Source organism: Ochlerotatus camptorhynchus, unplaced genomic scaffold (assembly GCF_037179485.1).
Source record: "Ochlerotatus camptorhynchus isolate MF236.1 unplaced genomic scaffold, CSIRO-AGI_Acam_v1.1 ptg000432l, whole genome shotgun sequence".
NCBI lineage: Eukaryota > Metazoa > Arthropoda > Insecta > Diptera > Culicidae > Ochlerotatus > Ochlerotatus camptorhynchus.
The window spans coordinates 8,776,194-8,848,282 of NW_027040918.1; the positions used below are offsets into that span (position 1 = coordinate 8,776,194).

A 72,089-nucleotide genomic window follows, 5' to 3' on the forward strand; every position below is an offset into this window, starting at 1 on the left:
GTTCGGAAATCGGTATAAATACCGATAAATCGGTATATCTGGTAGCACTGGTTGTGATGTCGCTACTCAGGTTGCTGTCGTTTTGGTTTTGGTTAAAGTATCAAAATTAAGAGCAAAAAATCTTCCTGTGACATCACATTGAAAACAGCTATCTGCTATCAGTGAGAGCAAACGGAAAACTCAATTTGATGATAATTAATTTTTGCTGTTGATGACGAAACGAGTATTCAATTTGATGATCTGCTAAGGTAATGAAAACAAACATATGTTGGAAGAGAAAATTTACAGCAAAATGGCCACAAAATGTATTATCAAATTAGTCACTCGCGCAAACTGAAATCAAATTATGGTTCCAGTTTGATATTGATATCAAAATTTGATTTCGATTAGTTGTCATTTTGATGCTGGACTTTGCTCGACCTGTCAGTCCAAGACGTTGGCGGCGTTTGTAAACAATTTGCAAACACACTTTGAACGAACTTCCATGTTTGCTCTCTGTGGTCCAACGAATTACATCACTTACCCATATGGTTCCCTTCACGTTCACGTCGATCATGAGATTTATAATATCCTCGTTTGCGTCTCGCAGGAAATTGAAACTAACCACCCCTGCATTGTTGATCAGAACATCTACAGGTCCAACGTTTTTGTGCACACTGGCAGCCAACGCTTCCACTTGCTCGTATGACGACACATCCACTTGAAAGGCATAAGCGGCTACCTGTTTGCGCCTAAGCTCTTCACACGTCTGCTCTGCCGCCACTAGATCGACGTCCACGACCACAACGTTGCTTCCTCGGCTGGCAAATTCGTGAGCCATGGCTTTTCCCAGCCCATTGCCAGCTCCGGTTATCTATAATGGAAATTACGGAGCGTTTGTTACAAGTTCACTATTACTGGAGGTTGGCAAAATATTCAGCTACCAATACGGTTTGTCCGGATACATCTTTCGGTTTAGGTGGAATCAAAATTCGAATTATGGTCACTACGAGAACTGCCAATGCCATCAATATCGCTTTCACTATATCCATTAACATAGAGAATAATTCCATGAACACATTGATAGGAACACTTTCGGTGAACTCTTCTCCAGAGCGATTTTTCAATTCCTTCATCCTGGTCGATGTGAATATGCTGCGAGATTGAACTTCCCCGAAAGACTGATGATGATGACTTCTGCCATCCCGGCGCAATGAGTGTGACGTGTTGTAGAAAAATGTGTTGGCAAAATTAATCGACAAAAAATATGCACAGTTTTTACAAGCCCTCACCGGGTCCGGATGCCACACAAGCAAAGTTTCCACTTCAACAGTTTAACACTAGGATTTGGAGGATTTTTTTCATCAATTCCACATTACCTCTTTGAGACTTTTAGAACGCGTATCTGCTCTCAGCTCAATATTATTTTAAACATCAGTTACGTATTCGTCTTCTTATTTGTGAATACTCTGAACTGAGTGTTCTGTGAGCACTCCCACAGTTTTTGAATGCTTTATAAGCCTGAAGCACTTTTGCATTCGTATATTATCCGATGACCCAGGGAATCCGATAAATTCGGGAATCGAACCCACCACCTCTATTGTGCTGTGCTCTTGCTGACTAGGCTATCAGAGGGCCCTATTTATTACTATACCGTAGAACCCCGTTAGTTTGAATAGCTAAAATGGAAGGTACACACACACAGGTGCCCAATAGCGTTACGCATCGGTGAAGGGGTACCAGTTAAATCAATTCTAAATTAGCGCCCTTTAATTTCCATTTTAGCTATTCAAACTAACGGGGTTCTACGGTATCAGCTAGATTTTATTTTAACGAGACGAGATCAGGTACGAGAACCATTGTTTAACGGATACCTACATATCTAACTACAAATACTAAGGTATCTGGTTGCACATTACAATCTACTAAAATCTTTTGAACATCTTTACACGTACACCAAGCATCAGTGGGAAAGTTGACGCATACTATTCCACTGAATCAATTATTATTAAGATCATTGACTGTGACGTAGTTTACTGTCGGTGTAAGTCAATAAGATGTAAACAGGTGAGGCCCAGATAATTTGTCAGCTCTTTTGTTCCTCCGCTGTTTAAATGGATGATGGAATTTGACGTCAGCGGGAGAACGAAAGAGACGACGAATTCACATTGGGTGTAAGTGCCAATTATGTTCGTGTTGAGTCATTGCTACTTGGGTATGGAGGTGGTAACCGGATTAGGCTGCGGACAGTGTTCTTTGTAAATATTTGGTCAAGAAGAGGCAACTTCCCAGTCGTGGAGCAAGAGCGGAATGATGAATTATGATTCGAAACGTGGGATGTGATTATTGGTTATTAGCTACGCTATAATTGACAGATAATTGCTGTATCGGAATAATTATCTTCGAAATTAATTTGTTTAGGGTGTTTTCGTTTAAATCTGTTTTGGTAGGGGGCTGTCCATAAACTACGTAGACGGTTGGGGAAGAGGGAGGGGTTCCAAAAATGTCTACGTTTGTCTACGGGGGGGGGGAGGGGTGAAGGTCCTGTCTACGTTGTTTTATTAGAACAGTTTTTTTATGTATTTAGCCGCTTACTATTGTGATGCTTCCATCTACAAATTTATTCCGAATAGAACATTTTCATTGAGAGATCAAGAACAAAACCACAAAATATCCCAATCATTGAACATTATGAGGAAACATCACCACAGGAATAAACAGTTGAATTGCATAAAATTTGGTGTGCCTCAATTCAGTTTTGGATAAATCAGGATGTGACGCTGACCGAATTATTGGCCTTTTTGGATTATTGATTAGTTGTTAAGTCTATGAAATTCAAATGACCACTATCTGGAGTATTATGCAGTTAGAATAAAATATAAGGTCAGCAGCGAAATGCGGTTCCAATTCATCTAAAAGGATTCCATTTCGCTAAGTGCAAACGGTTGAAGGCCGGCGCACAATGCATAAAGTGTCACGCACATTTGATCCGGTTGTAATACGTTCCTGCAAAATAAAAGCTCAATCTATTGTCTAACTATCAAATTTGCATTAACGCTTCGCAAACGAAACAAATGTGCGTGAGCCTTAAGTAAGATTTGACAAATTAGCTGGATATTCAAATTATTTTGCAGTATCATTTAAGGAGAGACCCAGGAAGAGTTGGAGATAAGTGGAAATAGGTTGTGGATACCAACGCTATTCGCAGTTCCATGTATATAGGAAATCCTTAGGACATAGTAATACGAATAGATATTCTCTCTTTTTTACACAAAATTTAAAAAAATCAGCGATGTTATCAGTTATCAAGTTTTGGGTTTTTACTCAATACTCCTTAGCGACTAGACTACCATACGTCTCCATTGATACATAGCTAACATAAATCAAAAAAGACAAGTAGAGTATTATCATCATATTTCTCCTAAGAAGCATTTTTAATTACCTTTCATTTTATATTTTGATCTTTGGAATCGGCCGTGCGGTTCAAAAATTGACTTAAAAAAAATCGTTTTTGAAAAAAAAAATCCATTGGTAATCTTGGTCAGGATTACTAGTTTATGCTAAGTGCTCATAATTATTATACAAATAATGCTTATGCTCATAGATTCTCATACAAGTGTATCCGTGGCATAAGTAAATCATCTCAGCAATCCACGAAAAACCCGCATGGAAAATCCGGAAAACCTTTGCCAGGGTGAAACATTTTTTCTTATAATGTTTTATGCTTGAATAAGGTACACCGGGGTAAGTTGAAAAGAAAGGCGTAACTATTAGCAGAAGTGTGATATCACTGTGATTGAACAGAGTAGTTCCAGGCCAAATAGCAAAAAAATGATTTTCAGACTCGACCTTCTCCGATTTGCATAAAACTTTATATAAATAGTTGCCTTGTATGGTAAATCATTCACATTTCAGCTGAAATTAAGCCATTTTGAATCATGCAAAAAGTTTCAAAATGGCGTATTTAAAATATTTCAATAAATCCACGAAAACGCCACAACAAATCGAAATGACATCTGAGACAATGTTGTAGGAAGAAATAAATGCTTTTCAGAAAAAATATAAATGGTACAAAAATTTACGAAATTTTTGGTAAAAAATCTAAAAAGTGTTAAAAACATTAATAACAGAAATGACCCTCTTTAATATTTTCGAACCATTTTTATTAAAAAGCATACTCAAAGTTCTATTTTTTGTGAAATTTTCAAGTTGGACACTTAAAAATTGACAAAAATCATGGAAAAACTTTAAAACTTTTTGTTTATACAACTTTTTGCAAGTTTTCTCACAGAAAACAATTTATTAGGTCCAAAGAATTAAATTGTGTTCAACTATATACCAAAAAATCGTCTAAACAAAAAGTTAAAATATTTGATTAACAGTTGTTGTTTTATGATTTTTATCAATTTTTAAGTGTCCAACATGAAAATTTCACAAAAAATAGATTTTTTCATAATGGACACTTAAAAATTGATAAATATCATAGAACAAGAACTTCTAGTCAAATGTTTTAACTTTTTGTTAAAACGATTTGTTGGTATGTTGTTGCACACAATTTGATTGCTTAGACCTAATAAATTGTTTTCTGTGAAAAAACTTACAAAAACTAATACATATAAACAACAAGTCTTAAATTTATGCCATGATTTTTGTCAATTTTTAAGTGTTCAACTTGAAAATTTCACAATACAATAGAACTTTGAGTATGCTTTTTAATAGAAATGGTTCAAAAATATTGAAGAGGGTCATTTTCTGTTATTAAAGTTTTTAACACTTTTATGGATTTGTACCAAAAGTTACATTAATTTGGTGAATCTTTTATATTTTTTCTGAAAAGCATTATTTTTCCTACAATTTTGTCTCAGACGTCATTTTGATTGGAAATAACGATTTCGTGTTATGGTTTATTGCAAAGTTTTGAATACGCCATTTTGAAGTTTTTTTACAAGATTCAAAATCGCCAAATTTAAGCTCAAATGTACTTGATTGACCATAACAAACAATTATGAAAAGTTTCATTCAAATCGGAGAAGGTCGCGTCTGATCGATTCGTCATTTGGCGTGGAACTACGCAGTGTAATAAGCACCTATATGCATTTTTTACTGTTAAAACAAGTAGTTGGAAGTAGTTATCTTCCCCAAAAAGATGAATTTTGTATAATTTAATCCAGTGATGTACATATGAAGGCCAGTTAGAGTGATTGCACACAAAATTTCGGTCACACTAATTTTCCGAAATATTTAAAGCATTTCAACTTGCCCCATATTTTTGCACCCCATAGGATAAAATGAAATGAGTACAGGAGCAAGTTAAAATGGATGATGATTGTCACAATCTCATTACAAAAAAACAGTGCAGTTGGTTGGAGGACAAACCAGAAATAGTAGTGATAGATGACGACGAGTAATTGATTGTTGCTCTATCCGATCATTTAAAATGTTTTTCATTGTTACAAATTATTATAACGCATAAATGTATTATGCATTTACAGACAGACTGGGGTCAACTTATTGTAGTAACACTAAATATGTTCATATTGCTAATAAATTACATTTATATTGCGAGTAGTTGTCAACAATTGAAAGTATTTTGTTAAATGTTTATTTCATTGTACTACACTACCAACCGTACACTACAGTACAGAAACTTCGTAAAAAAACCCGGAAGCTTTTCAATAGGGCTAAACGAACACAACAGTGGGAACAATATAAGAAATCCCTCACCACTTATAATAAGGAAATACGGAGATCAAAGAGGATACACTGGAGGCATACATGTGAGAACATTGAAAATACTCCAGCAACTGCTAGGTTGCAGAAAATACTCGCTAAAGATCATTCCAATGGTCTGAGCACTTTGAAAAAAGAGGATGGCTCTTTTACTACTTTTACAAATGAAACGTTAGAGTTGATGATGAGAACGCATTTTCTATGTTCTATTATTAATTCAAACGAAGACCAAAACGTAACGACAACAGCAATTGGTATCATTTGTACAATTATCATCAATTATCACAATTGTATCATGGTACAATTAGAAGCCGAAAAGTGTGCTCTAAGGATTACAAGGTCAGTGAAACTCTTTGAAGGAGACCTTAGACGAGATCTTAGGATTCTAAAAACTGTTAGTATTAACTCTCTAGTAAGGAACAACGAAGACTGGATGGAGAAAAGATACAATTTCAATCGACTTTTTCAAGTAGTTGACCCTGGGCGGTAATTCATGGCAATTTGGTGGCCCGGTTCTTTGTCCAGGATCGATTTTCTTTATACAGATGGTTCAAGATTGAACAATCAAGTGGGAGCAGGAGTAACTGGCCCAGGGATAGAAATATCGGTTCCTATGGGCAGATGGCCAAGCCATGTTCCAAGCTAAAATCCATGCAATTTTAGAGTGTTCCGTTATATGTTTGCGTAGAAACTGTAAGAGTTCAAATATATGCGTCATGTCCGACAGTCAAGCTGCTCTAAATGCTTTAAAGTCGGCGACATGTACATCAAAGCTTGTCTGGGAGTGTGTTCAATCACTTCAAAAATTGTCTTGTCATAATCAAGTCAACTTATAGTGGGTTCCTGGTCATTGCGGGATTGAGGGAAATGAAAGATCCGATGCACTAGCAAGACTCGGATCTTCTCATAAGTTCATCGGGCCAGAGCCCTTTTGTGGCTTATCGGCTGCATCTTTTAGAATGGGGCTAAAAGCGTGGGAATCTTCAAAAGTGGAGGAAAACTGGAAGAACACTTCTATTACTAGGCATTCGAAGCTATTCATTAATCCAAACATTTCTGTGACCCACAAAATCCTGGAACTTTCTAAGAAAAGATCTTAGTATATATGCAGGTCTTACAACAGGTCATTGTCCGATCCGTTATCACTTGAAGCTGATTGGTAAACTTCAAGATGATGTATATCACTTCTGTGGCATAGAAAAGGAAGACTCGGAACATTTGCTATGCCACTGTCCGACAATTTTCAATAAAAGGTGTCAGTTCTTCGACAAGGGGCTGATAAAACCCTTTGACATTTGGAGAACAACTCCCAGTACAGCAGTGCACTTTATTCGGAGTATAATGGCGTGCTGGGATAATGCTACTGGTCAAGCGATGGCGGCATATTTATATAGCTAAAAAAAAATGGGGAATATATCACAATAGATCAGAAAAATGGTTGCAGTGATGGAAATACCCGACAAGGAAAAAAAATAAACCGTACACTTTGGGAGATACTTTTAATCCCGCCAGGCCGCCAGGGGTTTATAATATCCACAAAGGGTAATTTATACATGAGTAAACGTGTTTTACATCATCGTTCAACTGCTGTATAATAAGTGTTTCAACTAACCCCACTATATGGGGTAACATGAAATAATACACACTTTTATCATAGAGGTAACTCTAAGACCAGTAGGTCCCGAAGAAATGTGCTCAACTTTTTGGCTCAGCTCTGGTACTATCTTCGGTCCCAAGCTAATCGATTCACCCCTCGAAACATAGGAAAATCCACTAACCCCTCATTTTATCTGTCAAACTTTCATAGCGAATCAAAACAAACATTGCTTAGTACTAGAATTTCGACTAGAATGGGGTACGTTAATCGTTTGCTTGGGACCAATAGGCTAGTCAAGTAGTGAGCCAATTTAAAATCGTTAGTTTCGTATTGATTGTTGCTATTATTGTATGCTTAACAAATATGCTTCTGTGGTCTTATGTGTAATTTTATATTTTTTTATAATGGAAAACTCTTTCATGAAACTGTTGGTGTAAAAACATCTGGTGTCTCTAAATTAATTACTGTTCCAGAGAGCCTTAAAGTTCAAGTTTCAAAATACAGTTTCAACTTGCCCCGGTGTACATTACTTCTTATCTTTTACTGGTGCAAATTTCGGACTGGGTATCTTTTACCGTTTTAAAGTAATTATCGGAAAAATGAATGGACGATTATGGGCCATTTTAAGAAAATCATTAAACAAGAAAATGATAGTTTTCTTAGAGAATTTATGGCCGGTCACCACTGAAAGATAAGAAGTATTCAAGGATGTATTAAGCCATAAGAAAATTTTCATAAACCTGGCAAAGATTTTTCCTGATTTTTCATTCGATTTTCCTCCACTGTGATAAATGCCGTTGAAAACATTTTTCAGATAAATAGATTGCTATTTGAATGTAATTTATGAGATAATTTTCTTATCATTTCTCTATACAACGTCATTTCTACAATGAGTTATAAATTATCAAAGTACGAGGTTTTCAGTTTTTTAGGGTGACTCCAAACTTGTGAGCGATGACATAATTAACTATTTTAATTATTTAAAATATTTTCAAAATAAAAAAAAAATCATGAACGGTGCTTGATGGGTATACAATAAGGGTGCTACTACCACTTTAATTTCAAAATTTGGCCAACCAAATTCTGAGAAAATCAGTCATGATTGTTCAATTTGAATTTGGGAAAATGTAACTTTAGGTGAAGTTTTATTTTACAAAACTTATGGATCCAAATACTTACGAAGTAAATTTCATTCAATATCTTTCAAATTTCACACAGAAAATGGAAATTTTACGTTAAATGGTATGTTGTCTCGGGGGTGCCCCCAATTTTTTTATCGGGAGTGTTAATGATTTCCCATAGTGAACAATTTGCAAAGTTTCACGGTAATCTGAAAGGGTCGAGTCTGAAATTCCGATTTTAGCTCATTGGTCTGGATTTGCCCAAACGACAATCGGTATCGATTATTTTTTTAATGTTTACCTTTTTCCAGGACGCGTGTGCACTGTATATGGCCTATACTTTGCATCAAAGAGCAATGTGGCAGCTCACATTAAAAACTTCCACAAACTGACTGGCAGTCAATTCAAGGCACGGCCACTTAAAATATTGAAGCAGTGATCGGAGGAAGTGCTTTGTGTGGTTGACGGCCCAGCAGATGTCATGGAAGTTGTCTGGCTGGATAACGTTTCTGTTGAGTTGCCTCCTGATGAGATGTTGTTCAATAATTCAGACATGGAGTTCCCGGTGATTGACAATTTCAACGTTTGGTGTTGAGCAACCTTTTGAAGACTATACATGGAGAGTCACTATTAAGGTTTTTTTATTGTTTTTATTTTTTTTATTTTTCCTTACTTCTTACTTTACTCTTGAGTTTTTTTTTTTTCTTAGTTATATCTACGTATGCAAATAAAAATTTGAATTTGTTGTTTTTCAGAAGAATTCTATTTTTTTGGTTTTTAGCGTATTTAGGAGCATTGGAAAAAAACCACGTAGACAGGTAGGGTGGGGGGGGGGTAGTTGCTAAATATCTACGGTTGTCTACGAGGGGGGAGGGGGGTGTTGGAAATGGAGAAAAATCTGTCTACGTAGTTTATGGACAGCCCCCTGCTTGCATCGAAAATTGAGCTGCTCCAAAAATGAAAACGTGCGATAAAAGTGGACATGTAGGTCAAATTGTCTTGAGGCTTTGAGAGCTCTTGTTGTTTGCATCATAAGGAATTAGTGCATCGAAGACACTAAAACAATTACACGTTAACGTGCACTTTTATAACACTTTCTTATTATAAAAAACGCGCTTCTTAGTCCAACTTGGTGTGAAATGCGCAATACACAATTTTGGATCACCCTGATTATACACCAGCCTAATTTTGGACCAGGGAAACACTAGGTACTGCGGAGTCGATCGATTATATTTTGCAAGCCAATGGAAAGCTGCTTGTAAAATTTCTCAAGTTTAAAATTGTTTTGCTCTTTCTCAGTTGATTTCCGCCAAAAGTTCTGAGCCAGGAGTGCCAAGTGACTCTACCAAAGTTTACTTACATGCATGTTTTGCTAAAGTAAACTATAAAACTATGCTGGATTTTAAACCTTCATCACTGAGCCTGCTGGTTTTTGTCTTTAAGCTTAAAATTAAGAATGTGTTATGACAAAATACGGATCATTTTTATGATATTGCAATGCTTGACGATGGGTATTAACAGTAACTGCATTTTTTGATTCTGAATGTTTGGCTACCGTTTGGCAGTTCATACTGGCTCCCAAGTGAGTGTGTCCGCAGTACCCAGGGGCAACAAGGGAGATGCGATACTGACGAGAACAAAACAACAGCGACACGATATACCTTCTACGCTGAGGCGGCAGCAGACTGTATAGATGCAATCGTTTAACTCAACGCCTATTGGGTCAATAACTTCATAGCTGGTGTAGCTCGGTAGGCAATTTGTCGCACTTTCGTTCCTGCTATCGTGTGCCAATATTGGTGATGATTTTGCTAATGCTGATGTTGTGATGATGATGAGTTAAAGCTGGACCGTAACCAAAGCACTCGGCGTATGATTAACGGCTTCCTTACTCGCGCACTTGTTGTCTATAAAACTATTCCAACTAACTTTAGTGAGAAAAAAAAACCCTTGCGTGGAGAAAAACTAAAAATGAACAGTAATGTCGTGAAACGAGACCAGTACGTACGTGCGAGACGGTTTGAAAATAAAATGTTAGAATTTGAAATATATCAAAAAGTATATCTTCCATGTTTATATATTTTGCATTAAAAGACTCGTACTAAATACAAACTTTTGAAATATTTAAAACTATGAACACTTGAAAATTGACAAAAACCGTTGAACAAGAACTTTTGGTCAAATTTTTCCACTTTTCGGCTAGTACGCTGTTTTATTAAAATTCAACACAGGAAATAATATTTGAGACATTCTAAATCGCTATCTATGCAAAAATTACATAAAAAAGCTTGTAAACAAGAAGTTTAAAAATGTGACCAAATGTTGCTTTTCTACGATGTTTGCCAATGTTCATGTATCAAAGTTTTAAATACTCCAAAAGTTTGCATTTATTATGAGCTTTATTTAAAAATAAATAATAAACATTGAAGACATTCTTTTTGAGATATTTCAGTTTTTAACACTTTTTTGAGTTGTTACTCAAAATTACTAACTTTGGAGGCGAACCAGCTTCCTAAATAAAGATAAATCAATCAATCAATCAATCAATCAAAATTACGATGAAAAAATGACCGTGTATATTTTTCCCAGAAATACTCTTCTTTTCTATACAATTTTGTCTCAGACGTCATTTTGATCAGAAATTATGTTTTCGTGCTACAATTTATGGTAAAATGTCAATGATCCTACACACTTAAACAGAGACCCTGAGTTCGGTAAAAAAAATTACCGTCTTAGATCGGTAATGCTAAAAATTACAGATGTTTCGGAATTTTCTCGCTAAATTGCTGAAAACTGTAAATGAAATGACCGAATTTCGGTAATTTTATTTTAATTTACCGAAAACGGTAAACATTTTTACCGGCAGGTCTGTAAATCAGCTTCATCACTGACTTCGGTGAAATATTTTACTGAAGTTTCGGTAATCAAAGCGTTCCATTACTGAGTTCGGTAACGGTCTAGGTAAACGTCAAATCCATCATATTGTTATTTTCGATCGACATTAAAAGCGTTAATCTTCTTCCAATGCTTCCTTGTTTTCAGTGTAGCGCCGAATCTTTCCAACAAAAACTTAAGTTTTCAGATCGTCGCCAACGGTTTTGTTCATTGGTGGTGCAATTTGCAACACTAACTTATTGATCACGACTGCAGCCAAATTTTTGCATGGGTTGCAGTGACCGCCACCTTGAAACAATATTAAAGCAAATAACAGTCGGTGACCTTTTTAAAAAATTACAAATCTCTCGGTAATTTCCGATTTGCATATCGTCCTCAAAATTACAGTTCTCCGGTAAAATCGACTACAAATCAAGCAATGCACATCGGTAAACGTTACCGATCGTTCGGTAAATTTGACAGCTAACTTTGCTGATCCAGTTTACAGATTTTTCGGTAATGTTCTCGATTACCGAAAACATTACCGACCGTTCAGCTGTTGAGAATTCGGTAAATGAATTACCGAAGTCGGTGATTTTTTCTAAGTGTGTATAGACTTTTCAGCAGGCAACATTGGTGTTCTGGCGCGCATAATAGAACACAAAAATCATGGCTACTATGTCACACTGTAGAATACAGTGTTACCCACAAAACAGCTGCTTGATCATGTTATAAGATTGTCAATCTCTTAAACAATTAATATCTATTTAATTTGGCGTTTGGTAATTTCTATATAAACTTCAAATGGTTTGTGCCAAGTCAGTTTCTTACCAAATGAGTTTAGATTTTGGGAGGTTAATCAGGACCCGATTTGGAACTGTTTGAGCACTGTGGAGTGAAAATTTCAATTTTTACATCAGTCTAATGCACATACATACACCCAACCCTTTTTTACGCAGACCTACAGTCATCCCAGTATTATGGGTCAACTAGTCACTATTATGGGTCATTCAGTTCTGCGTGTTAATCAAATGAAAATTGCCCATAATTTGGGTGATTCATAATACTTGAGTGACTATGTTTTCCTCTTTTATTATGATCAAATAAAACCAAGCTTGATGCAACTGGTAATATATTCAACTGGTCAACAAATTAGAAACAAATGGTACCTACAGAAATTTTCTAACTACACCACAGAAACAGAAAATTGGAAAAATGCACACATGCGGGGGGTCGAGTGTATTGATCTTATACCTTTGATTGATTAATCAACAAAAGATTTCAATCAAAAGTGGCGGAAACAGGCAAGTTTCTAAACTTTGACAATTTTTATCATTACTTGAGTTAGTAATATGACAAACAGTAACGAATAATGTAGCCAGGTATTCTAGGATTTCCCTGTATTAACCGTTTAGAATTCAGCATTTAATGGTGCTCAAGCTCGCTGATCTGATATACGCCAGGTAGATATTCTTGGAGCACTTAACCAAAAGTAAATGCTTAATAATATTATGGGGCTACTCCGTTTGGCATAAAACAATAGAATCTTTTAAATTTAATGCGGTTTAATAATTCAAATTAAAAATAATGGATTTTTGTTTTCAATAATTACTGCAAAATAAAACTAGCAGCGAATTCAAACACATAAACCAACCAACGATAAAGACACCTTTTGCTACTATTACCACGATAAACTATCTCTGTAATACAGCATTCTCGGAGTTGTAGAAGGATAGTGATATATTGCTTGCCTGCTTTGCTTTAATATACACGGTTGAGGACATAGCTTGATCGGAATCGAGAAAAGACACAACAAACAAATCCCATTAACACACGTGTATCATCCTCGGCTCATTGATCGCTTATCATTTTGTTATTTGGAGATGTGTTTAATTCCTTAAAAACTAGAAAAACAAACAACTCATGTTTTATAGAATCGAAAATCTCTAATATAAGCACGTCATTGGGACTGGAGCGTAAGTATAGCTATTTATCAAATGCTAAAGTGAAAGTGCCTAGTATTATTTATGTTATTTTTGCATCTGCAAGACATTGTGATACTATATAGTTATGCCAAATGACTGAATTGCCAAGATATTTTATGCCAAACGGTTTTATGGCGAACGGCGTTCCCCCTTTGTGGTTAAGGAATGTTCAGTGTGCAAAAAAAATCATGGGCATAAACGATGATAGCGGTTCTTTGATATTTTTTGCGCACGACCATGGTCTTTTAAGAGCTACACTGTCCTTAAGACCTTTCTTATGAAGACAATTTCGTACGGATTGTGATGTCAGTTGAATGGAAAAATCGCTTTTAATCTGTTTCGCAATTTTCGGAGCTGATAATCCCCGGTCCAGCTCCGCCTTCATCACGATAGCTCTGTCAATTCGGCCAGTTGTCTTTGAAGGACGCCCCGATCGCTTAGCTTGTGAGATAGAACCACGCTTTTTGTACATTTGCACAATTCTAGCGACTGTATCTTTGTGAAGCTGGACAATATCGGCAATATCAGGGTAGCTTTTGCCAGTTTTGTGATGTTCAATAATCAAATTTCGGATACTGATCGAAATTTATACTTTTTTGGGCATATTGAACACAAAACTGAAATTTTGAGCACGAAAACTTCAAGAGCACTAAATAACAGCTAGACACAATGTTTACGTTTGAGAAAGTTGCAGAATACACACTAAAACTCTGTAAAACACACTTAAATCGTAGTATCCGTTTGGGGGTGGATAAACTTTTTTTGCGTAATTTTTTGCCCTTTTGTATAATTTATCACATGAAATCTCAAGAAAAGATATAAACGCCGTATTTTCAATGGCAATGTGATAAATAAACAAAAATTGACAAATCATGGAGGAACACTCATAAAATTAAACTGGGGGTGGATAAACTTTTTTTGCATACTGTATATGAACTCGATGTCAACTACAATCATTTCCTCTAAATCCGATATTGAAGGGACCATCGAGTTAGGGAGAACATCAAGCTGCGGAGATAAATTTATGAAATATGTATGGGAAAAGTGATTGAAGTTGCCTGACATTCCATCGAATTGGGAGAATATCGAGTTTTAGGATATTGAGTAAGAATGAGTTGGCTGGCTGTAGGTATATGTTGATGAAATGAATTAGAAATAAATTAAAATACAATTAATATGATTGTCGGAAATGTTTTAAATACTTCCAGACTAGATTACCTAGAAATTAACACCAACAGTTTCATTGGAAAACAAGGAAACCAAACATTTAGAGTAAGTACCTGTAATATTTCCGTTTATCGTAGTTATTTAACCAGTGATTTATCTTTGTTAGTGAAAACATTTTCTCTGTTGCGTTACTTACAATAAAGTTCACAATATAGATAATAGATAGTAGATAATAGAATTCAATTTTCGAACAGTTTTGTGTTCACAGACAGTGCTACTCCAGATAACATCAGATTCCGTGGTTAGCTATGGGTTCATTGAGATGGTTATATACTGTTAGAAGGTGTCTTTTTTCACACAACTACAAAAAGAAAGTAAACAAAAGCAACATCAAACATGTTAGTGTGTCCAGAAAGCGTCTAGTTAATATAACAAATAAACACACGACGAACAATGTAGATGGATGGATAGTGTCAAACTTTCAGATCAAATTATGATAGATAACAAAAGGATTGACTGCCAATGTATGATCCACAAAGCATGAGTTTATATTTACCTGGAAGGTTATTGACATAACCGCCATCCAAGAGTAGATGTCCATCTTTCGGGTCACACAAAGGTGGCATGTATCCGCTAAGTGACATAGACGATCGAACATACCGCCAAAGGGAGCCTTCATTTTTCATTCGATAGGGATTTCACGCAGCAGTTAAATTTGGGTTGTGTTTCAGTAGTGTGGTATGAAAGTAATATAGTTTACAGTAGAAAAGTATCATCCAGGAAAAAAATGTTCAACATAGTAGAAATCAAAGACACAGCACTACGATTCTGCCAATAATCAAAAAAATGCGAAACCAAACAGCATAAATTTGCTATTTTTGTGTTAATGCTTTGAGTAAATTAAATGATTATAGGCAGTAATCTTAACTGAAGATTATCTTTATCTAAAGAAAAAGGAGAGTCAATTTGAAAAGACACTCAGCAGGGCAATAGTTGTTTTCGCCGCGGAAAAATTTAAATTCTCAGAACGTATTTTATCGGAAAATGGAGCGAATATCAGTTGCTAACAGGGATTTTAGGTAGGATATATTACCATGGGTATGAGTGCGGGCACAGCTAGCCGAAATGTCGGTGGTAAGTGTAAAATATGGTATCCAAAGGTCCTCGATGCACACGTCGCCGAACGTTCCACGAATGGTTTGGTTAAAATCTCTCCCGGAGAACATGGACGTAATCGGATAAGTCAAATCCATCAGCTGTCGGCCCCATTGAGTCATTTTCTACGTATGAAATATGGATTGTTATTAATCAATAAATGTAAGGTAAAGACAAGGTCGTTCCAAATCTGTAAACGTCTACTTCTGCGTTAAGTGCATGCTACTTTATTAATAGTTATTTATACTAATTGTGTGATTTTTTTTATTTTCCGTAGATACATTTCATACATTTAGATACAGAAGTCAACGGTTTTGCTTTATTTTGAAGGAAGACTTCAGACAAAAATAGCCAACTATTACGCGGCATATTACGATTTTGTATATTATCAGAGTAATATGAATCCCATCGGTAAAATAAAAACGAACAGCCTACACAATGAAATAACATTTGAAATCTTTAGAACATCTCCGAAATTTAAAGTTATTGTAAAAAAAAACAATTTTGGGTTAGTGACTGCATACTATCAAGAGTATCGCAATAATTTTCTAAACCAATTTTTTGATTTTTAAAAGGGTTTGTCAAGAAAAAATACAGAGCTTTTGAAATTTAAACACATTTATGGTGATTTTACTGAAATGCATAGGGATTCTTTTACGTAAATAAGATTTTTATGCAAAATAAATCCCATTTTTCAACTTTAGATTCCATTAAGGTGACTAAAACATGATCCTCTGCCCTCGCCATGACAGCACTTGTTCTCAATGGAATCTTGAGACTCTGTTCAAAATTTGAGCGTGGTCAACATTTACCCATTTGAAGCTATTTTTTCCGAGTTGAAGTTTAAAATGTTTACAAAAACACCATTTTCAAGATGGCGTTGCAAAAGTCCCAATCCAAATCACCAAAACCAATGCTCAATAAATTATATTCTCAACAACTTTGTCCAAAACTGGAAGACGATGCGAGTTGATTCTGTTGATTGACCCCCCTCGGGTTTGATGATGCTGATGGGAACGTTTGCAACGCTCAAATTTTGAACAAAGCCTGAGGATTGCATAGAAAGCAAGTGGTATTATGGCAAGGGAGAGGGCCATGTTTTCGTCATCCTAATGGCGTCTAAAGTTAGAAAAATGCTAATCTGTTTGCATAAAAATCAAATTTAATCGCTACGAATTTCAGTAAAATCACGACAAATGTGTATATATTTCGAAAGCTCTGACTTTTTTCCTTCCAAAATCGTAGAAAAATAAAAATAAATCGATTGAAAAATGGTTGAGTTGCTCATGATAGTATGCTGTCACTTACCCAAAATCGGATTTTTAACAATAAATTTAAATGTTGTGGGTGTTATAACAATTTCATATGTGATTTCATTGTGCACTCAACAAGATTAACAACCTACAATAGGTAACATGAAAATTTTCTTTTGTCGTGTAACACCGTGTAATTTAAGCACAGACAAACAGACGTAACTCTTTGAAAAACTTGTTCTTGAAAACATAGTATCTCAAAACATATAACCTCAGTAACGACATCTATCTGGCTTCTCGCGGAAAACAAGCTTGCTCGCTAACTCGTAAACAATATTGCATAAAAGTTCTATAGAATGTATAGAAACGTCAAAGTGATCCGATGCCAGCGCTGAAGCGAGTAGTTCGCTGAACTGATAATATTCAAATCAACCGTTAAATACATGAACGAAGATACACAATGAAGAGTTACGTCTGTTTGTCTGTGGTCAAAGATTGTTTTGTATGCCTTGTTAGACACTAAATTCAACATATCTGTAGTTCTACCCCAAATTGCAATATCCATGTCACAATGGTCTCAAACCCGTATTTAGATACTGCAGTGCTCGGAAAATCACTCACAAACCTCATTCATCGAGTACACTGGAGCTAATAAACTCACGTGCAAACAAATATCACGCTTAAGATTCTCATGTAAAATTTTTTTCACGTACTCATCCTCACAAAGCCAAACATTCATTCCAACTCATACAATCCGATCAAACGTCAATTGATGGCATGTACATGACCGTCTTGTTAGTTTTCCAACAAATAGTGCAAAAGTAATGCTTAGAACAATGAATCAAACGTAACGTCAAAATATAAAGGAATTAATTTTTGAATCAAAAAACTCATCGGTGAAAAAAACTGAATTTTGCAAAGCAAAACTCATAGGCGAAAAATCTCAAGCATGAGATTGGGGATTTTGAGTTTCTTCGTGCACTGAGACAGACAAAAATGTTTGCGCTTAAACCATTTATATTATATGTGTATGGTCCTTCGGGAATGTTTTAATAGTTTTTCACCATTTTTTTAATGTACGTGAAATTAGGGTGGTTCCCATGATTAGGGAGTTCAAAATAACTTTTTTTTTTGTTATGTGAGATAGATCAGCACATTTGAAGAACAATTCATTTGAAGCAAAATTAGCTAATAACCCATATAAAATCAGTTATTTCACACTAACTTTTTATATATTGATTTGCCACATATACAAATTATTCTATATATTAAAGATTTTCTTGATCATTTTTGAACAAGAATCTGTGTGTACAGATACACAGATTTTAGCTAAAATTTAGATAATACTGATTTTTCGAAAATCAAAATTATTTTCCGAGATGATTAGAAATATATATTACGATTTAAGTTTTCATTTACTATGAGTTTTATTTAGTATATACATTCCAGGAAAAAAAGTACTACAGAAAAAATAATTGCTCCGATTTCGCTCAAATTTTGTAAATTTGTTCCTTATTGAAAAATTATAAACCAATATTTTTATCGCCCTTAGGGTTAGCGTGGTCCAAAAAATATACATTTTTGCCTGTACACCCAATTTTGAAAATCCATATACTACTAGACCGATTTTAATATTTTATTCAACGGAAAGGTATGTAAAAGAGCTATTTAGATATATTATATATTATGATTTTGATTATATACCAAATGACTTGAAATTTTCAGTGAAGAATGTTTAGTCCATAACGTACATATGTGATTTTTATTAGGGTCTGAGAGGTGGTTTATGTCGTGTAATGGTCATGAGAACAACATGCTGTCTAAAAAGTGTTGTACAGTCCCAAATTTTAAATCAGCGGTTATGCAAGGAAATTATTTCGTCATTGTTGCTGTTGAATCTTGGAACCAAAACAATTGTTTTGGTAAAACATTATAATTAAAAATATTATCAGATAAGTCATATAAGTTGGTCAGAAATTTCACTTAACAAATTTGGCTCATTTTGACTTAATACTAAACAAATAAAAAATCAATCACTGAACGCCAAACAAAAGCAGATGTTTTTGTCACACTGTTTAGCATAATAGTTAAAAACTTACAGCTGTTTATGTATGTGTCATGTGCCATTTAGCCATTTTTTTATAGCTGTAGAAGCATATTTATGCCGGTATAAGCTTTTACTCAGCATTCATTGTGTGTTGGGAGCCTATTTTCAATTTACAATCTAAATACCAGCATAATATTTTTTTTTCAAAATATAGAACTATTTATTAAAATCAATTTTGCTGAATAAAGAAGTTTTCTATCTCTAACGATTCATGTTTTATACTGGGTTTATAATTAACTCAGGTTGACCCCCTGAAAAATCGGCAATTTTCACTTTACTTTTTACATATTGCATTCTCGTAAATGGAACTTTTGACGGCGCACATTTTTGCTGTGGTAATCAAGTTGCTGTCTCGTTTAGTTAAAAAGTTATGAACGATTTTCGTGAAAAAATTCGCCCTTTTTTAAAGTTAATTGAATGAGTTAAACAAAAAACGCTCTCGATGTTTTAAATCTATATATGAATAAAATTAAGATTTTTCAAATACATTCGACACCATAAACATCCATTTGCTCCGTTTTTGAGGTATCAATATTTGAAAATTTCAAATTTTTCACCAAAAACATTTATAACTTTATAACAGAAAGAGATAGCTACACAGATACATCAGCATCATGTGCCATCAAAAGATCTAAAAGTGTTTAGAACCAACCATTTTCAAGAAATCAATGCAAAAAAGTTAATGTATAATACGGAAACAAATAGAACTAGAAAATTTGTATCCTCACCAAAGTTGCTTCCAATGAATTGTTCTACAAATTTGTAGAACATTGCGCTGGCCCAGCTCAAATAACTAAAAAGATTATATTTTGAGCTCCCTAACCATAAGGACCACCCTACTTTTACAAAGGGGGAGGAGGGGCATAGTTAGCTTCCAGGGCCTTAGCCTTGAAGTTTTTACAATTCTAAACCAATCAATTGGTCTTTAATCATTGCAACCTGAATGAATGCAATGAACCTACTATCAATTAATTTGTTTCAAACAATTAGAGGTTTGGGACTGCAGTACTGGATGCTCATTATGACCACACATGTTCACTATGCCCCTCTTACCACTGATTCAATAACATACCACCGAATTTCATTCACTCGAATGGATCATTAACCCGAAAAATACACAAGTTTTATTCATATTCCAAGTTTTTGTTTATTTATTCTTCATAACAGTCGCATTTAGATAGGAAATCCACAGGACATGGGAGTGTTATGCGAATAGCGGCAGAATATCCGTCTAACAATAGAAATTTATTTCTATTGCAATGTAGTAACCTTGAAACCTAGTACTGTTCGTTAGAGAAATATATTCCAATTCTTCATTTTTATATAGGTATGGATGTTGGATTTTAGTGTTCGTGAGATTGCGCTTGGAGATCTCTATTGAATGTACCTATTATCATTACCATTGTTACTACGTACACTTTATTCAAACGCGTTGTGAAATTGCTTATCCTGGAATGTTTTCCTTACTGTAGTAAGTAAACTTATTTTCTCTTATAATTAAAATGAATACTAATTGTAATAAGAGTTCAAAACGACAGATGTGTACAAACAAAAACACACTTGTTGCAAGCAGACGAACAGTGAATGTAAGTAACATAAAAACTACGCCATGCGACATGGATTTATATTGAATAAAACTAATTTCAGCTTAAAGCTTACTCTAACAGCAACCCTGAGTTTGCTTTTAAGGGTCCGAAAATCACCTTCGCGGTAACAGTAGTCATACAATTTTGTATGTCGTATCCGATTCGTTCGAAAACAAGAATTAGGGTGCATTATGAATTATTGGCGAAATATTTAGTCTATAAAATGTCAATTGGCAATCACTCATAACATTATTACTTTTGGTAGATGGAATTCAGGTATATGACGTTCGGGTTTTTGTTACAATCGGGCGAATTTCTTTCGGATGAATGGTATTCGGGGAAATGCTATAGAATCCTTACCACTACCTAAAAAATTGGCCAACAAATATATAAAACCTTTTCTGAAGACTCCATACACCCAAACTAGTCAGTGTTAACGTCTGGAATAGGAATTCGCATTGAAAACGTTAACAACGTTAACCTCACAAACCTGGTTGTAACAGACAGGAGTAATCATTAGTTCTTTGTATAAAAATGGTAGTGTTATTTTTCCGGAAAACATTTTTTTATTTTTGAATTTCAAGAAACATATCTGGAACGACCTTATTAAAATAAAATAAAATATATTTATATAGGTTAACCAAATCTGCATTGATGAGACATCCATTAGTTAGCGGAAAATATGATATACCGTATCCCGGTAAATCAAAACTAGCTTCAACCTTCCAGCAGTTGCGCTAGTGCACTGAGTATACGCGTTTTGAAAAAAAAAATCGGAAAAAAGATGAAATCCCATTAAAATTGATCCGGGTGTTGACAGAGCCGTACACAGGATTTTATTTTAGGTGCGAACTCTCAGTTTTACGACCCTCCCCCTAATTCTTTCATTTTTACGATGCCCTCACATTCTATTGGCAAATCAAAGTTGGCACTCGTGGAGAATAGAAGAACTATGAGAGTGATGATGGTTTCAAAATTTTCCACGGAGAGGTATACGAGTGCAATCTTAAAATGCTTTTTTTTTTTGAAAATGGAGCATTGAATTTAAATCTGGTTGTTGCTAAAGTTGTAGAAAAGCTGAAATCTATGCAAACACCTAAAAATCTGAAAAGAAATTATTTTTTCTATATTATATATCTACTGAGTAGTCCTTAAGTTTTCTACTAACGAAGTATTAACCAGATTTAAATAAAATGCTCAATTTGCAAAATAAAGGCATTTTAAGATTGAACTCGTATACCTCTCCGTGTAAAATTTTGAAACCATCATCACTTTCATAGTTCATCTATTCTCCACGAGTGCCAACTTTGATTTGCCAATAAGAGTGATGCAAAAGATACAGAGATATTGCAACAAATTATCACGTTTATAGCTGTTTTCTCTGACATTCAGTGGGAACTATTCACTGCCCTTTTCAGCATAGTTGTTCCATTCGTTAAAACAGCGAACTGAAAAAAATACTGTTGGTGATTTTTTCTGCACGGGCTCTTATGGATGGGACAACATAGTTTTGGTTTTTCCCGACATTTTCTGAACAAAGTTGGAAACTTTTGGTTTACATTGTAAAGTGAATACCATACCATACCAATCAGGCTAAGGCCGATGTCTTCTACTGTTCGAAGGGTCCGCAGCTCAGTGTAAAGTCAAGGTACTTGACAATTGATCCCAATGCATTTTTCATTTTCGTCAAAAATGCTAAAGGAACTGTTATGCCGTACAAAGCAGTACAGCTCAGCGATGCTAGGTGTATTTACAAAAAATCGTCAACGAAATCGACGAGATGTTTTCACATTTTACCTGTGCACCAACTTTCAAAACCAGATTTAATGTCATATTCATACTCGAATCGGTTGAAAAATACACTTAATCTTCTAGTTTAATCGATATCTATCCTTTGCAAGAAATATTTTGATAATTGTTTATGTTTTGAGAGTTGGTGCACAGGTACATTGAGGTTAAGGAAACGCCACTAGTTCACCGCTACTTTTAAAATTTGTGGGCAAGCGAACATGTTCAATAATTCAGATTTACGAAACTGAGTATTCCCAGAAGTTCAGAGACCTTGATTTCTTAGAAGATCAATTCGTAAAAGTTAAGAGATCATCATTTGATTTCAGAGAATATCGCAGAAGCTCGAAGAACTTACTAAAAGTAAAGGGGACGTTGTAGGATTTTAAGGAACTTCTTAGATTTTCAAGGAGATGTTCCTGTAGATCTTTCGAAAACTTTGCAGTTATTAATTGAACTGCTTAGAAGTTCTGGAAGTGCAGCAAATTTTATAAAAGTTCGACTAACTTTGTAAAAGTTCAGCAAGCTTTGTAGAATATAATAGAACTTCAGAGAATTTAGCAGAACTAACTTCAGCAAGTTGTATTGTTGAGTACTGACTGAGTACGTGTAGAATAGACTAGACTAGACTAACTTTAGCAAGTTTTATAGAAGTTCTGAGAACTCCCATTATTGAAAATTTGCGAACTTTAGAGGAACTAAGCGATTTTGGAGTTGGGATTTTCTTTAACTTCATTAGACTTTTTAAAACTGCAAGGATATTTTTCAGGGGCATCGTAGAAGTTCAGGAAATTTAATATAAATTCGGGAAACTTCTTCGAGCTTCAGATAATTTTAAGAAATTCAGAGTGCTTTGTTAAAATTCGAGAAAGCTTTGTAGAATTGGGAACCTTGTACATGTATTGGAAATGTCGTTGAAGTTTAGGAAATATTGTTTAATTTCAAGGCACTTCGTTAAAGTTTAACAGATTTAAAATATTTCGTGAAAATTCAGAACAGAACAGACGTCTAACTTCAGTCAGAAACTTAAGTGGGAACATCGCCGTTATGTGGCGCTAGCATCTCCAGGTTTTCTCTATATTTTTTTTCCACTTTCGAACAATTTGAAGCTAGTGTCGCTCAAGTTTTCGGTTGAAAATTGCCACTCGGCGCTAACGGCACTTAGTGTGTAGTGTAAATTGTCCTACGTCAGCGCCATCATGTTTTCAAAAAGATTTTTTAAGTGGGGAACTCGCCTTAGGCGGCACTTGTGTGCAATGTGAATTTTTATACTAGTTTTTGAAGAAATTTTGCTCGAGCCTCAACGTCTATTCTCTGGCTCAAGGAACTTCGCAGAAAATAAACGAACTCTGAGAACTTTGTAGAAGTCAAACAAAAAATTCAAGGAAATTCGTAAAACTTATTGAAGTACTGGAATTTGTTCAAGGGACTTCGTAGCAGTTCAACCAAAAATGTAGATGCTCCGCGAACTTCAGAAGTTCAGAGAATATTTTACTTCAGGTTTGATATGGGATTTTGCTGGAAGTTTTAAGATTTTTATTTCGCCAGATGTTTAGGAAAATTCGTCCTCCAAGGAGAAAGTCGTAAATGTTCTGAGATCTTGGTCAAATTGAGATAACTTGGAAAAAGTAAATATGGAACTTGGAAGAAGTTCAATTAGTAAAGAAAAGGGACTTTACTAATACTATTAATGACAGACTAATTGGAGGTGAATGAACAACCATTTAAACCCTCTTAAATAAACAAAACAAAACAAAAAGTAAGGAACATTGGAACAATTTTCCGCCCCTCTGGAATGTTTTAGTGGCAAATGCCACCTTCTACACATGCTGAACACGGAGTAGAGTGCGCTTTTGAAAATAAGGCTTCCTATGACCTTAAACTACATTATGTTTTTATTTAGAGATTTATGTTTATTTAAATGTTTTGTCCATTTTCGTTTAAAATGGTCAAAAATTGAAAAAAAAATCCGATAGAACTTCCGCCAAATATCCGTTTAAAATGGTGACCACTTTTATTAGAAGTTGTTATGTTCAAATGTCAGCAATTTTTGTTGAACCATTGAAGGTTATGGTTGATTTCGTCAAATGATTTTCTCTTGAAATTGAGCCAAGCTTTTTTATTACAAATTGTGATCGTTTCATTGGAAAATGGGGCTAATAACGATTTCCGATGGAAATTATGATTTGAAAGTTATGACTGATTTAATCACAAGCTCTGTAATTTCATTCGAAAATGTGTTTTTATGCGGTCCCATTAGAAGTGCCTGCCGATTAAGTAACGATTTTGGAAATTTTTATTAAATGTATTCTCCTATTCCACAAAATTTATATTTAATTTGATTATTTAAATTTACGTTCATACAGCAAATACTTGAATCTGTGAAAATATCTTAAATATCTTCAAAAAAATCAATCAAGAAATTTGATAGTAATATTTCATGACATATTCAAGCTTAAATGTACGAAAACTATCTTTATTTAAGCATTTAATGAACCGGAATTGATTGAAGTACATTTTTACTGTATTTTGTTTGAATCGGAGTCGAAGCAGGTTATTTTCAAATCAAAGGCACCGGAGCCGATCGATTTAAATCCGACTGCACAGCCGTTTATACTCTGGTAGGTTTTATCGGATATGAATAGCGTATGTTGAAGCGCTGCTAACAATACTCAGCGGTAAAATAGAAAATAGCATGATGTGAATAGATAATGTGAAGCTTATAAAACGTGGCAGTTTACGGTGAGCTGAAAATGCCAGAAGAACGGAAAGTGAAAATATTATTCAACCGAGAATCCGGACGAGGTCGTCGACTCCGGAGCTTACCTCGAATACGTTGGCTTTTTGCAACTGAGACGGCCGTCCCAATGACTGGAAGCGACTGGACATAGATTCAGCGAATTGTAAAAGTATCAAGTAAGTTATATGCGCAGTCGTTGACCAAAAACTAACATTCAAAACAATTGAGGTGGCAGTATTGGTCTAACGAAAAGAAAACTAAATCTCTGGGATGTCTCAGCAATGTTTGATTACAAATATCAGTGTACTTACCTTGCACCACTCCCGAGCTTTCTGTGTGACGGTTGTTACATTTTTCTCCGAGCACCAGAGTGCCCCCATAAACGCACCGATACTTACACCGCCAACCATATCAATAGGAATGCCGGCCTCCTGTATGGCTTTGAACATACCTACATGAGCAGCACCACGGGCTCCACCTCCACCCAGCACCAAACCGACGGAATTGCCCGTCAACCATCTCGCCAGACGAGAGAAATCAGAATGAATATTCGGCTCCGACATCAACACCTTACTGTACAAGTCGTTCTGAAAAGTAGACGAGTGGATCAAACAACGTTGTGGAAATTTAAACATCCTTCGTCTTACAATTCGGTATTGACTTCTTCTCGTGAACATCCTCTTAGGGCACTGTATGTGATGATGTCGCGAAACCCAGGCTCGCATATTCAGCCAACTGGTAGTGTTTGTTGGACGTGCAGCGCCTTCATGATGTAGAAGAACCAATTCCTTAGCGGTACGTATCGCAAGTCTATCGATCTCTTTTTCGAGTTTTCCAATGGTAGGTGGCCTATCGCCCAACCCGACAATCACTATCACGTCGGCCTGTCGCAAGCAGCGCTGCGTCCACGGACCAAACGTTAAATCACACTGATACAGTGCAATGTTGTGGCGGTCTTCCTGCTGGCCAAGCCAACTAGTGAGCCGGTATTCGTTAGATTGATCCATAATCTGAGGACCGAGAGTTTTCCGTACGACATCTGATGTAAGCCTCAACGTTGAACCAATAGCACACAGAGAGTGGTAAAGTTCATAGGTGAACGCAGTGAGGGGAACATCTTCGCTGATAGGGACGATGGCCACAGTGGAGTACCGATGTTGAATCTGTTGGCTCGTATCAAACGGGACTGCTGTTATAGAGCTTCCCGTAATTGGTCTAGCTTGCATTGATCCCAGAATTCTATGGCTCAGTAAACTAATCAACTGGGTTACCACTATCGGATACTTGAATTTAATTGCATTGAAAAGACCTTCTGGCAGTTTGGCCAGTTCAGAATCACGCACCGCCATCACAGTTGTTGTGCGGGGTGTTTCCGTGATCATCTCAACGATGCCGATTAAGTCTCCTTTGCCGTACTCTCCTACAATCTCCTTCTTACCATTCGAGTGAGTTATGACCGAGCGTAGTCGACCGTTTAGGACGATATAAGTGCAATCGCTGTTTTCATCCTGACGATAAACAGCACGACCGGATTCGAGGAAATTCCAATCCAATGCAAAGTCACACTGACGCACCAGCGGAGACAGACGCTTCACCACACTGTCGGCAATGTCTAGGACGACAGCCGGACGTTCGCGCATTATGCTGAAATGATAAGAACCGCACATATGTCACATAGGTCTACTGCAGCTTGACTACCTTCCTCAACTTACTTATAGATCACCTCTTTACAGAGCAACCCCACACGAGAATAGTGTTTCGCTTTGATTGTATACAAGCTGCTTTCACCGGTGAGCACCGCCAGACCACCAACCACATCACCGGGATGAATTGTAACGGTATGATTTTCCGATTTGTCCAGCTTTTTGTTGCACCCGAGATTAATTTGCGGATACTGGGCTATTGTCAAGCCACCGCTGATGACGAAAATCAACAAAACGTCCTGAAATAAAAGACGAGTTGTATTTTTTGCCAAATAAGCTGCAACTAAAAATACATACATCGTTTCTGCCTTGATGCGTCAACGTGGTTCCCGGAGCAATCTCTTTTATAACAATATTGTCTTCTACAAATGGTTTATCTTCATCCTTCAGTCCGAGCTCTTTCAAAAATCCTTCAATGGCAATGGATTTCATTACGGTATCCTCCATTGGTTCACTTGGTAGTGCCGATGCACGTCGACTGCCGATATGATCGGACAAATCTGCCAACATATCCGGTCTGGCGTCACCCGTTACTGTGTGGCCAACTAGCGAATGGGATGGTGCTTGTACATCCGACGGTACACGACGATGGCCGGGGCTATTTTTCATCGGCACTGTCACTTTCTTACGCTGTGACGAACACTACATTTAAGGTCAGAAGTTTAGCAATTTGTTAGAAATGTTTCGGAACTTCAATTTCCTACCTGTATATACTCCGTGCTCAGTCCCAGATAGTTGTGTAAAGCCGTAATTGTAACGCGTTGTAACCGAATCATAATGACCTGTATGACTCTGACAAGCAAATCTGGGCTTTCATCGAACACTTCCTTGAAGGCAAACATTGGCAATCGGATCACTTGAGAATTTTCTATCGCTCTTGCTGTAACCGTTTTATATTGACTAGTATTACCCTGCAAAAGAAGATGCTCAATTCAATCAGGGATGCTACTTGAGCCATAAAACGCAAAATACTTACAACTAGCACATCGATGAAGCTCAGCAACGATGTTACTGATTCGCCCTTGCGAACTACTTTCAATGCAATAGAACTGCCATCCGGATTGTTCAGAAATACATTGACTTGTCCCGATTGCACGATAAATACACTATCATCCGGATCGCCAACCTTTATCAACGACTCGCCGGCGATCAAATTGATGATTTCGGTGTGTTTGCAAATCTTCAAAAAGACCGGCTTCTCAAAGTGACCAAAAATTCGAATGCTTTGCAGCATGTACAGTGCATCGGGAGGGACTTTATCATTCCATTCTGCTGCTTCTTCCAGGTACTCGGCCGGTGGCTCAACCACCTGCAGCTGAATCGGATCATTTTCACGACGTATATGGAGAAGCCGCTTGGCGAAACGCATAACTGCCTTCCGCTTTCTACCCTGGCCACTGTAAGCCTGACCAGAGATGGACTTCATCTTACGGAGCATCCTCCGACCATAAAACAGCATTTTGTCCCGCTTCCGGAAACGCAACTGGGAAGGATCATGGCTTTGGAATAGCAACTGAGCCGCTTTGTCACGGAGTTCTGCACATGTATAAAACAATAATTTAGGTAATTAGGTACAAGGAAAAAAATCAGACTCCATCGCTCCACTCACTTTTCAAATAGATTCGCCTCCAGCAGTAAAGTCCTACTATCGTCGCAATCAGCAGTAACAGCAAACTCAATGACCAAGCGAACTGTAACGAAACCAAACAGAATGTAAATCAGGGTGGCGACTTTTAGTTCAGCTTTACAATTAAATTCAATAAAATATAATACTACTGCCACTACCACTGCCTGTGGGAAGAAGACATGCGGAATGTAATACTGGTAATATGTTATATTATTCCTCACCTCTTCCGCAATGATTGTGTACCACGAATCCTTCAGTATCGTTCCGTAATCCGAGTAGGACCGCTTGACCAGTCCGACGATATCCATTTTACGGCTAGGAAATGTTGCGAGCGGATACTCCTCAAATGGTTTTTAACAAAAACAAAATAACAGCTGGTGGAGAATAAGGCAAACTCCTTCAGACATGGGCAATTTTTTTCATGATTCCTAGCTAAGTGATTTTTGCTCCCGCAACGCAATTTATACGCGTTAAACTATCACCATCGAACGAGATCAGTATCAGATAATGATTATCTAATGGAAACGGGAAGAAAAATACACTTTCTACTACTATTTTCGCTAATTTTCACACTTGCGAATAATCAAACTTCAAACGCAAAAAGGATTTTCAGTAAAAGACATCAAAAAGAAAAAAAAAAGTGACAAGATAACGGCCAACAAAAAGCAGAAGACAACTGTAAACATTGAAACGAGGGATCAGCCACTTTTGTGTTTTGTGTTTATACCAGGGTGGCCAGAACTACCGATTTAAGCCTGGTACGCAGCTGAAAAGTAATGACGTTTTTACGTGCTACACACGGTGTTTCGCAAAAACCCATTAATGGGTATAAAAATACCCATTTCCGCTAAAAGTGCCCCTCCTCATTTAATGGGTAAACTATGGTTTACTCATAAATGGGTAAATGGGTGGTCTGTCAATAAATGGGTGTTTTTTCACCCATTTTCTTATATTGTGTTTACCGTAAAATGGGTGAAAAAATACTCATTTTTACAAATGGAGGATGCAAGCGCTCGTTGATGTAAAAATGTTTTTAAAACATTGAAAATAAATGCAGGTTTTCCGCTCAAATTTTTCACGAAACATTATAATACAAATTATCCATTGTATTGACTTATCCGTAAGCCTCTCCAACGTTTTGGATTCTAATATTTTCCGGAGATCGTTGCTGCGGACAGTAACTGTTTGCATCGTGGTTTGCATTCCCAATGACGGAAATGAGACGATAAAATTTCGAAGTGTTTTTTCACCCATTAATGGGTAAAAAATATACCCATTATTCAACCGTGAACTGATTCTTTAAATGGGTATTTTTTCACCCATTTTATGGTTTCAAAATTCCCCCATTTTTTGACAGCTGCATACATGGTTTGAGAATGGGTATTTTTTTACCCATTAATGGGTTTTCACGAAACACCGTGCACGGTGTTTCGTGAAAACCCATTAATGGGTAAAAAAATACCCATTTTCAAACCATGTATGCAGCTGTCAAAAAATGGGGGAATTTTGAAATCATAAAATGGGTGAAAAAATACCCATTTAAAGAATCAGTTCACGGTTGAATAATGGGTATATTTTTTACCCATTAATGGGTGAAAAAACACTTCGAAATTTTATCGTCTCATTTCCGTCACCGGCTCATTGGGAATGCAAACCTCGATGCAAACAGTTACTGTCCGCAGCAACGATCTCCGGAAAATGTTAGAATCCAAAACGTTGGAGAGGCTTACGGATAAGTCAATACAATGGATAATTTGTATTATAATGTTTCGTGAAAAATTTGAGCGGAACACCTGCATTTATTTTCAATGTTTTAAAAACATTTTTACATCAACGATCGCTTGCATCCTCCATTTGTAAAAATGGGTATTTTTTCACCCATTTTACGGTAAACACAATATAAGAAAATGGGTGAAAAAACACCCATTTATTGACAGACCACCCATTTACCCATTTATGAGTAAACCATAGTTTACCCATTAAATGAGGAGGGGCACTTTTAGCGGAAATGGGTATTTTTATACCCATTAATGGGTTTTCGCGAAACACCGTGCACGGAATGCTAAAGAAATTTCTTTTCCTTAGCATTTCTTGACCCAGTACGCAGTTCAAAAGAAATCGGTAAAGGAAAGATCGATTACATTAGTATCGTGATCGACATAAAGGTGGCGCATTCTGAATGCAATTTCACTTTCCTTGCGGAATAATGGTCTGATCAATTATTCCGTTAGGTAATGTTGGCGTTTATTGCAAAACTGATGTTTTGGATGCATTTAAACAACAGAAACACTAATAAGTGTTGATTTTACAATTTGACCACATCTCCCTACACAGAAAAAAAAAGTTGTTGAATATTACATCCAAACTGCTGCAACCAGGTCAATCCATCGGTTGTGTTATATAACGTTGTACGATGTACATCGATTTTGCGAACAAAATTACATCCATTGATGTAATATTGTATCTGCTTTTTGCTATTACATCATTATTTCATACATCAGCTTGAATTACATTGATCGATATTACATTTTTTTTTTGCTGTGTATAATCTCAAAATTTAGCAGACTATAGCTGTCAAATTTTCTTTTGGGAAAAATCCACAAAAATTACTTTTCCGTTTTCGTTTCAGCTGCGTACTAGGCTTTAAGCCTGGTACGCAGCTGAAAAGTAATGACGTTTTTACTAGAGTCGGTGTATAATGAGTCACGCCAAGAGAAAAACAGTTGAACTCGCACCACGGTTTTCGAAGGATTCCCTTTCTTTTCACTTGGCAACAGAGGACTTCTGCATCAACTTCAAATGACTTCTAGCTAGAACAAAAAATTGCGGCTGTAGTGAATCATTATATCAGTGATTTTGTCAAATTATCTTATCAAACAATAGTAGAAATTCTAATTACTGATCATTAGCAAACGTATCCCATGACAATTTAATGCTCTCTGCGTGTTTATGATCATTTCTTCAATTTTATTTTATATTTTATTGCAATACCTTTCGTGGACCTTTCATAGCATCGTAATTTTTGTTTACTTTGCACGATAGGTAGCCGGTTTGACAGTTCAATAGGTAGACTTGGCTTCACTCTTGGCGTGACTGGATAGGACACGGAATGCTAAAGAAATTTCTTTTAATTGGAAGATTGCCGTAAAAGCTCGACGCAGATGTCGCCACTGCATGATGATGATAATGTTGACAGACTGCATATAAAATTCGTGAAAATTTGCATTAAATCATAATTTTCATCAAGCCTGCGTGAAATCCTTCCAATATAACATTCGAATTGAAGAAGAAAATGTTTTTACGATCAGACTGATGTGCATCTTTGACTTTTCCAGATGAACTTTCATAAGATATATTCATTTCATTTCACGGCTCCATCAATGCTGCATCGTACGTTTGATGTAAACAGAAGTAAATTGCTAAATTACTCATAATAAAGATGATTTGTCATCTTGTTAACACTTTATAAACCATCGAGCACCATTTTATAGTATGATGCGTGTTGAGTAAATCAAGTTCCATTGCGTTTTCCGTCGAAAATTGTGAGTATCAATATGTTTACCTAAAAAAGGCCAAAATGAACATTTATTGAAAATTGGCGTCCTATACAACCATTTCTACATTATCACCAGCATGATACAATCTTTACTAAGTAAATTCACTTAATTTCCACTTTCATCCTAGTGGAAATCGCACAAATTCACCATTTTCCGAAAAATGCAGCTGCGCAGAGGTAACCTCCTCGGTAACCTCTACATGTGGGTGTAAACTTGTTGTGCCTAATTTTCCATGAAAACATCTCCGATCCATACCGAAATAATAACAGTTAGTTTGCAAACACGTTTTCTTACACGATTCAAGCAAAAGTTTCCACCGGAAATTATTAGTTTTTTATTTATGTACCGATTTGCCCCCAAAATCGTCTGTTTTACTTGGAGAATTTGAAAACTATCCTCCTTCTAGTAGTGCTCACTTCGAAATGTAGGTGGCGAAAGCTTGGAAAAGTTTCACTGCAAGACGCCAATTAGCATTTCTTGACCCAGTACGCCTTTCAAAAGAAATCGGTAAAGGAAAGATCGATTACATTAGTATCGTGATCGATATGAAGGTGGCGCATTCTGAATTCAATTTCATTTTTCTTGCGGAATAATGGTCTGACCAATTATTCCGTTAGGTAATTTTAACGTTTGTTGTAAAAATGATGTTTTGGATGCATTTTAACAACATAAAAATTGATAATTGTTGATTTTAAAATTAGACGACACCTACCTATGATCTCAAAATTTAGCAAAAGACACCTCCCTATAGCTGTCAAATTTACTTTTGGGAATATTCCTCAAAAATTATTTTTCCGTTTTCTTTTCAGCTGCGTACCAGGCTTTAGGCCTGGTACGGAGCTGAAAAGTAATGACGTTTTTACGTGCTACGGGATACACTGTAACATGCAAGTACCCATTAATGGGTATAAAAGTACCCATTATAAGTAAGTATATGAAGCTGTCAAATAATGGGTAATTGAATATTTTTGAAAATGGGTTCTTTTGTACCCATCTTTTTGACCTCTTCGGGGAAGAAAAATGAGTATTATTTAACCCATTATTGGGTGAAAATTATCTTAATTAATAGTGAATATTGTCTAACACAAAGCATATTACGAGGGCTTAAAAATTGATTTTCTATGCCATCTATGCCTAGTAAAATGAGTATTGAAATGTAAGTATTTATTTGAAATATATCTAGGTGGTGTACATTATGAAATTCAGATAAAATTTAATGATTTTTATTGTTAATTTCAGATCCACAAGGAAGTGGCCGTGAACAAAGTGTTCCAGGAAGGGATGACATGAAGAAACGTCCGACAAAAGCAACACATTGCACAGCAGGGACAGTGGATGCCGAGTTATTATTATCGAAATAAATAAAAAACAAGTTATTAATGCTAATGTTTCCGCCATTTCAATGAAATATGCGAAAAATCAAATTACAATTAATTTCTAAATAGCTCAATTATCGAAAATGTATACTTTTTACCCATTTTCTAAATCTTTTCATTTCTGAAAATGGGTAAAAAGTACCCGATGATTTGACGTACAAGCTCTTTACCCATTATTGGGTAAAGACGTTTTACCCATTTTATGAGTTTACCTAGTTTACTTCGAAATGGGTACTTTTTCACCCATTAATGGGTACTTGCCAGTCACAGTGTACACTGTAACTGGAAAGTGTCCATTAATGGGTGAAAAAGTGCCCATTTTGCGGTAAAGTAGGTAAACTCATAAAATGGGTAAAACGTCTTTACCCACTAATGGGTAAAGAGCTTATACGTCAAATCATGGGGTACTTTTTACCCATTTCCAGAACGCATTGTTTTCCGTAACTGGGTAAAAAAGTACCCATTTTTTTAAATGTATTTATGGGACTCAAATTTGTGAAATGAAACAAATATGCTTTTAACAACGTTATAAGCTAAGAAATCATTCAAATCATATAGTGTTTCTTACCTTGAAGCTTTTTGAAGCTATCACCGTTCTTTAAACTATTCATATTGTACTTTTCAAAACGGAACAAAGGCACTCGAAAATTTAAACCAAGTATTTCACCAACGTTATGGTGTAACAAAGATATTTTTCACCCAATAATGGGTAAATATGTACCCATTTTTGATCCCTGAACAGGTTTCGGAAATGGGTGAAAAAGTACCCACTATTTGAAATTTTCATTTACGCACTTTTTGACAGGTCCATACACTACCACAAAATGGGTACTTTTTCACCCATTAATGGGTACTCGCCAGTTACAGTGTAGGACACGGAATGCTAAAGAAATGATTTTCCCGAGGGGCACGCAATAACCTTTAACTCCTACGCAAGCCTTTTTTAAGTACAATAATTACAGTTAACTACATGATTAATTACTTTAATTACGAGCGCCGGAAATTTTTTGATTTAATTACTTTTAAGTACAAATTTCAGCTTTAATTACAAGTCGCATAAATTAAGTACATTAACTCCATTAATGTACAACGAGAAATGTACTTAAATTTCCCCCAGCGTACCGTTAGACCCTTTCGTTATTGGCCCGTGAAACATAAAATTTCACAGGCCCCTTTGCTAAGTTAAGGATAATGTCAGTTGGTGATTGGTGCCAATTCACATACAACGATCGGTTCGTGATTAGAAATGTAGTCGGATTTCAATACTGCCGAGGTGTTGGCAGGGCAATGAACTATATCCTGGATCATGCCCCTGTAAAAGCACCGGAGAATGCGACAATGAAAGGAATGTTTGTTTGTGCTACCTGGTTCAACCTAAGAAATAACGAATTTAATTTGGAGGATGCAATATTTGTCTTTACAACAAATTGAATTTTGTCTTGAATCTATTGAAGTTTCTGAATACATCTGAAAATATTTTGATCAATTCATGGTTCCGGAGTTATTTCGGTTCCCGTTGGGGTCGCTTTTGGTCGGCATTCGGCTTTATTGTTCTGTAATAAGTATACACACGATGAACATCATGTTTTTTTTCTCTCAAACGATGTAATTGGACCAGTGGCAGCCCTTTCGATGGTTCACAATCACATTGGGCATCCCGAAAATGTTCCGGTGCCCCGGGGAAGTGGCCAATTCTCAACAAGAACCAAAACCCATCATGCGACATATCAAACTTCATGATTTTACAAATCTTGGCCAGTAATGGCCTTATTGAAAGTCCATGGTTACACTAGCCCTTCCGGGAATGTTCCGGTGCCCCCGGGGAAGTGGCCAATTCTCAACAAGAACGAAACCCATCGTGCGACATATCAAAATTCATGATTTTCCAAATTTTGGCTGGTAATGGCCTTAATGAGACTCGACGGTCACACTAGCCCTCTCGGGCATGTTCCTGTGTCCCCAGGCAAGAACCAAAACACGTCATGCGACATATCAAACTTTATGATTCTGCTGAACTCGGCCAGTAATGGCCCACGATCCCATTGGCCCTCCCTGGCATGTTCCGGTGTTCCCGGGTATATTTTCAATTATCGACAAGCACCAAAATCCTTCGTGCGACATATCAAACTTCATGATTCTGCACGGCTAATAATGGTCTTAGACAGTCCACAGTCCCATTTAATTGTACCCCCCCCCCCCCTCTTCCCCCCGGTTAAATATCCAACTCCCAATAAGAACCGGAACCCCTCGTGTGACATATCAAACTTTATTATTTTACGAAACTCCGTCGGTAATGACCATATTAAGAGTTCAAATTTGCTATCCCAGACAGCTGAACTACTTCCGAGAAAAAATCGCAGCTGGTATGCAAATGTCTTCCCAGCACGGATAACTTGAGTGTGTCAAGTTGATCGGTAACGATCATTTCGTGTCCTGTGCACATGGGACTCATCGTTACCTATCGGTTTGGAGTTCTACCCCGAGTTCTACCCATAGTATTGTTTAGTTGACCCATGGAAAGACGAACAATGGGGAGGCGAATTTCATAAATGCTATCGCGACAATTCTGAATACGGATGTGATCATATGATGGCGATAATACAAATAAAAGCACACAATTGGTTTGAATCATCCTAGTGTCTGCAACCAAAACCTGATTATATTTTTTTTGTTAATGAACTCTGCCTTAAATCTGTTAATTATTATTAGTATAATAATATTAAGTTTGAAAGAAATATTGAAATAATCGAAGAATTCACGCGTAACATCAGAAAATTAATGCAAATGCATATGCATCTTCCATTGAATCTGTTAATTCAGGCACAAGCTAATATCATCATCTGTCGAACTGTGCTGCGAACATGACTTAAAATTCGAACATTTTTTGATCGGGAGGAAATTTGCTCGAGGAATTGCTTGAATTTAAGGAAATGTAAAATTTGAAGACTTGTCGTCACAACTAAGAGATTCCCATTTCATTTGTATGGCAATCACGGCCCTCATTATGAGTATCACTTCCTTTTCACTGTATATATTGTCGCTAGAGTTGTAAACCGATATAACCCATTCTTGACAATCGACTTTATTCTAGTTCTGCATTAAAGCGCATTATTCAACGAATACAGTGCACTAGATACGACATTATGTTGAACGTACAAAACGAAAGTGAAATCGATTGTCGCGAGTGGATTATTTCAGTTTCCAACTCTAGCATAGTGCTCCAAAAAATTTAGTATAAGTATTCGCGCAATTGGTCATGTTTGTTGTCTAGTAAAACATTAATATGCGTATTTCAGGGTGTAAGAAGAGTTTTTGAATAAATAAATTCATCCGAGTGTGAGGTGAGGGTTTTCTTCATTTTTTTTTAAATAGTTCAAGAATAAGGATTTGGGTACGTTTTTAATTACATTTGTGTAACTTTAATTACATTAATTACAGAAAATTAATTTTTAATTACATTAATTACGAATCAAATTGAAGAACGTGTTTTAATTACAGTAATTACACTGGCACTGCTTTGATTACGCGAAATTAAATTTAATTACATGAAATACTTAATTTTCATTTTAAATTACTTAATTACATAGTTAAACACCTTGTACTTTAAATCCAACGCAGTCAAAAAGGCTATTGCGTGCCCCTCGGATTTTCCTTTAGCATTTCTTGACCCAGTACGCAGTTCTAAAGAAATCGGTGAAGAAAAGATCGATTACATTGGTATCGTGATCGACGTGAAGGTGGCGCATTCTGAATGTAATTTCACTGTCCTTGCGGAATAATGATCTGATCAATTATTCCGTTAGGTAATGTTGGCGTTTATTGCAAAACTGATGTTTTGGATGCATTTAAACAACATAAACACTAATAAGTGTTGATTTTACAATTTGACGACACCTCGCTATAATCTCAAAATTTAGCAGACTATAACTGTCAAATTTTCTTTTGGGAAAAATCCTCAAAAATTACTTTTCCGTTTTCTTTTCAGCTGCGTACTAGGCTTTAAGCCTGGTACGCAGCTGAAAAGTAATGACGTTTTTACGTGCTACGGGATAGGACACGGAATGCAAAAGAAATTACTTTTCCTCAGCATTTCTTGACCCAGTACGCAGTTCAAAAGAAATCGGTAAAGAAAAGATCGATTACATTAGTATCGTGATCGACATGAAGGTGGCGCATTCTGAATGCAATTTCACTTTCCTTGTGGAATAATGGTCTGACCCAAGGGGTAAGTCACTCAGCACATTGTGCCGGAATTATATTGGGCACATCCATCGGCACATTTTCGGCATACCTTCGGCACAATCACGTAGGCATTAGATTGTTGTAAATAAAATGGGAGCACTGCTGGACAACTGTCATTGAAGTTGTTCAGAACATTAAGTGCTGTTTGACTGTATGTTCAGGAACATCTTCTAATTAATCATGTTTTGTTGTTTTTGACATCATCCACATCCAGAGGGCCAGTACCTTCGAATTTATGGGAATGGTAGGAAACCATTTGGAAATGCATGTAAATTTTCAGTTTTTATTCATTATCGTCTTTATGGGCAGTTTTAGGTGCACAAAAATTGCACGAGTACATTACTATGGTGATAAGGTAAACACTCGTTTATTTGTTTCCTTCTGTGAAAGCATGTTTAGTCACAAATCGTGGATTTTCTGAAATTCTCCATACTGCAAAAATGATTTTCCTACCACTGAAGGGGCGACATCTCTCGGATCTTCAGTATAGCTACTACTCAAATCATATAATTAATTGAATATACAAAAGGAACTCAGCCCACCACTTCACTTATAGATCTAAATACGAAATGTAGGCTCTAGAGTGGACTCAAGAGGAAGAGGCAGTCAATCAGACCTTATTAATACCCTTAATTCAAATAATGCTGCAAATCACACAAAGCAATCTAAAGAAGTCTATTCATCATCCTCTATAGTTGGTCTCTAACAATGCTCCCCACCGGTTCCAACTCTTTCCGGCCGAAAGGCTAGATTTCTGGTCTGCCTTTGAGGGCATTATAAAACACTAAAACACAGAACTTTTATTACCCTATGGATCACAAAACACCAAAATTCACACACCCACCGCTTCCCGCGTCATCCTCAATCCGATTTATCCTTGCGATTTCAAACCAAAACATTCAAGGTGTCAGAAATCAGAGCTGCCAGGTGGTTTTATAAAAAATCTGTATCCACTCTATTAAAAAATCTGTATTTTCTGTATTGACAGGTATTGACGATTTTTTTCTTAATTAATCATGTTTTGTTGTTTTACAAATACAGTGCATACAAAATAACCATAAAAAGTGCTTAACCACCTATTCGGGCTATCGTACTAACCATACGGGATATAATTGCGCCATTTGTGATATCGTTCGTACTTATTTATAAGAGTGATATGAAGCCGTTTGAAAATGTATGGAGATTTTAGTTTCTATTCATTATCTTCCTGATAAGCAGTTTTAAATGCAAAAAAGTGCACGAGTTCATTACTATTTGATATTTTTAATATAGATGAATACAATTAATTACATCATTTGTGTGGTAGTTACACCAAAAAGTCGAGAGATGTCGCCCCGCCAGTGCTGGTAAAATCATTTTTGCAGTATGGAGAATATCAGAAAATCCGCAATTTCTTACGAAATACATTTTCAATGCAAGTCAAATGTTTACGAGTACTTGTATTTGTACCATTTTAATGTGCTCGGGCACTTTTCTTGTATTTAACATATATGCTTATATTGGAAATATTCAATTAATACTGTAAATCCCCATACAATCTCAAATCGTTTACTACCAGCTCCATATGCATCCGAAAGCGGTTGGTCCTCTGGTTGTGAATGCTGTCAAAAACACCATAACATGATTAATTGTCGATGAAAATTTGATAGGTTCCCGAGCAGAGGGTGAGAACAAAATGAAAACAAGAATTATGTTGTTTTCATTATTCCTGATAACTCCAATTGATTTCATTTTGATGGAGTTGATGGCTAACAGAACAAAAATGAGAGATAAAAGATATGCGAAGAATATCAAAATTATAACATATATTGATATTAGTGAGAACTGCTTGATAACTTATTTTGATATAGATTTTTTTTTTCTCAAGCATTTTATAAAAATCTGTATAAATCTGTATTGTAATATAAAAATCTGTGATAAATCTGTATTCTGTATCGGGTCTGTATTAAGATTAAAAAATCTGTATAATACAGATAAATCTGTATAAATGGCAGCGCTGTCAGAAATACCGGGTTGCCGCGATGGGTATTTTACAAACAATCGCAGCTTGCTCTATGACCGACACAATCGGCATACTTGCGGCACACTGACAAAAAAGATGACCCAAGATTGGTGTGTGGAGTGACCTACCCCTTGGTCTGACCAATTATTCCGTTAGGTAATTTTAAAGTTTCTTGTATAAATGATGTTTTGGATGCATTTAAACAACATAAAAATTGATAATTGTTGATTTTAAAATTAGGCGACACCTACCTATGATCTCAAAATTTAGCAAAAGACACCTCCCTATAGCTGCCAAATTTACTTTTGGGAATATTCCTCAAAGATTACTTTTCCGTTTTCTTTTCAGCTGCGTACCAGGCTTTATCGGTCGTCCCACCGATTTTCGGGATGCGTACACTGATAAATTAAACTATTCACATTTTTCTTGAAATTTAATCAATTTAACATTAAACTTAGTTTAATCATATCGAACACATTAAGATTATTTTATCGAAATCTGTGAAATTTTACCGATATCTCAACAGCTGAACGTGCGGTAAACAGTTCGGTGATTTTTCACAGATTTCCAGTAATTGTTCACAGATATTCGGTTATCTGAGGAAAGGTGAAATATTACCGAACTGATAACCGAAAGTTCAGCTGTTGAGATTTCGGTGTGAATGATTAAAAATTAATACTCTCTTTCTAAAAACTAATCGTCTGATATTATATCCAGTTTAATCATGGTTGATTAGATTGAAAATTATCTTTTTTATATAAATTTAAATTAATATTGATTCTATTTTAATAATTTTTTATTGCATTTTGATCTTTTTTGATTATATATTAATATTCGAAAATTATAAAATTTAATACTGGAAAGATTGTTTCGAATTTAATCATGCATGACTACTGCCGAAGTAATCATGGCTCGGACTCAATAAGGTGAAGCGGGAATCTCGGCGAGAATCTGCATACTTTTTAAGTTTTTTTGATTTAATTTATCTTTGAGTGTTCACTAAAAATAAATATATTCCAGATATATTCAAATCTATATAGTATAGAGATTGCTAACGTTTATCGTACGCACACTATGTCACGTATACGTATATACGCAAAATGTTTTCATCGGAAAAAAAAAACTGCATAGTGGAAAATTTTCCCGATGAAAACAAATCACTGACACAATCACTCTTCAGCAATCTCTATAAAAGTTACACTATAAATCGCAACTCTCCTTCCCAACACATAATTCGGTATAAAGAGAGCGAAAACAAATTTATACCCTGGACAGACTATGGCTTATATCATGTAATATAGACTGTCTTGCAATGAGCACTCATACATAGGATTTCCAGTGAAAACTAGATGTATGAGTGCTCATTGCAAGACAGCCTATATTACATGATATAAGTCATAGTCTGTCCGGGGTATTAGTATGAAAATGCATATGACAGTAACTTTGGGTACTTGTCGCTCAGCAAGCTTCTGCGCAAAGTCCGCTTTACCTCAGGGTAGCCATCTGGGACCATTGGTATTTCTCCTCTACTTCGACGACGTTCACCATGTTATCACAGAGCCACGATTATCGTTTGCAGACGATCTGAAAGTTTTTCTGCGCATCCGCTCACTCGCCGACTGCTGTTCTCTCCAAAATCAGATTGACATCTTTGCTGACTGGTGTAGTCTAAACCGACTGGTGGTCAACCCAGCTAAGTGTACAGTTATTACTTTCTCACGCAAGAAACAACCGATTATTTTCAACTACAAACTACTAGGCACGACTATCGAACGGGTGCACTGCGTGAAAGACTTAGGCGTTTTTTTAGACTCAAAGCTGACATACTCTCACCATATATCGTATGTCGTCGACAAAGCGTCCAGAACGCTTGGCTTTGTCTTCAAGATTACTAAGAACTTTGTACATGTGAACATGTTCAACCTCGATCACTACGCAACAGTCTTATGCTAAGACTTCTACTTCTTCGAACTAATTATAGCATAGGGAGCGCTATTTATGGCTTGCAGCTAGTGTTCAACCGAGTAGCATCGATGTTCGATTTCCACTTGACACGGATTATGCTTCGCCGAAGATTCTCTGCCTTTTTTGCTGACCGAAGGCGCTTGATGCCCAACAGTTAAGTGTAAGATTTAAGACTTGACAATGCTTTCCTAGTTATTTTCGTTTGTAACTGTAGTAACTGTAGTATATGTATGTCGTCTGTATAATCTGTACTTTTTTTACAACACATCATTTGGACTATTTCTAGTCTGTTGATGCAACCATAACAAATAAACAAACAAATAAATAAACAAATTATGCATAGATAATATAAAGTGCAAGTAATCTTTCGATGCTTTCAAGGAAATTATTTACTTTTAGATTTTAATGTTGCTGTCATTTATATTTGTCGTTTATTTTGTTAAACGTAAAAGGAGCAAAAAATCAGGAAAAGATCTTTACATTATTTTATTTGACTTGTAATCAAACTTATCCTACCTGCATAAATGCGAACCATTACTTGACCTTACCGGAAATGGTTAAAATTTGTTTATAATTCCTGCTTAACTTTAACTGAAACAGTTCTGTAACTTTACATGAACGTTTGTGTGATAAAGTTTTAACGTTATGTATTATGTTTTTTTTTTGTAGTGGACCTTACAAATAATGGATTGTTAACAACCATTACCATTCCAAATTCTTGTTTTCTCCATACATTTTTGGGAAAGGAATTTTATTGGAACCATTTCATATATGATTTGATAACTTTAATGGTAAAGGTTATGGTAGTCGCTAAGGTTCATACATGGTTTTGTACCATCGATCAACTTTATGTGGAATATATCGCGAATTGGTTGCCTGCACTGTAAACTGGAAAGTACCCATTAATGGGTACTTTTGAAGTAAAGTAGGTTAACCCTCGGGTTAACCCATTTCCTGGGTAAAAAAAACATTAATGCGGGTATCTAATACCCATAAATGAGTAATTTTTACCCATTGGTGGGTAAACGTTACTCATTAATGGGTAATTTTTATCCATTTCAAGGATTAACCCGAGGGTTAACCTACTTTACTTCAAAATATGTGAAATTGTAATCATTAATGAGTACTATTATCGCAGATAAACAGTCATAACACATTGAATATTTATCAATGTAAAACATTGTCGCTAAAACATTACTGCCATCTGTTGAATACACTGTGATGGGTAGTACGCTGAACAGATGGCAGTAGTGTGTAAACTTCAAACGAAAGAGAATTGACTATGCGCGCCACAGGTGGCGGTACTACCAACTACGATACTTTTACAGTGACCGTTAAATGCTTGTTCGATGAACAACTTGCAAGCAGCTACACGGAACCAAATTTTGTTCATTTAAGTTAAAAATATATATGTTTATTAAATAAAAATAAATTACAAACATGTTTTCAACAAAAATATGTATGTTTAAAATAAATTCTAAAAGCATGTTTATTTCAACAATACATAATCTGGGTAATCAATTTTTAGCGTGTCCTTTTTTCCTTGTTTACATTCGGCAAACTTAACCGAAAACGGCCTGCAAGCGGCGAAACCGAAGTAGAGGGTCCTGAACCCACGTAAGCAAATGTTCCAAGCTCGACAAAACCGGTGGAACATCACAATATTAACGTCAATCCGTCGTTTCTGATACCGATCCCCATATCATCCTCACCACCCACCCGACGTCGAAAGAAAAACATCATCCCCGAACACTAAACTTAGAAAGAGGCCGGTATGAGGACCAGCGTCAGAAACGACAAAATGACGCTAATATCACAAAGTTTCACCGGTTTTACTGAACTGGATCGGATCGGACACCCACCCCGACGGCCCCCCGGATCCAAACATCCACAGACTTTCCATAATCGCAGGAATTACCGTTAATTTGCTATCCATTTTGTTTTGATTTATTCAGCATTCAAATGCGAAAATAATTTCAAAATATGTTTGTTTATTTTAAACATAAAAAGCATGTTTAAAATAAACATATTAATTTTTGATTGCATATAGTTTTCAAATAAATCAAAAATATTCACGTTTATTTTCAACACGAATATTTTTAAAATAAACGTAATATTATTTTTGTTTTAAACATTATTATCAATGTCATCCCACTGCGACCTAGCAAGAAGTACAGTCGACTTGTTTCGCGCTCCGGTATTTTGGAAGTTTTCTCGGTATTCGGTTGGTTTAAATTATCAGTTTTTTCTCGCTTAGTGATTACTGGCATAGTACCCGGCTAAACAATTATCTGAAAGTGAGTTTTTTCTGAGAAGAAAGTGTGTTTTCGGCATCATCGGAAGGAAAATTGTTTTTGCGATTGCCAATTCGCCAACCATTTTGCGCACCATCGGTGCGTGATCACGCATACCGGCACACAGATCATCGTCATTGAGTGTCAGCATCTGCCTCCGCATTTATACCGGTCATCCATCATCGTGTGTCCAGCTGAGTGCCGAGCCTAATACAAGCACACCACTACAAAGATCGCCCGCACACGCGCATCGAAGGTCACCCACGCTGCGCGTCGCTCCGCTGCTGCTGTGTAATCACTCGGTGGTAGTAGTATAGCAGATAAGTTTTTTTTTTACTGTTTCTTCTCTCGCCCATCAGTTAAATTTAATTTTGTGTTTCTGTGTTTGTAGTTTTTTTCTGTTTATTGTGTCTGTGTGGTTTTAAGCATCGTTTCAGTGGTAGAGCGTTTACCGCTCCCACTAGTACGGCAAAATGGACGTCTCGTCAGAAGACGATATGGACATTTTGTCGGAAGATGACACCAGTTTGCCACTCGATGGCAAGAAAAGACGAAAACGTCCTGTCATTCATGGTTCGTCTCAGAAAAGCCCCCGATCGCGAGCCTATCCAGATGACTCGACTGGGCCATGGGTTGTCTACTTTCAGCCCAAAAACAAACCTTTGAACTTGATGCAAATTTCCACTGATCTGACGAAGCGATACTCGGCCGTGACCGATGTCCAAAAACTGGGCTCAGTATCTGTCAGCGAGGGCAAAAAGAGTTTTACCCCCACAGACTCGTTTCGCGTGACCTTTTCTGGTTCAGCCCTTCCTCAGTACATCGAGCTGGGAAAACTTCGACTACCTGTGCGCTTGTTCGTTCACCGGGTCATGAACTGCCAAAACTGTAAGCAGTTGGGACATACGGCGTCCCACTGTGGCAGCAAGGCACGCTGTTCCAAATGCGGGGAGAAGCACGAGGATGGCGCCTGCACAGTCGCGGCACCAAAATGCGTGTACTGCTAAGGATCTCCTCCTCATGGTCTCTCGTCGTGTCCGGTGTACAAACAACGCGGGGAAAAACTAGAGCGCTCTCTTAAAGAACGTTCCAGGCGGTCTTTTGCAGAAATGCTTAAGACAGCCAAGCCATCGACCAACGAAACAAATCCCTTCGCTCTTTTGTCAGATGACGAGTCTGGCTCTGACTTGGCTGAGGAGGGAGTTTCTTTCAGTTTTCCGGAAGGTTCTGCCCGGAAACGAAAACGCATCCGTTCGCGGAAAGTTGCAGATCAAGAACCCCAAATCAGCTTGCCCAAATCAAGGAGTGGTGGAAAAAAGGAGACTTCTACTCCTCCTGGATTCCGCAGAACTGATTATACCCAGGATTTTCCACCTCTCCCGGGGACATCCAAAACCCCCGATGCCCCAATTTTCAGAACACAAGCCCCTTCTTCATCTGGGTTGTTCTCATTTGATAACATTGTGGACAGTATCCTCAATTACCTCGATATTTCTGATCCTCTGAAAAGCATTGTTCTGGCAATGCTTCCTACTGTGAAAACCCTCTTGAAGCAGTTGACATTGAAGTGGCCCCTCCTTGCAGCAATCATCTCCTTCGATGGATAATTTTCCAAACGAGGTCGGGGATTTGATCACTGTTCTACAGTGGAATTGTCGAAGTCTTATTCCTAAGATAGAATCGTTTAAGTTTTTGGTTCACAATAACGATTGTGATGCATTTGCTCTGTGTGAAACTTGGCTCTCTTCAGATATCGATCTTCCTTTTCATGATTTTAACATTATTCGACTGGATCGTGAGGATTCGCGTGGAGGAGGAGTACTTTTGGGGATCAAAAAGTGCCATTCCTTCTATAGAGTGAATCTTCCACAATTTCCAGGTATTGAAGTTGTCGCATGTCAGGCTTTTGTTAAAGGCAAGAGCCTTTGTATTGCTTCTGTGTATATTCCTCCCCGAGTTTCGATTAGTCAAAAACAACTTTCAGATATCTGTTCAGTTCTTCCTACTCCACGGTTGATTATGGGAGATTTTAATTCCCACGGTACAGGCTGGGGGGAACTGTATGATGACAACCGTTCTACTTTGATATATGACCTCTGTGATAACTTCAATATGACAATTCTTAACAATGGAGAAGTAACACGTCTGGCTGGTCCATCCTCAAATGGAAGTAGATTAGACCTCACACTTTGCTCTAATTCATTATCGTTGGATTGCACGTGGAATGTGATCCAGGATCCCCACGGTAGTGATCACTTGCCGATCAAAATTTCGATTGCCAGTGGGTTCAATTCGTCAGAATCCGTTAACGTCGCGTACGACTTCACCCGTAATATCGATTGGACAACGTTCAAGACCGCGATAGATGAAGCCGTGTCGTCGGTAGAGGAGCTTCCACCGTTGGAGGAATATAACTTCCTCTCCAATCTGATCTTGGACAGCGCGCTTCGAGCTCAAACTCGTCCGGTTCCAGGAACGTCTTTTCGTAGGAAACCTCCTACCCCTTGGTGGGACCAGCAATGCACTGAGGTTTATCGTAAAAAATCCGACGCGTTTAAGCTTTTCCGGAAACGCGGAACACCCGAGTATTTCGAAGCGTACTCAACTCTTGAACGCGAACTCAAGAGCCTCATCAAAGCCAAGAAACGCGGATACTGGCGGCAATTCGTGGACGGTTTATCGCGCGAAACGTCGATGAATACGCTTTGGAACACGGCGCGAAGGATGCGTAACCGGTCTTCAAACAACGAGAGCGAGGAGTACTCGGATCGGTGGATTCTCAAGTTCGCGCGAAAAGTATGTCCTGATTCCGTGCCGGCACAGATGATTCCTCGCGAAACGACGAATTCGGTAGACGATATCAGCCAGCCTTTTTCAATGCTGGAGCTCTCACTCGCGCTCCTTTCGTGTCGCAATTCGGCTCCGGGGGCTGATAGGATCAAGTTCGACTTGTTGAAGAACCTCCCAGACGTCGCTAAGAGGCGCATGTTGAACTTGTTTTGTCAGTTCCTGGAGTTCAATATTGTTCCAGATGATTGGAGGCGAGTGAGAGTTATAGCCATTAAAAAGCCTGGAAAACCCGCGTCAGATCATAACTCGTATCGTCCCATCGCGATGTTATCGTGCATTCGAAAATTGTTGGAGAAAATGATCCTTTTTCGCCTCGACAAATGGGTTGAGACGAACCACCTACTCTCAGATACTCAATTTGGTTTTCGTAGGGGTAAGGGAACGAACGACTGTCTCGCGTTGCTTTCCACAGAAATCCAGTTGGCTTTTGCTAAAAAAGAGCAAATGGCTTCTGTGTTCTTGGATATTAAGGGGGCTTTTGATTCAGTATCGGTTGAAGTCCTTTCAGAGAAACTCCACGCTTGTGGCCTTTCCCCATTAATTAATAACTTTTTGTACAATTTGCTGTCAGAAAAACATATGAGCTTTTCTCATGGAAACTCTACAGCTTCTCGATTTAGTTACATGGGTCTCCCCCAGGGCTCATGTTTAAGCCCCCTTTTGTACAATTTCTATGTCAGAGAAATTGACAATTGTCTAAGTGACAACTGCACGTTGAGACAACTTGCAGATGATGGCGTAGTTTCTATGACAGGGCCCACAGGGGTCAACCTACAAGGACCCTTACAGGATACCTTAGACAATTTGTCTACTTGGGCTATCCAGCTAGGTATCGAATTCTCCACGGAGAAAACTGAGTTGGTCGTTTTTTCTAGGAAGCATAGCCCAGCACAACCGAAGCTTCAACTTTTGGGTAAGCCGATCACTCATTCCATGTCTTTCAAATATCTTGGGGTCTGGTTCGATTCCAAATGCACCTGGAGATCCCACATTGAGTATCTGAGACGAAAATGCCAACAAAGGATCAATTTTCTCCGAACAATTACCGGAACGTGGTGGGGAGCTCATCCGCAAGATCTTCTAACGTTGTACCGGACAACGATTTTATCGGTTTTGGAGTACGGTAGTTTTTGCTTCCAGTCGGCGGCTAAAACTCACATCATCAAACTGGAACGTATCCAGTATCGTTGTCTTCGTATCGCGTTAGGATGCATGCACTCGACTCATACGATGAGTCTCGAAGTGTTGGCGGGCATGTTGCCACTATCGGATCGGTTTTCGGAATCGTCCCTCAGGCTCCTCACCCGTTGTGAAGTTATGAACCCACTGGTAATCGAAAACTTTGAGAAGCTTCTTGAGCTAAACCCTCAAACGCGTTTTATGTCATTGTACTACGTGTACATAACTCAGGATGTCAGCCCTTCACAGCATAATCCCCATCGTGTATGCTTCTCCGACTTCGGCAATTCAGTTAGTTTTGATTTATCTATGACGCGGGAGATTCGTGGAATCCCAGAACATCATCGTTCCATGATTGTTCCGTCAATTTACGCTGCAAAGTTTGGCCAAGTTGATTCCGCAAGATCGTTCTTCACAGATGGATCACTAATAGAGTCGTCCGCTGGTTTTGGTATTTTTAACGAATTTCATAGCGCCTCTCGAATGCTTCAAGCTCCTTGTTCCGTATATGTTGCTGAACTGGCGGCAATACACTATACGCTAGAAACGATCGCCTCACTTGCACCAGATCACTATTTTATTTTTACGGATAGTCTCAGTTCTGTCGAGGCTATTCGATCCATGAGGCCGGTAAAGCACTCCTCGTATTTTCTCATGAAAATACGAGAGCTTCTGAGTGCTTTATCTTTAAGATCTTTTGTCATCACCTTTGCATGGGTCCCATCTCATTGCTCGATTCCGGGCAATGAGAAGGCGGACTCACTTGCTAAGGTGGGCGCTATGCAAGGCGATATTTACGATCGACAAATCGCCTACAATGAATTTTTCTTCATTTATCGTCAACAGTCGCTCGCCAGCTGGCAAAATAAATGGAGTGAAGGGAGTTTGGGACGATGGCTATTCTCGATCATCCCTAAGGTGTCGAAGAATCCTTGGTTCAAGGGGTTGGATGTGGGTCGAGACTTCATTCGTCTGATGTCTCGCCTCATGTCCAATCACTATTCGTTAAACGCTCACTTGTTTCGTGTTGGGCTGGGAGACAGCAATCTCTGTGAATGTGGGCAAGGTTACCAAGACGCCGATCACATCCTTTGGTCTTGTGCTGAGCATCGTGGAGTCAGATCTGAGCTGTGCGATTCCCTTCGGGCTCGAGGTAGACAACCTAATGTTCCAGTTCGGGATATTTTGGCTAGACGTGATCTGGAGTTTATGAAACTCATATATGTTTACTTTAAGAATACTAACCTTAGATTGTAAGTTTGATTAACCTTGTGTTTAGTTTGTGTATTGTGCGCGTAGTTTTTTTTTTATGTTTGTTTTCAAGATGAATAGAAATAAGTTCATGTTTTAGGATTAATTAAATATTTATATAATAAATCATATTACAAACCTCCTTCTCCCTTTCCCCATCCAAAAAATTGTAAATCTCCACTAACCTCGAGACGACCGCGAGTAATCGGTTCAATTCCTTTAACTCTAGATTTAAGACATTATTCATGTATAATGCAAATGATAACTCGGCTCTGTAAAGTTTATTCGATTGAGCCTGTACAAATAAATTAATATAAAAAAAAAAAAAAAAAAAAATTATTATCAATGGATTCAAACGTAGAATACGTTTGAAATCAACCTAGTTTATTGTATTATGTGGCCAGAACAAACTGAGTTTACGTTTAAATTTACCTCAAATATTTTTGTTTCGACGGTAAATTTTTCTGCGTAATGATGAAGAAGAAGAGGTTAACCCGAGAAGAAGCGTACGTGTACGGAATGCGGAGAGCTACGTGCAGAACCTACCTGACACCATTGAAGGGATGAAGTCGCGAGAGGATTGGCCGCGGTGGCGTGAAGCCATTGAGGACGAAATAAAATCACTAGCTGAAAACAATACCTGGGAGCTGGTGGATCTACCGTCGGGACAAAAACCGGTGGATTGCAAATGGGTGTTCAAGCTGAAGATGACGCCGGACGGCAACGTAGACAAGCACAACGCGAGATTGGTTGCCAAAGGATTCACGCAGCGGTATGGATATGATTACTCTGAAACCTACGCTCCCGTGGTGAAGATGTCGACCGTTCGAATGGTGCTGGGATTGGCAAACCAGGAGAATTTGCTGATCCACCAAATGGACGTCCGGACGGCATTCTTGAACGGTCATCTCTCGGAGGAGATCTACATGCGACAACCTCCAGGATTTGAGGAGGGGGATCGAGTCTGTAAGCTAAACAAATCCATCTACGGTTTGAAGCAGGCATCGAAAACGTGGAACGACTATTTTCACGAGTTTGCAACCCGGATCGGCTTTCGCAGGTCCGTGAGTGACAGCTGCCTGTACGTATGTGAGCGTGACGGTAAGAAGGTGTTCCTGCTGCTGTATGTCGATGATATCCTCGTCGTCTCTCGTTCCTTGGGTGTCATCGGTACCATCAAGAAGCTGCTGAAGTCGGAGTTCTCGATGCAGGACATGAGCGAAGCGAAGATGTTCCTGGGATTAAAGATTAACCAGGACGTGTTGTCGGGACGAATGAAACTAAGTCAGGAACACTACACGAAATCGATCCTGAAGCGATTCGAAATGGAGAAGTGCAAGCCCGTATCAACTCCCATGGAAGCAGGTCTGCAACTTGTGAAGAACAACACGGACGAGAAGCTGGAGAAGCCATACCGTGAGCTGATAGGTTGCTTCACCTATTTGATGGTGACGTCCAGACCAGATCTCAGCGCAGCGGTGAATTACTTCAGTCAGTTCCAGAGCAATCCACCTGAAGATCACTGGGTGCACGCCAAACGGATTTTGCGGTATCTGCAGGGAACAGCTGACCACGGACTGGTGTACGACCGGCCAACCGGTCCCATCCGGCAAGTGACTGGCTATGCGGACGCGAACTGGGCTACGGATATCAACGACAGGCGTTCGTTTTCGGGAATCCTGTTCAAGCTGTACGGAGTCACAGTCTGTTGGAGTACCAGGAAGAAGAGCACCGTATCCTTGTCATCGACCGAAGCGGAATGTTCCACTCTAGCAGACGCAGCGTGCAAGGCCATTTGGATCGGCAAGGTCTTGGAGGATTTGGGTGTGCTCGAACCGCAGCCGCCAGTTTAATATGAAGATAATCAATCAACCATTGCTATCATGGAATCAGCCGGACCTTCGAAGCGTTTGAAGCACACCGACGTCAAGATACATTTTGTGCGGAAGTGTGTAGCTTCGAAGAAACTTGAAGTTCGCTACATTCCAACGGGTGAGCAGCAAACTGACTTGTTGACGATGTTGTGGTTGTTGAGCTGGTTGGCTTTCCGCATGACTTGTCGATCTTCTCGTCATTTCGCTTCATTGCTTCCAATAGATTAGTAATCTGGGCGTCTTTCTTCTTCATCTCTCTGGAGTTGTTCGAGCTTTTGACAATCGACACTTGGCTGGGCTGCTACTGCTGCGTAGTTTCTTACTCCTGTTTCAACGTGCTTGTGTGCTTCCGGGTACGTGAGATTGCGATCGACCTTGATACAGATAACATCCGTATCCTTCTTGTAAACGGGGCACTGGCGATTGTTCAGACGATGCGGTCCTCCACAGTTAATGCAGTGGGCAGCTTCTCCACATTCCTCATTCTCCTCAACATGGCGCTCGGCGGAACAATGCAGACGTTGTGGACCAGGACAGCGGATACGTGGATGACCATACCGGAAACAACCATAACATAGCAGCGGGTTTGGGTAGTAAGGACGGGTAGCAACACTCAAGAGACCAATCTTAAAATTTGCGGGATAGCTACATTTAGCGAGAGTTATATTCAAGGTAGACGTGTTAACGCGGCACCGTTATCGTTGCGTGTAATTCGTTTTTTTAATCTTTATTAAGGAGATTTTTAGCCTTCGGCTGGTTCATCTCCGAATATTACATTCAAACTATAGCTAATAATACACACGTAATTCACGTATCTTGATAGCAAAGGTCATACCTAATATTTAAAATATTATGTACACAGGTCTCAGCATCCCTTGCAATAATGCAGAGTACCGCACCGCACCGCAGTTAATACTTATGGATCTGTTTTCTTTATATTCGAGTTGAATTTCCCTGGTGCCACAGATGATGATACGGCAAAGATGTTTACGGAATTAGATTTTGAGGTAAGGTGAAAATGCATACAGCCTGGCGGCTAGGTATGCTATAGCAGTTGAATTTTTTATGCAGATTGGAATGAAGTGTTGCTCTATGTTCATCCATTCAAAGTAAGCGCTAAAGAGGAGAGCGTAGTAATTATAACATCATCATCATCATCATCATCATCACGTTTTCTTTTTATAGGTTATCGATAATGGTTGGGAACTGTACTAACTTTTTTGCGCAATAATTTGTTACATCAGATTAAAAAAGGAATCCGGCGTGTCATTGGCATACATTTATCCTGGGAACTATGAAAACTGGACGACTTTAAATCCATGAATTTCTATGAAAATCTATGAATCTAGCTTCAGTTCGGCCAAGTCCACTTGTAACCAAGTCAATGTTCGCCAAGTTCGCCATTTTCAAACGTCAATTATCGTAGTTTAATTGTTGCTAGTAAGGCGAAGCGTTAATTGAATGCTGATAGCCAAGTTAGAGTGTGCCGTTATTATTTTGCTGCAAAAAGAAGCCTGTTTTTCTTTCAATTATAGGTAAGCTAAAACCGAGCGGCAGTGGTTAGCCACAGATTGTGAGTCATTTCATTGAAGATATAGCGTTACCCATTGGGTATCTCATAAAGAGCGCAGCTAGGTGCAAATCGTTCATATGGAACGAATTTATTAAACTTATTTTCATTTTCGTTATAGACCGCAATCTATCATATTATAGCTTTCGAAGTTGTAATGCGTGATACTGTCTATCTGTAGTCGATATGGATTCACAGTGCTAGTGAACAGTAACAGAATGAATGAAATTATCAGCACTTGAATGAATTCGAAGCTATTCAATAGGAAAGTTCTTTGCTCTTTGGAAGACTGTGAATTTTAAAAGCCCGAAACAATCTACATAAATTTATCCGTACACTGCTCTTGGTTGTGCAATAGGTGGAATAAAAATCGATTCTAGAAAATCACAAGCATCGGATTGTTTGATTTATAACAGTGTGAAAATAAAAGAATTATGATGGCTTAATTAATTAAAGATAGAATTAAAATTTCAGATATTGTGCATATCATACATTATAAGTGCGGATCGTTTACATCGTGTTGATGACATCGGTATATTAATTAGCGGCGCCGGTGGTGTAGTGGTAAGCGTGATTCCCTCTCACCCCAGCAGGCCTGGGTTCAATCCCAGTCGGCGCCGCCGGGATGTTCTGAGGCATAACATCTCTGATCACGCTTTCCTTCGGAAGGGAAGTAAAGCCGTTGGCCCCCGGCTCATGAGTTGATGGGTCGATAGCCCATAACGTTAATGAAAGTGCGTGTTTACGTTGTATCGTCTCCTTATGAACCGAGGAATTAATATACCGATTTTTTTTCCGTCGATCTTTTTTTCCGTGCTGAGCACCAATGCTACCGACGCCAGGGAGGCAGCTCCCACTCCTGGGCTCTACATATTGACCCATCAGCTCATGAACCGGGGACCAACGGCTGAAAACCGAAAATGGAACATGTAACAAATTATGAAAGATTTTGAACATTAATAACATAGCTGCTTCTGGACCAATTTCAATAATTTTATCACCAACCGATCAAAAATCTTCCGACGCATTTATAACATTGCTTTCGCATGATGATTTTTAACGTGAAAGTATTAAAAAAGTTAAGCATTGTTCAATGTACAAATAAAAAGTTATAATATTATCACTGTTTTCATGAAATAAACGTTCTTCCCAAACCCAGTCTTCATAATCGAATACCACTTGGTTGCACATAATTCTGCTTTAACCTGAAAAGATATAAAAGAGCGCTGCTGTATGGCATTAACTCATTTTTACTTCGGACGGCGTGGTGAGCAGCAATAGCAGCAGTAGGAAGGTAGTGGCTAGTCCACTTCTTCACACCCAACAAGCAACAATTGACTGGTCGTGGCAAAGGAAGAAAAGGTCTGGTAAAGGAGGTGCCAAGCGTCATCGCAAAGTTCTTCAAGATAACCACCATCCGGCGTCTGGCTCGCCGTGGCGGTGTCAAACGTATCTCCGGTCTGATCTACGAGGTGTGCTGAAGGTGTTCCTGGAAAATGCTGTCACCTACACTAAACACGCCAAGCGTAAGCGGCCGTGGATGTCATCTACACTTTGAAGCGACAGAGACGCATTCTGTACGGTTTTGGAGGTTAAATCATCACCAACTTTGGCAACAAAACGGCCCTTTTCAAGGCCACCAAGCTTATTACAGTAAAGAGTAGGAATAGAATTCATCTGCCTGTTTGTCCATATTCAGAACCACACGCCCCACCGACCACACAAAATGCTCATGTAACCAAACTTGGAAGCAGGGAAACAAATTTGAGTTTAGTTATCTCAGAAATAAGAAATAAAGTGCAAGAACTCAGCGATGAGTAAATATGCCTCATGTTTTCCCAGGTTTTTCCAGGATTTTCCAGGGAAAAATTCCCGGATTTGAGAAAAGTAAAGATTGGATTCACTCAGTCTATTGGTACTACTCCGAGACTGAATAAAATTTTCGTCAATTTCCTCATTTTCTGGCAGATTTTTTAGGTTTTCCACAGGAAACCATGAGACAAATTTACTCATCGCTGAGTTCCTGCACTTTTGGCGATTATGAGTGAACTAAACTCAAATTTGGGTCGTTCTCATTCGCCGTGTACGCAAAAGGAAAAAAAGCCAGTGTCGCTACTTGATAACAAACTACTCATAATGGGATGAGTCTTTGTAGCTTTTACACCACTTGGTTGCACATCATTTGGCTTTAACCTGAAAAGATATAAAAGAGCCCTGCTGTATGGCATTAGCTCATTTTCGCTTCGAACGGCGTGGTGAGCAGCAATAGCAGCAGTAGGAAGGTGGTGTCACCTACACTAAACACGCCAATCGTAAGTGGCCATGGATGTCCTCTACAATAAAACGGCTCTTTTCAGGGCCATGAAGCTTATATCAGTAAAGAGTTGGAATAGAATTTATCTGTGCCTGTTTGTCCATATTCAGAACCACAAGCCCCCAACTACCACACAAAATGCTCTCCAGAGTTGTAATCTTGTAACCAAACTGGGAAGCAGAGGTGCAAGTGATTTGGATTGATTCTCTTAATCAACTTTCTCTTTGAAAAAAAAATACTACAAATTTGGTACGCCTACAATTCAAAAGCGGAAAGAGTTGAGATAATAGATAATTGATCAATTATAAGAACTAAATGCTCTTAACATTTATTCCGTCCACTAGCGGTCCTACGTCAAACTTCCGTTCTTGCCCCTAGGCACAGACCTTTCTACTTTTTGTTCATAAACTCAGTAAAAAGCAACATGTTTTAAAAAATTTATTGAAATGTTTATGTAAAAAATATATTGTTTTATAAATAAAAGTAAAAAATGTCCAAACTTGAAAGAGATGATCAGGACGTCACAGATTCTTTTTTCCATTTTGAGACTAACTTTGATATATTATGATATTAATTATTGATTATATATCAAACACCATTCGAGTAATTTCTTGTTGCGTCACACAACTGTGTATATGCATGTGGAGATGAGTCATTCTCATTGCTTCTAAAGAACATTCAAAATACGGATTATCCAGATTTTTATGGATTTTTTCAAAAGTGCCGAAGAAATTCTACCGCTACGCTACGAATTGAAGTTTGGTATTTTAATGTGAAGTACGGAAAATGCTAAGATTGGACCCATCGCTAAAAATCTGCTATTTATTAATTGTATCTAGATGACTGCGTCACTGGGACGGTACTAATGGATATTTTTGGTTGCTATTGAAAGTTTAGTCGGTTGGTTGGTTGGTTGTCTTTATTAAGAAGATTTTCAGCCAGACGCTGGTTCATCTCCGGTGAAAGTTTAGTCGATTGCTGAATTTATGTATGGGCCCAAATTAGGAACACTTAGGCCGACATTACATACATTTCCCCTATATTTCGTCAGAAGACTGCATTGAGAAATACCAAATAATTTACGAGATATAGCCTAAGCACGAGCAAAAATATTGATGGCATAAATCAAAATTTCGAACTAAATTCGCAAAACCCAAATAGGGTTTTACTAGTTTGGGTGGGTACTTGCAGAAACTGAAGTCCAAATTTTGTTTACATTTTATGTATTGCACTGTGTTATTATATGTTGCTCTTTAACTTCTTCCTCATTCAAAGCGCTATCGATAAATCGGTGGAGGTTTGCTTGTAATCCGCAAAACTTATCACTATTAAAATCGATTTGCTAACTGCGATAGCCCCAAAAATTAAAAAAAATAAGTGTATGTGGATTGAAATAGCAACAGACGCAGAACCAGGTAGTCTGGATGGAGGACCCTTAATATAAAAATATAACCAGCAATTGAAAATTCGGCCAAACATCAGGACAAAGCGAAAGCTGAAAATCACCATTAGTAGAAATCTTTGAAGTAGCTGAAGTATTTTAAGTTTGGATAGTAGATTCCCTTATATATATATATATATATATATATATATATATATATATTTTTTTTTTTTTCATCGGTCAATCTCTCAAAAGCCTGCAGTCTACATAAAACACACTAATTCGCACATTTCGGCTGTAATAAAATAGGTACACCTCAAATAACATTAGTCAATGAATGATGGCAACACGTTGTTTACGATGGATTATCACCTTTTTTAAAATTGGTGCCGTCAAAGAGCGGCAAAATTACTCTATTCCAACGGCGGTAGAAGCAGCGTCGCAACGCGCGAAAGAGGTCTCGCATGCGGCTCTCTCCTTAATAGCTCAACTATAAAATGATGCTGGCGTATACATTTCACCTAGTTGAAATAATAATCCTCGGTTTCGCAACGGAAGCACTGATTGAAACACATTAAATTGATATATCAGATATATTAACCGTAAAGTAAAACACCTCAATTTTTTGACTAATTAATTGAAATGCTTGGGCACGTACAAGACGAAGGCCACCGCCGACGCCGTCTCCATTCTTCCACAGTTAGTCAGCACAACTTGAGCAGTGGTGATAGTTGGCAATACATTATAGTGAAAGACGGCTGGACCTCAACAGCTGCGAATATACGAATGGGCAGAGTATACATACCTAGTAGTTACCAGCAAAAGCCCTAGAGGACGGCGTGTGTGTTGCCCACTTGCGCATCGTTGCTTCACAATTGGATCCAATTGTGTTAGCGAACGTCGCTGGCCAGACTCAGCGGTCAGTTCTTCCGCTTTTCTCCATCTCCAATAAAACGCTTTATAAATATTTAGATATACCTACCCACGAAGAGTAAAGCTACTGAAACAGTAAATAAATAGAGAAAAGCTTTAATAAAACACGATAGCCAAGGTAGGTTGTTCCGCTCTAATCATCTTGATTTCTGCATTAATCGTCGTAGCTACATGTGGTGGGTAAATAATAAAAAAATGTGTTACCCAAAAAATATAACCACCATTGCATCCACTCCACATACGACCGTGGCGTTCGAGTTGGTGTGAAGTGCTTTATTTTACTTTCATCTCGTCAAGGGTAGTTCCGTGTGATGGGAGAAATTTCCCCGCCAAGGTACCGTGACAAATAGATTGGGCTCTTGCTTATTATCCTTTTCCAGTGAAAGGTCGCTGATTTCCCATTCGTAACCCAACTGTTTGTTCGTGGAAGTTTTCCAAATCAAACAAGTAATAAGTACAGTATCCTCTCGTTAATCCAATGTTTTCTAATCAAAAAGTACTCAATGGTCGTTTTGGACGAGTCTCCCATGTGAGACTAAGACTTAGTAGACGCAATATCAACAGCAACTTTATTGCATCCAATAGAGTTTAACAATTAGCATAGCTATGTATTTTTTTCCGTGGCTAGATTCTTGTTCATTTTTTTAAATAATCTGTTAAAAAAATTCCAAAAAAATTCAAATTTTTCTAATTTTTCTCAATTTCTATTCATCTTTTGTCTCCTGAGTGATGTATGTTTTTTTTTTCTTTGTTTTGTTTTTTCCGTCGATCTTGTTTTCCGTGCTGAGCACCAATGCTACCGACGTGCCAGGAAGGCAGCTCCCACACCTGGACCCTACCTATCGACCCATCAACTCATGAACCGGGGACCAACGGCTTTACTTCCCATGCGAAGGAAGGCGTGATCAGAGATAGATGTTATACCTCAGAACATCCCGGCGGCGCCGACTGGGATTGAACCCAGGCCTGCTGGGGTGAGAGGTAATCACGCTTACCACTACACCACCGGCGCCGTTAAGAGTAATGTATGTAAAATTGAAGAATGAACTATATGAATTATACTATATTAACAATATAGTTCACTCTTTTATTTTTCGGAGAAACAATTTTCGGTCAAGTGCGCCTTTGCGTAAGACGGCTTAATATTTATGATTTTTTCATCCAGAAGTAAATAGACATCATGTCATGGACCAAAAGGAGGATCTGGCCATATCCGGTTACCTGGAACCGCTTCCGGAAGAGCCCAAAAGGAATCCTCACGTACTGGTATCGTCCGACGGTTCAAAATTTATTATTTTTGAATTTTGAAGTAAAGAGACATAATCATCGAGTTTCACACTAGTCATCCGAAGACAAAAGAACGGTTTCTGATTTTTGATAATCTAGAACGGGCGTTGAAAATTGACAATATCGTTTTGCGTTAGAAACCTATCGTGTGACAAATTAAACATTTCATAATTTTGTTTGGTATAATACAGCCCAAACTAACAACTTCCCAACATGACATGTGCCTTTGATAATCGTTGCCATTAAAAATGTAGTCGAAATCATCAAAAAGTCAACAATAAATAGGTTTGAATTCAGCGCATGTATTACAATCGAAATTTTTTAACATTTTTCGAAACTGTTTCTTTGAATCCGCTTGTGGTCAGATCCATCTGACATGGCATGATGTATATTTAGTTCTGGATGCAAAATCATTTATTTTGAGTCGTCGAAGTAAATGAGGTTTTGGGATTTTTCTTTTTGGGATCCAGCTGGAACCGGTTTCGGGTATCCAGATATAGTTATAACCACTTGTTGGTCAATGGCATGATGTCTATTTACTTTTGGATGATAAATCATAAATATTGAGCCGTCGGATGGTACATGAGGTTTAGGAAGTGTACTTTTTTTTAGCCCTGCCGAAATCGGTTCTGGGTACCCAGAGGTGACCAGATCCACCTGTCGGTCCATGGCATGATGTCTATTTATTTCTGGATGAAAAATCATAAATTTTGAGCAGTCGGACGATACCAGTACATGAGGTTTAGGAAGTGTCCCTTTTGAACCCTACCGGAACCGGTTCCAGGTATCCAGATGTGGCCACATTGACCTTACAGTCCATGACATGATGGCTTTTTACTTCTGGATGAAAAATCATAAATTTTTAGCCGTCGGACGATACCAGTACTTGAGGTTTTGAAAGTGTCCATTTGTACCCTATTGGAACCGGTGCCAGGTATCCTATTTGACCAAATAAGACAAACTTTTGCCATTTTAGAAACCTTTATCTTTCATTTGACGTCAATAGATCAAGAATCGGTTCAGAAATGGAGTGAGTTGCAGTCTGGGTCTTTTTAGATCCTAATGCACAATATATAAGTTTTTTTGTAGGACCACTCCTAGAGGTCGCTGAAAGCTTATTTTAACAGCAAAATGTTCGTTTATGAAATTTAGAAAAGTGTGGAAATTTCAGGTCTATATCATATTTTGTTACAAAGTACAGCTTTTTAAAGTGAACTAGGAAGGTTAAACATCTTACTGAATAGTTTATGCATTAAAAAAAATCAAACTATATTTATTTGATTTGTGCATAGAATATAATTATCTGGACTAAACAATATTTAAATATTGTATGTATGTATGTATGTAAGGTAGCCACCATCCCTTCAAGACTGGTCTTGTATGCAGCTCCACTTAATAGCAAGATTAATTTGAGCTACCGATGTGAATTCACAATATCGCTGTATGAAGGGCCAAAAACGGAAGGGCGGACCCGTAAGCAGAGACACTTACGTGAAATCCACGGGAATTTAAGAATCTCCTTCCAACGATACACAGTTCGAAAAGTAGTGTAAATTTCTGTTCAATATGATGCACATTATTGGAGCATCATATATCATATAAGTTTACATTATATTACATGTAAAGTTCTGGCACATTTCATGCAATGTAGCAAATATTGTATACAAAAGCCCATCTTTGTAAACAACATTGTTTACAAGTTGCTCGGTTGCGTGAAAATAAATTTAAGTTTACGTGACTGAATGTTTACATCACAATTAAAATTAAGAATTTTTATCTGTGTACGCTCCAACAAATCGAATAACACAATTCGCAATACTTATTAAGCTTCCTACTGGATGGTTTGTTAAGAAGGGCGCGTCAATCGCCCTGAAACTGTTGGAGTAGAATTCACACCACCACACAGAAAAAAATTCTGAATTTTAACTATCGCGTAAAATCTCTCTTCGTTTAATTTTGAGCTATACTTGGCACAAACAGCGATATCGTTTACAAGCTTGCATACAATATTGCTAATTTATGCAATATTGCGCTTAAATTTACACGAAATATCGCATAAATTTATGCCAAATCTAGCGTTAATTTTATGAGCGCTATATCTCGCAGAAATTTACATGAATTTTTCGAACGGTGCACAATCGAATCGGTAGGATAAAGAAAATGATAGTGTTTATTACCTCCTAGACCATCGTCCAGTTTCAGTTTGAATAATACCCTGATGCTCCCTCCCAACTCAGTATTTATTTAAATAATGAAAATATATGCAATGGAGAAATGAAATACATTTATATGGATAATATAGTTGCTACTGCAATGAAGAAGTATTTTACATATAATAAGATGCTGCTCTATACCTCCTCAGCTCACAATGGCAGGTGGATACAGTACTGAAATTTATAGGATATATAAGGCAATTAAATATATTTTGCTCGAATGATACTAACAATAATGCTAAAAATTGTGATGAATAACTAACATGATGCAAAATATAATATTTAAATTATTTAATGTTGTTATTTCCTCTGCTTCATCAGCTTCATATTAATTTCGATGACTTGCTTGGGTAACTGAAATATTAAGCTAATAGTAATAGTATATCATGCAATGTATAATTTATATAATATATGTAGTGAAATGCAAAATATAACAAAAAAAAACAAATTGTTATTTATAAATCCTTGGTCGTGGTATGATTGAACTCAACTTTACCTATTTAATTAATCCACAATTTAAATAAAGAATCAATTTGCTACATAATCGAGAATATTTGAGCATACAAGATTTATAAAAACAAGTATCAATGAATAATTCTTGAAATAGCAAAACTCTGCAAAAGTAAAACAAATTAAAAACATTGGCCTAATGTATGATGATATTCAATTTACCATAGATCATATAATATAATAATAAAATAAAATGTAAATAACAATGATTTGCTATTTGATACACAATCTGGTCCATCAGTATCTGCAAGACAACTATTTTATGTAAATGAAAATTATACTTATAATGATATAATGAGATTTTAAATATGTGAAATAAAAATAATTTACTAGTCCGATGTTTAATAAAGAAAGATAAAGATAAGATAATTTACTAGTCATGCTATATATAAAATAAAATGAAAGTATAATAAACAAGTATTACAAAATACGCATAAGCTCGATTTAAGTTAACCTCACTACATTTAACTGATTTAAATTTTTGATATTTTATTGGAATTGAAACAAACACTTTATTATGCACCATGGAATGGTTTAACGCAACTAAACAATATTTAAATATTCTGCATAAAAGTGTCCATTGTGTTATTTTTTCAGCGTGTATTTTTTTCTAAAAAGGCAATGCAGTTTCCTACATCTTTGTCTCAAACGTCATTTCGATTAGATGAATCGTTTTCGTGCTATGTATGATTTATTGAAAAATACCGAATACGTAATTTTGTAAAATTAGGCAACAGTCAAAATAGCCGAATTCTGACACAAACATCGTTCATTGCTCCTAGTGAACAATTATGCGAAGTTTGATGGAATTTGGAGAAGGAAAAATAATATCGATTCATCATTTGGTGTGGAAGTCCCAGTGAAATGAAATGGTAAAAAAGTTATTAGCGATTTTTTTCAAGCTTACCATATGCAAAAATTTCATTGCTTCGGAAAACGACCCTATGCAAAATTTGAGCTCAATCGGACTCGAATTGAAGGGGAATAAATCTCCTTAGGTACCCACGTGAAATTTTGGAAATCGAACATTTGGTTTCTGCCGAATTACTTAAAAATGCATGAAACTTCAAGTGTTAACTCAATTTTTTTTTCAATTTAATAAAGTCCCACACGCAGAAACAAATATTTTAAACGTAATAATATTTGAGGTAAATTTAATAAGAATTTCATTTTGTTTTGGCTGCAAAAAGAAATCATTATTATTTCAACAATCCAGTATCTTTGTTTCTAAAAACCCATGGATTGTTAAATCAAAAAGAAAATCTTTTCGAATTTACAAGAGCTTTTATGGTTTTGACGTAAGCTGTCAAATTTGGCAGCTGGGTCATCAAAAAAATATGTTTATTTTTAAAAGAGATTTCCTGTTGATTCAATCATATTTGTTTTATTAAGCCTGAAAATATACGCAGTAGAAATAAAAATATGTTTATTGATTCAATATTTAATAATTTGCGATTATTTTTATGTTTTGTTTTCTATTTGTAACAAACAGAATTACAATTGAATAAAAAAAAACTTTTCTGAGGCATAAAATCTCTCCGGTTCATGAGTTGATGGGTCGATAGGTAGGGTCCAGGTGTGGGAGCGGCCTTCCTGGCGTCGGGAGCATTGGTACTCAGTACTGAAAATAAGATCGACGGAAAAAATCAAGGAAAAAAAGAAAAACTGTTTATATTTTGCAACTGCAGCATACTTACTTACCTGAAAACGAGGGAATGGTTGGTAGTTATTTTTGCATTCATGGCCCGAGGAATAGACACAATAAATAAATTTTAAATTAAAATTAACTATTGTTGGCTTAATAAAAGAATATTGTTATTTTTACAATAGTTGCAGTTGAAAAGTGGCTTATTAAAACAAAAAGAATTTTATTTTGAATTTATTTGAATAAATATTATCGAAACAATAAAATGCAATAAAATTTCAACCGGAATTGTTTGTTTAAATACAAATAAAGTTTTTTTTTTGGTTCAATGCAAACAATTTTCTGTCCGTGCAGAAAGTAAAGTTTTGGAAAAGAGTTTTTTACTTTATTAAGGAGATTTTTAGTCACGGTCTAGTTCACTCCAAATCATGTCCGATTTAGCCCAAACTTTGCATAGGGTCTTTTTTCGAGGCACTTCATATTTTGTATATATATATTTTTTCCTTTGGTTTGTTTTTTCCGTCGATCTTGTTTTCCGTGCTGAGCACCAATGCTACCGACGTGCCAGGAAGGCAGCTCCCACACCTGGACCCTACCTATCGACCCATCAACTCATGAACCGGGGACCAACGGCTTTACTTCCCTTCCGAAGGAAGGCGTGATCAGAGATATTATGCCTCAGAACATCCCGGCGGCGCCGACTGGGATTGAACCCAGACCTGCTGGGGTGAGAGGTAATCACGCTTACCACTACACCACCGGCGCCGTTATATTTTGTATATGGTCGGTTTCAATTTGTTCTTATTGTCACCCTACTGCTCGCATGCAATATTTGGCTAATGATTCGTAGGCATCAAATCGCACCGAAGTACCAAATTAAATTCGCAGGCAATCTTCCATTCTGTCTTCCCATTGATTATGTGTACCTGTACTGTTTAGCTACTGCAGCAACATCAAATCCTGAGCAATATTGGACATCGAGATTTAAAAAATTTCAAAATTATGGAACTAAATCCCGGGCCTAGAGTTTGGACCTTGAATTTTTTGAAGAGATCACCTTGAAACAAATTCAAGATTTCGAGATTTCTGAAGCATTGAAAATATTTCAAGCATAGAATTATTAAAAAAAAATAAGGTTCCGTAAACCGGAAACAAATCGATCATTGTTTAACGTAAATATGACTAACTAGTGGTATACAAATCAGTAGATAAGATGACTATTGGGTGGGTCAAGTTTACAACCCCCTCACCAATGCTCTTTCGATCTGTATTGAAGTCCACCACAACTGTGCCAAATTTGGAAGAATTTTGTTTGATCAGGATTTGCGCCTTATGTTTGTTAGGGAAAATATATGGGAAATCGAACAAAACTATTCGATTACTTGTCAAAAGCTCAGAAATTCCGAAGTTTTTAGCAACCCAGGGAGTTTGGGAAACATGTGAAAAACAACTTTGTCGAAGATCCTAAATTGATTCGACTTCTGAGCAAAAAGTTAATAACCTTATACTTAAGACCATTTGTTCCGCGCATAGCTACAGGCGTCTTTGCAAGCACGTTGGTGTTGGTATGCGCGGAGCAATAGGCCTAAAGTAAAAAAAAAGATAAGTAAGAATTTATTCGAAAATTCTAATAATAGAGTGCACGCTTGATCCAGTTTGGGATGCATTATTGACTGATTCTTATTGAATCCAGAACGTAATTTTATTTTAATATCTTGTTTAATCAGGGCCTTAACAATCGTTACGTCGGTCATAGCTTGTTATGATGCAAGACTGTAAGAGGTACGATAGCCTGAAAATGCGTAAATAGAAAGTAGAACTGAAGGCCTAAGTGCTTTTTCGTAGCTTTTAGATTTCGGATTTGAAAGATCGTCGGTTGCAGTGGCTTGCTTAATGAGCAGAAAAATGCGATCCCAGGTGCATTCATATTAAAGAGATTTATGGTCAAATCGCTTGTTTATCGTGTATTTTGCGAAACTTTTCGTTGTCGGTTCCGGGGTTAAATGGTTACAACAGCTCGAGTAAAGGTATGATGTGATATGAGGTGCTCGGAGGCCATAGAGCGATTTTTATTGCTTACATCCGCATTCAAGATTCGTCAATTGCTTTATTTGTTAATATGACTGCATGGTAATAGCAAAACCTCGATGATCAAAAAGGAGGTTGCTTACTGAGCAGAAGATGGGTTCAACCCCAAGTTCCTTCGCGTTATATGATCGTTAGAAGTTTTTCATTTACCAAAACAAACCCTGCTGCAATCCCAACCCTCAAATATCCCAGTGATTTCTCGTGGAAGTGCAGAGATGTTCTCGGGTTCCATCAAAGCGAATGCCGCGTCAACACATTCCTACCCATTCCTTTCTTGACCTGTGTTCGGTCGCGGCCGGCGCTGGTATTGCGTAGTTTGAGATCACCAGTTTTTACACATTGAGGGTGATTGCTACACAGTTCGAAAAAGTAGTGTAAATTTCACATAAATGGAGCGTCACATATCATATAAGTTTACATTATAAATCATATAACGTTCTGAGACATTTCATGCAATGTAGCAAACATTGTATACAAAAGCCCATCTTTGTAAACAACATTGTTTACAAGTTGTTCGGTGGCATGAAATAAAATACAAGTTTACGTGAATGAATGTTTACATCACAATTAAAATTCAGAATTTTTATCTGTGTAGTCCCAAGCATCGTCTATTGGTTCCATGTGTAATTACAGCTGCTCTGGCAATAACAGAGTAGCAACCGTGGGCGGTCAATCAAGACAAAATACATTAAAGGAAGAGGTTCTAGGGAACAGGCATGGCAAATCATTTACATTCATTTCGTGCATTCATTTACATTCATTTGCCTTTAACTTTTTCCATCAACAGAATTCCGTTAAATGATGCATGAAATTTTTGTAGGTTTTTATATTAACTACAACTTTTGTCGGTATTTCAAATCTGTACATCTTATGCATGACGAACTAGAGCGGGCAGAACTTGTAACTATTTTTCAGTGAATGTAATTAACATTCACTGAAAAACATAGGTAAGTTTTGTTCGCCCCGGTTCATCATGCATAAGATATATACAGATTTGAGCCATTCAGAAAAGTTGTAGCTAATATCAAAACCTACAAAAGCTTCATACATCATTTCATGGAGTTCTGTTGATGAGTTGGAGGCAAATGAATGTAAATGAATGCACAAAATGAATGTAAATGATGAAGTAATGAAATTGGATTGTTAGCGGAATGCTTAAATAAAACGGCAAAAAAAGGTTATCTTCCATTTAATTCCACTTAATAAATTTTGGTATCCATGACAGATACGTATTTCGACTACAATGTGCAGTATTCATCAGTGTCATTCCCACTAAAGAACTTATCAAAATCTAACCCCCGTAAGTACTCATCTCCTAGGTAATGGATACCAAAATTTATTAAGAATTAAATGGAAGATAACCTTTTTTTGCTGAATGTAAATGTTTTGCCATGTCTGCTAGGGAAGATAATGTTAGCCTCCCACCCCGAGTTCAGATTGACGGTCACTACATCGTCTGCTTACTGCTTACGCCATACTCAAGTTTCTATGAAAGTAAATAAAATTCAAAAAATTTAGGGGACCAATTTTCACGGAAATTTTTTTCAAACATTTCTGATGTCCCCGAACGTCTCATAATGTAAAAATTTACGTAGAAAAAATATCACATTGTAAATGGAAATTATCTTTGCAAGACACTAGTATAGGTATAATATGAAAACGGTTTACAATCAAGGAAAGGCAGAATTAAACTTAGGAAAAAAAAAACATGAGTACATCGAGTAATGTATACATATTAACTTTCACATACATTTTGTCTTACTTCAAATCTCTTAGTTTTCACTGGTGAAAATTTGATTTATTACCAAAAACAAATGGTCGTCGATCATTGCATCCAGCTGCATACAGTTGTGGTTGAACAAATTTGTACAGAAATAGCAAATGTATTGTCAAACGCTAGGACGAGTTGAACAAAGAGTTCAATTTTCCCGTAGTAATTTCCATATAAACTGAAGGCAGTTTCAAAAACAACTAAGCCCAAATTTTGAGAAGATGATCAGGTCATGATTTGTATCCCGTTGCGTTGTTTGGAGCTAAATGGAAATGTTTAAGCCACCATAGTAGTTGAAGAGAAATTCCTCCTTTTTTTCGTAAGGGCGATATTATAATGATAAAAAATGGCATTAAAAACACACGTTAAATGGCGAACAAAAGTGCATAGTAATTCCAAGCTATATAAGTATACATTCAAACGTTTTTGTAAATCGGAATCTATCAAAAAACTGTGCGAGAAAAGAGTGTATGCATAACCCAACGGTGTTCCTATCGGCGTATCTGCAGCAACTAGTTTAACTTGGCACCGATTTATGGAACGGATAAATTAAGGAAAAAATATAATTGCAGAAATCGATTTTCTTCGCCTCACGACCATACTACGATGAATGGTAAATACAACTCCGCTTATCTATATAATTAGGCAAAATTATCATCGTTTTCTAGTCGAGGAAAGAAGCGTTGGTGTGAAATTTAACGCGCATCGGAAGAGGCCGAGCGCGCACCTGTTTTTAGCAAAGCGTGAATTGGTTTGGTTACGTTATGCGCTTATATTATCCACTTGTCCGGTAGCAGCAGCACTAAGCAAACGCCCTGCGTCTATTTGCTAGGATAATTTCCAAACACTCACGCGAATGGTGATTTAGATCGCCAGTGCTGACATTGATTTTGTTTCTAATCCAATTTAATGCGCACTCAAATTTGAAAATAAGCATTTGAAAAGTCTGTATATTTTGATTGCATTCCGAAACCAAGTGAAATATCTCACATGAAGACATGTGGGCAAATAAATCACACCAGTTTTGATGAGCTCTGATCGAACATTAGCTTATAACTGGTAACAGTTGACGTAACAGTCATAAAAAAGTTGACGATCAAGTAGATATAGATTTCAACCACACACACAAATTACGTTAAAGGATTGATGACATTGGGTTGGTAATAAAAAACACAGGAAAATAATCTAAGCCCTACGCGTTTAGTCAGAAACTGCATTCTATCCCTTTAACCAACCATAACATAATGGGATTTTTTTTCAAAAAAAGGCTTCAGTATCTCAAAATGCCGCTGAATATGACTTGAATAGAAATCATATTCGGATAGTTTGAAGCAAAAACTAGGAATTTTACCCTATTTTTTAATGCCTAGAATTGTGTTATAGTCGATTACTAAGTGAAATGACAATAGATTTTAATAAAACTAGTTTTTTTTTTCAAAGGTAACATTGTCCTTCATAATCGTATTAAATTGAAAATATGACAACCCAATTTTATTACTGCATTATGATGGCTACCAATCCTATGGGAATTTTTCCATATTAGAGATATTAATAGATTTTTCTCCTTTACTTAACTTAAATCTTTGGATATTATTAGTTTGGTAGGTTCCGATTCTACACGTTGTAGCTTCATTTTTATACCTGTGATCTTGACATTTTTACCTAGGGGATGAGTACTTAAGGGGGTTAGGTTTTTGTCTTTAGTGGGAATGACACTGATGAAGACTGCACATTGTAGACTTAATACGTATCTATCATGGATACAAAAATTATTTAAGTGAAATTAAATGGAAGATAAACCTTTTTGCTCCCACACAAGGACCCTACCGCTATCGACCCATCAACTCATAGATTATTTTTCCTCTATTTCACATAACATGCATAGCCCCTGTGAGTTAAACTCATTTGTAGGAGGTGGCCATCTTTTTCATGACACTTTCATTGGCGGAAAAAATACACGATGAAAGCAATTTTGTAAGATTCTAGTGAGGTACACTGAGACAAGTGGGACCTAAAAATGTGGCTGTACAGCTGTATGAATTTTTAATCTACAGTAATCATTATTTTCAAAATAACATAGCTTTTCGATGGGAAATAAAGCCGGTGGTCCTGGCCCATGATGGGTTTGATAGGTTCCAGGTTTGAAAGTCACCTTTTTTGCACTCCATTGCCATCGGTGATTAATAACCGATTAATGAACAATTGCCGCTTGTTGAGCAGAAAAACGTACCACTTTTTGATTCACCGATTTGTTTGCCCCTTACCTTCTGTTATATGATTTGTTCCTCGCTGACCGTTTGCAGCGGAATTTGTACCTGGTCGGGAACGTGGATCGTTTCCTACTTGTCGCTTAGTACGAGATTGTAGAATCGCTTTGCGAGTCTTGCATTGCCAAAAATTGGATAGGGGAATTTACGTGTTCTCGGCAACCTAAGCAGCGACCTTCTTTCTATAGCCTTTTTCTCTAAGGAACGCACACATATGCAGTATTGGTTTGTTTACAATCTTTTGCTGCCAGCTGCTCTAACAATTTCAGTCGAAAGAATTGTCAAAAACTGTTTTGAAACGCTTTTACAAAGCTCCAATCTTCTCTAGTGAGAGCGAGTATTGTCGGCAACCAGTTTTTCTTCGGCAACCGTTCCATTTGAACTGCATGTAAATCTGCTGTTCTATTATCGGCAACTCGAAATCAGCTACAATTTGTAGTGCGTGTGTTGCATTTCAAGAAAACCTTGCTAGATTGCTTTTTCTCAATGGTAAAAATATAGTCAAAGTGAAGCTGAAAGCATAAAGAATCGTTTGCATGCATTCAGCGAAGTGTTTTCGTAAGAAAATCCAGTGAAAATAGTGTTTCAATTTGTGTTGCCGAAAATAGTCTGTCATGCCGAAGCCGTCATTTCCCCTATGTGGTTTTCACCACAATTTGAACATTTAAATTTGTTTGGATCTTCCTTCACAGGACAGTCGTCCTTAGCGTGAGACTGGCATGTAGAATTTTTTGGTTCCGTAGCACCATCCCTGGCACTTACGGTACTGATTGAGGTTTTGAAAATTTCCTTCAGTCTTCCTGAAGTGTTCCCACTTCACTCGGACATGGAGCATAAGGTAAGCTTTTTGTAAGGCCTTAAGGTTGTTCAGTGAACTAAATTGAAATCATTAGAAATGCCGTTGCATGAATCGCCAGGACGGGATTTTAATTTCATTTTGATTACTTGGCGTGGCTCAACTTCATGTAGTTTTGTCAATTCATCATCAGGGATTCACCACTTCAAGACAACCTTGAACAGACGTTCAGTTTTGGTGTCATAAGTAAAAAATGTATGTTGCTTCTCAGTAAGGTAATTGAGAGTACGTTTGAATCCGTCCAAGGTTTCATTTAATACATTCACCCTGACGGCCAATTTGAAGCGAAAACTTAAATTGAACAAAGTTCAAAAGTTCCTTGCGAAGAGCATGGAAATCGGCATTGGTTACAACAATAGGAGGAACCTTTTTCTTTTTGGCATTAAGCCGGGAATTTTTAATGGATTTTTTTTCTGGATGATGGATCATTCTCATCATCCGTAAGCATATCAAATTAATAGCTCAGTTGAATTTCATCAGAAGGGGGATCAAACGAGTTTCTCCAAATCGATTTCCTAGCAGATTATTATAAGAATCCGAAGGATCGAAGATGAATTTTCCAAGTCAATGGCCAAGCAGGATTACCTCGGGTAGGGTTCAAACAGAGATTGAAGAGGAATAAGAGTCAAACAAGGTAGACACAGGTTGAGCACTGAAAATGCTGTTTAAATGTGATGTAGCTTTAGGTAGCAGTAACACTTCCTTCAGCAAAAATCAAATAGATCCGCATGGCAAGAGAGGATGATGCGGAATGCATATATATGATATATTTTTTAGTTATAGGAAGTAAAATTTTGGATTCCTAAATGATGTAAAGAGATCTCAGATTGAAAACTATTACAATTTGAAGCATTCTTGAGAATTGCAAGTCGCTGCCTTCTGAGTATCTCGTTAAATACGTTTAACGTTAAAAAAAAATCACATGCCCATTGGGCCATATAGTGGGCGCTCCCCGTGGAGTTTGATTCCCGGTCCGGTCTAGGAATTTTTGGAGTTTTAAAATATCTCGACTTCCCTGGGCATGATTGTACTTGCCACACAATTATACTGGTACAGGCATCGAATACTCTCTATTAATAATTGTGGAAGTGCTTCTAGAACACTAAGTTGAGAGCACGCAATAAGCTAATATACAATAAGCAATAAGCTTCTTCTTGAGGAAGAAGAAAGAAGTGAGGAAATTCTTAACGTCCATCCGAAGTTCTTTAGCAACCTGAACGACTTTTCCACAGCAATTTCCTACAAAGCAAAAATAAAATATTACTATTACTAAATATATAATTGAATGGGATGGTACTAAAAGTTCTGATAACAATATTGCGACCAACCGCAGACAAAATAACGTAATGATGCTCCATGGTAGATTTATTAAACCTGTTCAATGAAATCGTGGCTATAAACCAAACCTTCAAATTAACGTAATTGATATACTCAGTCCCAAACACTTCAGGTAAAATACACAAAGGAATATTAACAACAATCAATACGAAACTAACGATTTAAAATTGGCTCACTACTTGACTAGCCTATTGGTCCCAAGCAAACGATTAACGTACCCCATTCTATTCGAAATTCTTGTACTACGCAATGTTTGTTTTGATTTGCTATGGAAGTTTGACAGATAAAATTAGGGGTTATTGGTTTTTCCTATGTTTCGAGGGGTGAATCGATTAGCTTGAGACCGAAGAGAGTACCAGAGCTGAGCCAAAAAATTGAGCACGTTATTTCGGGACCTTCTAGTCTTAGAGTTACCTCCATGATATTAACACCGATGAACCGACGTGACAGCTCATAGACATCTTGCCCAATGCACCATATTTAAATTAATTTGAAAACTACCGTAATATAATCATCCGATCGCGTCATATCATGAGCAAGGACACGGCCACTCGTAAAATTTATATTGACTTGGTTTGCGTCTCACATCGTTTGACAGATTTGATCGCCCGTTTAACAGATCGAATCGCTTATTTGACGTCGGTAATATAAATATATGTTGCATCTATAAAGAGGCGATAATACTGGATAACACCCTTAGAACCTTTTAAATTGTTGGTCGTTCCATTTGGTGTATTTTCACATATTTTTTCTAATAAACCTGCTTTTGTACCAGACTTATTTTTGACTGACAAGCAATCAGCTTTGACATACACCTTTCTCGAACAACATATGGATTTTCTAACATTTAAATTTTTTCGAAGTAGGTATCATGGAAATGCATGAAAATTTTCAGTTTTTATTCATTATCGTCT

The 72,089-nt window shown here is 37.2% G+C and overlaps 2 protein-coding genes across 2 annotated transcripts in view; both read right to left on the reverse strand.

The window, feature by feature from the left end:
* The window catches only part of LOC135711394 (17-beta-hydroxysteroid dehydrogenase 13-like), a 15,171-nt gene extending 14,024 nt beyond the window's left edge, over positions 1-1,147 (reverse strand). The window contains exons 1-2 of the mRNA XM_065234271.1: positions 924-1,147; positions 524-853 (exon numbers count right to left, since the gene is read on the reverse strand). Of these exons, the coding sequence (XP_065090343.1) occupies positions 524-853; positions 924-1,115 (522 nt within the window). The 5' untranslated portion in view covers positions 1,116-1,147. The remainder of the gene's footprint in view (positions 1-523; positions 854-923) is intronic.
* Positions 1,148-14,929: 13,782 nt separating this feature from the next.
* On the reverse strand, positions 14,930-29,026 carry LOC135711363 (neuropathy target esterase sws-like). The gene is made up of 10 exons (XM_065234164.1): positions 28,634-29,026; positions 28,395-28,476; positions 27,762-28,321; positions 27,490-27,696; positions 27,083-27,427; positions 26,795-27,024; positions 25,730-26,726; positions 25,394-25,669; positions 15,547-15,733; positions 14,930-15,126 (listed from the first exon to the last, which is right to left on the reverse strand). Exons 1-10 carry the CDS (start codon positions 28,718-28,720, stop codon positions 14,945-14,947), a joined length of 3,153 nt encoding a protein of 1,050 aa, XP_065090236.1. The 5' UTR covers positions 28,721-29,026; the 3' UTR covers positions 14,930-14,944.
* Between the last annotated feature and the right edge of the window lie 43,063 nt (positions 29,027-72,089).

Bases quoted from the DNA above. Each gene is read 5' to 3' on its own strand.
- LOC135711363 (XM_065234164.1), bottom strand. From the start codon at position 28,720: ATGGATATCGTCGGACTGGTCAAGCGGTCCTACTCGGATTACGGAACG. The intron at 28,477-28,633 runs GTGAGGAATAAT...GTTTCGTTACAG, and splicing joins ACACAATCATTGCGGAAGAG to TTCGCTTGGTCATTGAGTTT. The intron at 25,670-25,729 runs GTAAGACGAAGG...TCTACTTTTCAG, and splicing joins GAAGAAGTCAATACCGAATT to AACGACTTGTACAGTAAGGT.